Source organism: Hemiscyllium ocellatum, chromosome 8 (genome assembly GCF_020745735.1).
Source record: "Hemiscyllium ocellatum isolate sHemOce1 chromosome 8, sHemOce1.pat.X.cur, whole genome shotgun sequence".
Classification (NCBI taxonomy): Eukaryota; Metazoa; Chordata; class Chondrichthyes; order Orectolobiformes; family Hemiscylliidae; genus Hemiscyllium; species Hemiscyllium ocellatum.
The window spans coordinates 10,501,614-10,573,702 of NC_083408.1; positions in this window are offsets into that span (position 1 = coordinate 10,501,614).

A 72,089-nucleotide genomic window follows, 5' to 3' on the forward strand; every position below is an offset into this window, starting at 1 on the left:
CGACTGAGACAAGGTGGGGGGAGGGGAAATGAGGAAGCTGGAGAAATCTGAATTCATACCTTGTGGTTGGAGGGTTCCCAGGCGGAAGATGAGGCGCTCCTCCTCCAGCCGTCGTGTAGTTGTGTTCTGCCGGTGGAGGAGTCCAAGGACCTGCATGTCCTCGGTGGAGTGGGAGGGGGAGTTAAAGTGTTGAGCCACGGGGTGATTGGGTTGGTTGGTTCGGGCGGCCCAGAGGTGTTCTCTGAAGCGTTCCGCAAGTAAGCGGCCTGTCTCACCAATATAGAGGAGTGCGGCCACCGCCTCAAGGACTGCTGGATCACCGATAGCACGCCCTATCCGCAACAGACTGAAGCAAGAAGGCCAAAAGAAGGACGACCACTCCAAGATGGAAAGGCATCCAAGACCTGTACGTGATCACACTCCGACGGATGATGAGTGACACGGTGAGGGTACTGGCTTACGATTATCTAACCAAGTTGTTCTGCAAGCCCCAGTGGTTGAAGTTGTAGGTCTAGAAAGATGCCCAGTGTTGGCCCACCAGCCATGGACCATGACGGATCTGGAAAATGCCTCTGGGCAGTTGCCTGACCCACGCGAGGTTGGAGCTAATACGAAGTGACAAAGTCCTGCACTCAGTTCCTTCTCGTGTCACATGAGATGAGAGTCTCCTGGGATGAAAACTAGGTGCCAATGACACCAAAATCAAGTATGCCTGGTGAGCTGCAAACGTCTATGCCAGAGCAGCCAACCCGCAAGTGGAAGAGAAGGGAAACTTTAATGCTTTTGTTGCAGCGCTGGGAACCGCCTGTAGGGAGATATTCCCAGTTCGAAAGGACATGACCAAAACAGCAACGTGAAAACAACGGGAAGCTGAGACAGTGCCCCAGTACCTTATGTGACTCACTGAAGTCCATAACACCCATAGTGCACTGAGACCACCCGACGACATAACGGCAGCAGAAATCACACCGTATGAGGCACACCTGAGGAACAGCAGCATCAATGGAATGAAGGACGAAATAGCGAAAAAAGTAAAATACACATGTATTCGCTGGGACACAGGAAAGCTGAATTTGATAGAACAACATGTGATACATGCTGAAAGGTTGCTCACCCAAGAGAAGGATAAACGGAAACTAAAGTTGGAATAGCAAGCACATAAAGGTCAACTTACTATGATGCAAATCATCACCCAGCCGTTGGAGGGAGGTGTTGCAGGAAGAGAGAAAGAGACAGAGGGGGAGGTCGCAGAAGTGGAAGAGGTCGCGAAAGAGGCGCTGGTAGAAGTAGATCTGGCGGGTGCTTTGTTTGTGGAGCAATGGATCACTGGGTGAGGCATTGCACGCACAGAAAGCCTCAATCGACCCTGGAGGGTGAGTGACAGGGGGACTGGCAGGGAAAGGCTGAGGTGGAGGTGGGTGGTCCACACAAGGTACAGATAAGCCTCTTTCGTTTATGCTTGGCAACAAAGACTCACTGATGTTAATCTCTTCCACAAACCTGTCGTGCACTGAGCCGTGTCACACCTCAATGTTAAACACTGAGTTTTCGAAGCGTGGATAGTATGTCCAATATCACAATGATGCATATAAGTCGATGCCCTCTTCTATGTTATATGTGGAAGGTACATATTTTTAGTAGATACAGGGGCAACATACTCAGTCCTTAAATTAAGTCAGTTTAGACATCGACACAAATAAAGATGAGTGGAAGGTTCCGGAGCACAATGGGTGCATCAGGAGTCATGTCGCAGGAGAGATTTTCTGCACCTCTACTATGCAAAACTAGTAACAGGGAAACATTCCAATTCTTGTTATCGGAATTTTGTCCTTGAAATGCGATGGGTCGGGATCTCATAGAAAGGCTGGGGTTGGATTTGGTCAGTACTCCGACGGGCTTGCAGGAATTCAAAGCAAGACTGCAGACTGTAAAATATGACCCACGACCGCTGATGTTGTCTATCAGTGGCGATTAATCCAGAGAGCCAATAAGTTCAGTGAGCGATTCACTCGCCCTGGAAGCAAGCAGCCATGTTAATTCTAATAACACCGATTTTCTTGCTGGAGACATGCTGCACTGCACAGCACACATACACCGTGATGGCAGTGACGAACCATGTGAGAAGGCTTGGTTTAGGAGATTGGTTAAACCAGATCAGTTGTTTTATTGTGTGAATTTTATTGGAGTGATCACAGATGTGTAATCAGAGTGAACTTACCTGAAGTATCTGTGACGGCAAATAGACCCTATCTTTTTGGTGTGGAAGGCTCTGCTCTCACGTGTCACTGGCGAAGGTCTCCAGTAACAGGTGGCAGGATTTGGGACCATGGGTGCTTAAGGCACAAAGAAGGAAAGGTTGGGTCTCCAGGGACGATGTGGGTATCTGGTTCAATGCAGATACGTGGACATACGAGAAGGAACTGAATTTACTAACTCAGGCAGATATGACAGTCCAGAAAACCCCCGCTAGCCCAGAAAATCCTCGGAGGATAGCCTAGCCTTTCCCTAAGATAGAAGTCTCGGACCAAAATTAGAAATGGTCCCTACTGAGTTGTGGATAAAGGGCAAACATGATGTGGGGCTCATACGGGGCTGTGAGCCCATAAAGATAAACCTGAAGTTTGAGTATCGTCCTTGCAGACCTCAATAACCGTTAAAATCTGAAACTATAAGAGGAATTACTGCAGTCTTTGAATCCCTCCTAAAGGCTAGAGTGATAATCCCCTGTGAAAACTCACCGGTGAAAACCCCCATTTTCCAGTCAAAAAGGCAAACATTCCCGGTGAACCGGAGGAATGGAGATTTGTTCAAGACCTGCCGGCGGAAATAACGCTGTTGTTCCACGTGCCCCGAATGTTCCCAACCCCTATACTATATTGGCTCAAATTCCACCGGACAGGAAATTGTTCTCTGTTGTAGACTGAGCAAATGCCTTCTTTACTATACCGGTGCACACAGAGAGTCAATTCTGTTTGTTTTTTTTCATTCAAAGGGAAATCATATACCTTCACGCGAGATTACTGTGAGTCCCCCACCATATATAATGGGGCTCTGTGCAGGATCGGGAGTCTCTTGTACAACCCAGGGGTCAGTTCTTTTGCAGTATGCAGATCATTAATTCACTGTGGCACCAACAAATGAACAATGTGAGAAGGAGACCCTTGCGTTGCTCTGCCATCTAGTGCGGGAAGGGCACAAAGCCAGTCTCGCAAAGCTACAATTTGTGCAACAACAGGTGAGGTTCTTAGGTAACCTAATATCTGAATAAGGGAAGACCATTTGTCAAGACAGAGTTCAAGCACTCTTGCAAATTCCAAAGCCTCACACGAAGAGATAATTGCTATCGTTTTTGGGCATGTGCTCCTACTGAAGAATGTTTAACGCACATTACGCAACCTTTCAGGCTCCCCTAAGTGACGTAGCCCATGGCAAAGGGTTGCAGAACCAGAGTCGATTACAGTGGATCCAGAGGCCGAGAGTGCCTTTGTTGAATTAATAAGGGCGCTGGAAACTACACCTACGGAGGGGATTCCGAACCCAAACAAGTCTTTTGTACAATGGGTAGATGTGAAACGTGGCTGCATGACATCTGCCCTGTAGCAGGATCATGGGGGAAGATTGAAGCTGGCAGTATATTTTTCAGCTAAACTAGACACTGTAGCAGCAGGATTGCCTAAATAACAATGAGCTGTGGCTACAGCTGAAAAGGCTGTTGTGGCATCCAGGGATATAGTCGGCATTACTGCTTTCCAAGCAAAGGACCACACACAAGTCAGCAGTACATTGGCTCCGATACAATACTGTGCTATTGGAGATGCCTAACATTACAATAAAGCGACGTAACGTCCTTAACCCTGCTAGAGTTCTCCCCATAGAAGGCGATGGAGACCCACACGACTGTGTTGCTGTAACTAATGAAATTTGCAGCCGTCGACCAGATTTGCAGGATTCACCATTTCAGAATCCAGATATGGAATTTTCTGTGGATGGGTCAGAATTCACGAGCAAGGAGACAGGCGAGAATTGTGTTGGGTATGCTGCAGTGACTACCTAAGAGGTAGTCAAAGTGAGATCACTCCCTTCTCATCTGTCAGCGCCAGCAGCGGAGCTGATTGCCTTGACTGAGGCCTATAAATTGGCTGAGGGAAGGACAGTGAATATTTACACCGATAGCAGATATGCCTTTGGGGTTGTACATGATTTTGGAACCTTGTGGAAACACAGGGGCTTCTTGACCTCCACCGGAAAGGCCATCACACAACGTGACCTGATTTCTGACTTCCTGAAAGCGGTCCTATTACCTAAATCAATTGTTGCATGTATGTGTGAAGCCCACACAAAAAAAATTAATGGTCTTATTTTCAAGGCAATGCAAGGGCAGACTCAGCAGCAAAAACAACAGCTCAGCAGCCGCCATGTGAGCAGATTGACATGTGTATGATACAAATTTGTACCCCAACAGCAGATGTACGGGATTTACAGTCACAGGCCACACCAGAAGAAAAGCGTGAGTGGACGAAAGCAGGATGCAGTGTGAGGGAAGGAGCATGGTGTGGTCGCACTGGTAAACCCTGTCTACCACCATCATTATTTCAATTCTATGCCAAACCGACACACGGTAAAGACCACTTGTCAAACGGGTGGACGGACGACAGTAGTTTGGCACACTGATACACGAAGGCATTTACTCATTAATCCCAGAAACGTTGCGAGCGTTGTGTTATCTGTGCCACTAATAATGTGGGGAGGGAAATACAGATGAGTCAGGTAGCACACCCCCAACCCCAAAATCATTTTGAATATTTACAGATGGATTTTATTGAACTAACGCCCATCGAAGGGAAAAGGTACTGTCTGTTAATAGTTGATATGTTTTCCAAATGGATGGAAGCGTTTCCCACGACTCAACAGGATGCCAGTGCAGTAGCCAAGGCTCTGCTAACTGAGATAATTCCGAGACGGGGCATCCCTGAAAGGATCAGTAGCCACAATGGGACACCATTTGTCAATAATGCCTTACAGCAGATCTGTGATTAGTTAGGAATAAACATGGGACAACAGTGTGCCGACCACTCCGTGAGCAGTGGGGCAGTGGAAAGAGAAAATGCTACCCTAAAAAATTAATTGACACAATGTTGTAAAGAACTAGGGGTGACATGGATAAAGGCACTCCCGATTGTGCTAATGTATATGAGATCGAGGAGGAGAGGAAGAGCTAATCTTAGACCATTTGAGATTTTGTTTGAGAGGCCGCCCAATACAGGAATTGCCCCAAGACCGAAGGGAAGACAGATAACAGGCCACTATGAGGATCTGATGTTCTGTTACTGTATAAAACTCGCTCTACTTTTGTCTCAAACATAGAATCAAGTGAAAGCAGCAGTACCCCAACTAGCAGAAGGGAAGCTGCATGATCTAGAATCTGGAGACTGGATCGTGCAGAAATAATTCAGAAGGAAAAACTGGGAGGCGAAGAGGTGGCTGGGACTGTTTCAAATGCTCCTCACAACACAAACAACAGTTAAGATCGCCGATGTATAGCTATCTCACTCTGTTTTTTTTTAAAATCGGGCTCTTTTTTTTGTCCTTGTCGTCATAAAATGACAAAAAGGGGATGTACTGGAAAATTAACAAAATTAACATTTACTGTGAAATCTGAAAGATTTGGTAAATCTAACTCTGCTAAAACTAACAATTTGCTAACATTTGAAGTAGAGAATCTGACTTTGCTGGATTCTGCAAGCATTCCTGATGAAGGGCTCTGGCCCGAAACGTCGAATTTCCTGTTCCTTGGATGCTGCCTGACCTGCTGTGCTTTAACCAGCAACACATTTTCAGCTGGATTATGCAAGCAGACAACTTGGCCTTGCAGGGTTTGCAAAACTGTCAAATTCAGCAAGAGTCAGTGAAAACATAAACTTCGTGTCAACAGCCGAATGCTCCCAGTTCTTGTCCTTGAACATTTGATAAGGATAAGTGAAATGTATAAAAGAAATATGTGGAAGTTATTCATCCCCTTCCATGCAGCATTTTGCCTAGTGTATTCACTCCTGTAGAGGTTATAATAAAGCTTTTTCTTTGCTATTGCTACGATTTGAGACGAGTCAATTTAATTTCCACAGCAGTAAGTATTCCACATTATTGCACCAATATAAACATTAGGAATAAGTCGCAGATACCACGGCCATTTGACATCATGCTGCTGCAACAAATTATCCTGACACAGCACTATGCCTGGAATAATTGATCTCACCAACAATACTACAATCTCTCAGTGCCACAGGATCGCAGTGGCTTTAGGCAGCAAGATACAACCCAACAATCTTATGATAGCAAATTAAACATTGTTGATAATCAGACTTGGGCGGAACTGTCAGGTTTCAAATGTTAAACAAGTAGATTTTGTGGACCATATTAAAGAGGATATGCAGCTGGGAAAGTGGAGATGTTTAGTGAATGAGGCAATAATTTTAACTGAGCTCAAGAGAAAGCATGTTTTTCTTTAAATCTGATACCATGTGGAATTATCTTTGTCAGCCATTGTTGTGGGATATTTACACTCCTCTTCTTCTAACTCAACTTTCTGAAATTGTCTCTTAAATGACCCTTGATTGTAATTGAGTTGAGAAAATCTATAGCACCATCTTCATTGACCTGCTCTGATAATAGCTTAATAAACTGAACTTTCTTGTCCATACATGTTTTCCACTTACATCTCTATTCTAGTTGCTTCTTGTGAATCCAGTGTTTCTGAGGAACAAATTATTCTCCCCAAATGGGGGACTCTGGAAGTATCCTCCATATTTTAATTATATTATATTGGCTGTTCTTTATTACAGGGTTTATCTCTTTTTTTTATGTCGTGACATGGTAATTGATAGCTCTACAGTCCTGTGACCACACTTTCATATCTATGGAGCATTAAATAGTTACGAATAGTCACTTTGGTATTTTGTCCATTCCTCAGAAGAACTCAGACATCCCATCCAGACTGAGCATATGTATTAATTTACCACTGTATAAAACAAATTGGTTTGAATGACGTTAAGTGAACCTGCTCGTTCAGTGATTGTAGTTAATGCCAGTCTCCATGCCTCAAATTAATTCACTAACAGGTTTACTTCCTATTAATAAGGGACTATTACAATGTTATCACACAGTATCAGTAGGAACTTCACCTTCAGCACTAACCAGGATCAACAGTTCAAGAGTGAGGGAGTGAAGAGATCAGAGTCTGAGAACAATGCACTGGAGTGTTCCGACAATGACCCAGAATATGAGAACAATAGACTGGTACGTTACAATACTGACCAGGGGTTTATATTTGGGTCTTTACAATCTTCCTCAAGATTGGGTGGATCTTAATTGTGCTTTGCTGATTCAAACTGGTTTCTATCCTATCCTCACTCTTATTCCTGGTAAGTCGTTCTATCTGACTATGAATTCAATAAACCTCGTTGAACTAACTTACTGTCCTCACAATTTAAATACTGAAAAAAGGAAACTATTGCCATGACTTCTATCCACAAACTCCATTCCTTACCAAACAATTTTAGTGGCAATATGTGAAGTGGAATCAAACTGCTTATAACTCCAACAAGCACTTTTGCTCTAAGCTGATATCTATTTCCATATTCTCTACAGCACCAATCCTGTTCACTAGCAACTCCGCAATATCTCAAGTCTTCCCTTTTGTCTCTATCTAGCTGCTGAATAAACCATCATCTGCACCCTCGGTACATCCAGATTCAACTCTTCCTATTCTCTTCCAGCCACAAATAATTTGACCAGAAATGTTAAGTGTTCTCCCTGAAAGGTGCTGACTTCAGGAGAGTCAGTGGTATTTTGATAATATCGGTACACTTGCAATTAGAGCCCCAGGCTATTACTGTGTATTCAAATACCCCCACTTCACCACCACTTCCTCCACCCCCCCCCCCCGCCTCCCCGAACAGCTGGAGGTTTTTGTATTCAATTACAGTCAGTAATGGCAACAGCCCATTGTTGTAGAAATTCTGGTTCATTCATGCCCTTTTAGGGAAGGACAGCTACCATCCTTTCCAAATCTCACATCATGATTCTAGATTCGGACAAATGTCTCTGCCTCTTTGTTGTCCACTAGAATCACCAAACAAACCATCCAATTCAGGGCTGAGAATTATGGAATCAACGATACGAAGAGGCCTGTCGAGTCTTGTATATTTTTTGTGAATGTTGTGTGTATTTCTGATCACCATACTACCAGAAAGATGTGGAGACTTTGGTTTCCTGGATGTTGGCTGGTTTGGAACGTATTGGCAATGAGGAGAGATTGGACAAACTTGTGTTTTCACTTTAACATTGATGAATGAGGGAGTGACTTGAAAGAAGTTGAAAAAATTCTGAGAGGCATGGACAGAATGGATAGTCAGAGCTTTTTCCAAGGATGCTAAACTCAACTAAAAGGGGACATAGTTTTAAGGTAAGAAGGAAACGTTTAACGGAGATGTGAGACAGCTTTTGCACGCAGATGTTGAGAAGTGCCTGAAATGTGCTTCCTAAGGTAATTGTGGAGGTGGATGCAATAGCAATTTCTTAAAAGTAGGGAATCAAGTGATATGGACTATGAAAAGATAGGAAGGTTTTTCATTTGGAAATGCATCAAGTGTCAGTGCAGTATTAGTGGGCTGAAGGGCCTGTACCTGTGCTGTGCTGTTCTTTATTCTTTCTTCTGTCTTTCCTCTATATCTGTTTAAAAGTGTTGCGTCACCTCCTTGGGACACTGTGCAGTAAGCTGTAAGTGCTGAATGCAAGTTCCTATGCAACTCTTTGGAGCGGCTGAATGGTGTATTCCTGTGCCTCAGTAACAGCCTTGAGGAATTCAGTCAGAGACGTGTTGTGTGGCATTAACAGGAGGTAGGAGCACCAGTTGGCAATTTGATCCCTGCTCCACCATTCAGAAAGATCAAAGCTGATCTGACTGTGGCTGAACTCCCTGTCCATTTCTGAACCCAATAAACATGGGCTTCCTTGACCATCAAGGAGCTACTGAGGTGAGCCTTGAATATCCTCACTGCTCCCTGCAGATGAGAATGCCACAGATAGAATACCCCTCAGGACAAAGGAACATCCTCATCTCAATCTAAAATTGGAGGACACTTACATTTAAAGTGATTGTCCTTGCACGATATCACCTTATATTTGTGACATGATGCACAACAAATAAGAACAGATGTAGACCATTCAACTCCCTCAAACCTGACCCACATAAGCACTGGCTCTCTAGTTGATCAAATATCTATCAAATTCAGCCGTCACTGCTCTTTGGGCAACACATTATCAGATACATCCTTATCTCAGTCTGAAATGCAAGAGGCCACATTTTCTAACATTCTCCAGTTCCCCTCGTTCTTCACACTCGCACGTGGGGAGCCATGGTCTTAGCATCCACCCTGTCAAGTCCTCTCAGAGTCAGATATGTCTCAATATGATCATGTCTGTTTCTGGTGAACTTCAAAGGTTATACATTCAAACTGCACAACATTCCCACATAGGATGAACTCGTCATCCCAAGAATCAGCTGAGTGAAATGTGTCCATACACCGTCTCATGTAATTAAATTCTTTCTGAGGTAAGGAGATTTAAAAAGCCTCATACAGTCCTCCAGCTGTGATCTCAGTAAAACTGGGAACAGCTGCAGCAACGCTTCCTTCATGGGTGACTCCTTGCAAGAAACACTAGATTTGTGACAAGAGCCAGAGGGCACTTGTTTTCTTTTATCTGAAATAAGGCAACTTTGATTGGTTACAGAGATAAAGAGATTTTTCTCCTTTTCTCAGAGCGCTGTGAGACATAGAATTACTAAATAGAATCCTTCCAGTACAGAAGATGCCATGTTGCTCCTCAATTCTGTACTGACCCAAGGCCCAATATCGCCACCCTATCCCTGCATTTCACAGATCTAATCCAAATAACCTGCACAATCCTGGCCACTCTGAGGCAAATGTACCATGGCCAATCATCTAACCTGCACATTTTTGGACTGGGCTACAGAGCGGAAACCCATTCAGACACAGGAAAATGTGCAAACTCCACACAGACTGGTGACCCAGACTGGAATCAAGACCATGTCCCTGGCACCGTGAGGCAGCAGTACTAACTATTAAAGTACTGTAACCTTACCTCCAAATTAATGTATAATTTGCTTGCTTGCCTTCTTCACAGTTAATGTAGTAATGATCATCATGCTGCTTGATAAAGATTGTGGATTGTCTCCATGTGATATCCGTAACCTGGTGGCCATGGTAGTGGCAGGTCGACTGGTCATTCTCCTCAACCTGATATTGAAACGAATTTTGGTTGTTTATTGAGAATACGACAGTTTCCTGTGGGGCATCCCCATGTATAATATTTATGCTGTACTGCTTTATATCGGTCAGATGATCTGTCTGGTTTGCCATCACTTTCACTTTCGATTGATTTGTGGCCATTTGTTGCCAGAAGCAGAAAATTAAATATTGCATTTAGAAGACTGTTCTGGGAACAGCGGCTGTGCTGAGCTGTTTAAAGAACATCTTCTGGTATTTTATGTTCCCAGCTCGGTATTGGCTGGATAATGCCTCCCTGACTGATCCCTATCCAACACTGAAATCTCCCCCTCCCTGACGGATCCCTACCTAACACTGCACACATCACCTCCTTGACTGATCCCTACCCAACACTGCAATCATTCCCTCCTTGACTGATCCGTACTCAACACTGCAATATCCCCTCCCTAACTGACCCCTAAACAGCACTGCAATCTCCCACTCCCTGACTGATCCCTATCCAACACTGCAATCACCCCCTCCCTGACTGATACCTACACAACACTGCACTCACTCCTTCCATGACTCATCCCTAACAAACATTGCAATCATCCCCTCCCTGACTGATCCCTAGCCAACACTGCAGTCACCCCGCTCCCTGATTGATCCCTACACAACACTGCACTCACCCCCTCCATCACTGATCCCTATCCAACACTGCACTTACCCCCTCCAAGACTGATCCTTACCCAACACTGCAATCAACCCTCCCTGACTGATCCCTACCCAACACTACAACCCACCATCCCTGACTGATCCCAACCCAATACTGCAATCACCCCCTCTCTGACTGATCCGTATCCAATACTGCAATCTCTCCCTCCCTGACTGAAAAAAAAGTGTCGTTGCCATGAATTCTGTCCACAAACACAGTTCCTTACCAAACAATTTTAATGCCAATATCTGAAGTGGAATCAAACTGCTTATAATTCCCACAAACACTTTTGCTAGAAGCTGATATCTATTTCCATTTTCTTTCCAGCATCAATCCTGTTCACTACCAACTCCACAATATCTCAAGTCTCCCTTTTTGTCTTAGTCTAGCTGCTGAATAAACCATCATCTGCACCTTCGGTACATTCCGATTCAACTGTTCCCATTCTCTTCCAGCCACAAATAATTTGACCAGAATGTTTAGTATGATCTCTGAAATATGTTGACTTCAGGAGAGTCGGTGGGATTGTGATAATATCACTACACATGCAATCAGAGCCCCAGCCTATTACTGTGGGTTCAAGTACACCCGCTTCACCACCACCTCCCATCCACCTCCCACCACCGCCCCCCCCCCCCCGCCCCCAAGAACAGCTGGTGGGTTTTGAATTCAATTAAAGTCAGGAATAGCAACAACCCATTGTTGTAGAAATTCTGATTCAATCATGCCCTGTTAGGGAAGGATATCTGCCATCCTTTCCAAATGTGACATCATGATTCCGGACACTGACAAATGTCTCTGCATCTTAATTGTCCGCCAGAATCACCAAACATACCATTCAGTTCAGGGCTGAGAATCATGGAAGCAATAGGAAGAGGCCTGTTGAGTCTTGTGAACTTTGTGTGAATTTTGTGCATATTTCTGATCACCACACGACCAGAAAGGTGTGGAAGATTTGGTTTACCAGGATGCTGGCAGGTTTGGAAGTTATTGGCAATGGGGAGAGACTGGACAAACTTTTGTTTTCACTTGAACACTGATGAATGAGGAGGTGATTTGAAAGAAGTTGAAAAAATGTTGAGAGGCATGGGCAGAATGGATAGTCAGAGCCTTTTTCCCAGGATAAAAATCTCAAATACAAGGGGACATAGTTTTAAGATAAGATGGGAAAGTTTAATACAGACGTGAGACAGCTTTTTTTGCACAGATGGTGAGAACTGTCTGGAATGTGCTTCCTAATTTAATGGTGGAGGTGGATACAATAGCAACTTCTGGAATAAGTAGGGAATCCAGGGATGTAGACCACGAAAAGATAAAAGGCTTTACATTTGGAAAGGCATCAAGTGCCAGCACAGTCTTGGTGGGCCGAAGTGCCTCTTTCTGTGCTATGTTGTTCTTTATTCTTTCTTCTCTCTTTCCTCTGTATCTGTTTAAAAGAGTTGCATCACCTCATTGGTACACTGTGCAGTAAGCTCTTAGCGCTGAATGCAAGCTCCTATGCAACTCTTTGGAGCGGCTGAATGGTGTATTCCTGTGCGTCAGTAAGAGCCTTGAGGAATTCAGTCAGAGACGTGTTGTGTGACATTAACAGGAGATAGGAGCACCAGTTGGCCATTCGGTCCCTGCTAACCATTTAGACAGCTCAGAGCTGATGTGACTGTGGCTGAACTCTCTGACCATCTCTGTTCCCAATGAACACGAGCTTCCTTGACCATCAAGGAGCTACTGAGCTCAACCTTGAATATCTTCACTGCTCCCTGCAGCTGAGAATGCCACAGTTAGCATACCCCTCAGGACAAAGGAGCATCCTAATCTCAATCTAAAATGGGAGCACCCTTACATTTAAAGTGATTCTCCTTGCACCAAATCACATCCTATTTGTGGCATGATGCACAACAAATAAGAACAGACGTAGACCATTCAACCCCTCAAACATGACCCACATAGCACTTGCCCTTTAGTTGATCAAATATCTATCAAATTCAGCCTTCACTGCTCTCTGGGCAACACATTTTCAGATACATCCTTATCTCAGTCTGAAATAGAACAGGCCACATTTTCAAACATTCTACACTTCCCCTAGTTCCACACTCCCGAACGTGGGGAACCATCCTCTCAGCATCCAGCCTGTCAAGTCATCTCAGGGTCAGTTATGTCTCAATATGTCCATGTCTATTTCTGCAGAACTTCAAATGTTATACATTCAAACTGCGCAACATTACCACATAGGATGAACTCGTCATCCCAGGAATCAACTGAGTGAACCATGTCTATACACCTTCTCATGTAATTAAATTCTTTCAGAGGTAAGGAGACTTAAAAAAGCCTCATACAGTCCTCCAGCTATGATCTCAGTAAAACTGGGAACAGCTGCAGCAACGATCCCTTCATGGGTGACTCCTTGCAAGAAACACTAAAATTGAGACAAGAGCTAGAGGACACTTGATTTTTTAAATCTCAAATAAGGCAACTTTGATTGGTTACAGAGATGAAGAGATTTTACTCCTTTTCTCAGAGTGCTGTGAGACATAGAATTACAGATTAGAATTCTTACAGTGCTCAAGGTGCCACGTTTCCCCTCAAGTCTGCACAGACGTCAGACCCAGCACCCCCACAATATCCCTGCATTTCCCAGAGCTAACCCAAATAACTTGCACAATCCTTGTCACTCTGGGGCAAATGCACAATGGCCAATCATCTAACCTGCACATTTTCGGACTGGAGTACTGAGTAGAAACCCATGCAGACAAAGGGAGAAGGTGCAAACTCCACATAGACTGTTGACTCAGACTGGAATCAAACCCATGTCCCTGCCGCTGTGAGGCAGCAGTACTAATCACTAAGCACTGTAAACTTACCACCAAATTAATGTATAATTTGTTTGCTTGCCTTCCTCACAGTTAATACAGTGATGATCTTCATGCTGCTTGATAAAGATTGTGGATTGCCTCCATGTGATACCTGTTACCTGGTGACCATGGTAGTGGAAGGTCGACTGGTCGTTATCCTCAAACTGATATTGAGACAGATTCGGATTGTTTATTGAGAACACGACAGTCTCCTGTGAAGCATCCCTATGTGTAATATCTATGCCTTACTGATTTATATTGGTCGGACGGTCTTGTCTGGTTTGCCATCACTTTCACTTTCGATTGGTTTGTGGCCATTTGTTGCCAGAAGCTGAATTTAAATATTGCAGTTAGAAAACTGTTCTAGGAATAGCGAATGTGCTGAGCTGCTTAAAGAACATCTTCTGGTATTTTATGCACCCAGCCCCCTGGCTTTGTGATGTAATAATCGGTGTTTATTTCTCTTGAGTCTGGATCATAATTGAGTTCTTCCAACATATTCTAACCCCGACTTTCCAATTTCCTCTGATTCTGCTGCTCAATGTTTTCATCATCAGACACATTTTGCTGACCAGCAGAGCCCACAGGAGACGAGTGGAGAGTCTCACAGGGCTACCGAGTTGCAAAGGCTAAAGTAAATCCATCTTGCAACTGTCAGTAATAACAATGTATTCGATATGGAACCAAATGTTTGTGAGAGGCTATTGGTCTACGTATCTACATGAGTCGCGTTGGAATTTGGATTCATGCTGCACTTTCTCAATTGCTGCACAGCATTTATGCCTTTACCCTGACAAAGTTCAGGCAGCAACTGAAGAAGGTGCTGAAATATCCCTTCACTCAAATGAATCAATCAATCAATCAGATTCACTTAGACTTAGTGTGTGCTTATTGGGCCGAACAGCCTGTTTCCACAGTGTAGGGATTCTATGAGGACATAGATGTGTCAGTGTTGGACTGGGGTGGCCAAAGTTAAAAATCACACAACCCCTGGTTATCGTCCAACGAGTTTAATTGGAAGTGCTAGCTTTTGGGAGCTTCATCGGGTAGCTAGTGGGGCAAGATCATGGAACACAGAATTTACTATAAGTTCGGTTTCCTGTGATCCTGCCCCTCTAGCTACCTGTTGGAGGACCAGCGTCCAGTCAGTCCTGGTTTTTTTCATTTTAATTCAAATTCACATCAATGAAGCAGCCGATCACAATGGTAACAGGCTGAGGACAGGTGACTGAGGTGTCAGTGGGGGAGCACTTTGGGCCAGTGACCAAAGTTCGATTAATTTTAACGGAGCAATGGTTTTGTGTCTGAGAAGTCATGTCACACGAACTTGACTGATTCTTTTTTGAAAAAGTAACAACGAGGATTGATGAGGGCAGAGCGGTGAACGGGACCTGTGTGGACTTCAGGAATGTGTTTGACAAGGTTCCCCATAGGATACTGTTTAGTAAGGTTAAATCATATGAAATACGGGGAGAATTAGACATTTTAATTGGCTCGAAGGCAAGAGGTGGTGGTGTAAGGTAGCTTTCCAGACTGGAGGCCTATGACCAGTGGTGTGCTACAAGGATCAGTGTTGAGTCGATTGCTTTTCATCATTTATATAAATTATTTGGATGCAATCATAGAGGTATAGCTAGTACGTTTGCAGGTGGCAACTAAATTGGAGGCGCAGTGTTCCGTGAAGAAGGTTACCTCAGATTACAATGGGATCTTGATCAGATGGGCCAATGGGCTGAGGACTGGCAGTTGGTGTTTAGTTTAGATATATACGAGGTGCTGCATGCTGGAAAAGCAAATCAGAGGAGGACATGTGCACTTAATGGTAGAGGTGCGTTGCTGAACAAAGAGACATTGGAGTTCAGGTTCATAGTTCTTTGAAAGTAGAGTTGCAGGCAGATAGGATAGTGAAGAAGCCATTTGGTATGCTTTCCTTTATTGGTCAGAGTATTGAATATAGGAATTGGGACGTCATGTTGCGGCTGGACAGGACATTGGTTAGGCCATGTTTGGAATATTGCGTGCAATTCCTGTCTCCTTCTGATTGGAAGAATGTTGTGAATCTTGAAAGGGTTCAGAAAAGATTTACAAGGATGTCGCCAAGGTGGAGGATTTGAGCTACAGGGAGAGTCTGAAATAGGCTGGGGTTGTTTTCCCTGGAGCGTCGGAGGCTGAAGGGTAATCTTCTCAAGTTTCATAAAATCACGAGGGACATGGATCGGGACAAAGACTTTCCCCTGGGTTTGGGAGTCCCGAATTGGAGGGCATACGCTTAGTGTGAGAGGGGAAAGATATAAAATGGACCTAAGGAGACAACCTTTTCACACAGAGGGTGGTGCATGTATGGAATGAGCTGCCAGAGGAAGTGGTGGAGGCTGGTACAATTACAGCATTTAAAAGACATCTGAATAGTCAGGTTTAGAGGGTTATGGGCCAAGTGCTGGCAAATGGGACTAGATTAGGTTAGGATATCTGGTTGACATGACTGAGTTGAACTGAAGGGTTTGATTCCATGCTGTACATCTCTATTACTAAGTGCAGTATTACAGAGCATGCAGGACTCCCTTAGTGACAACAGGTAATTGTTTGCACTGTGGTGATATTCGGACTGTAAATCTACACATGTGTACCTGATAAACACCTCAACGTACAGAGACCAGGAGGGCAATCTCTCAAAACTTGAATTCTCTAACCAGAGACTGTGAGAACGAGAACATTTCTGGGAGGCATGGAAGATGAATGTAGCTTTACAAAACAAAACACGTGTATCCTTCAGTTGTTTGTGTAAATAAAAACTTTCTCATTTAAACTGACTAACAGTTCCAGTATCCACTGCCATTTGTGGAATACAGTTCCAAACCTTTCCCATCCTTTGTTTGTAGAAGTGTTTCCTAACATTCCTCCTGAACGCTCTGACTCTCATTCTCAGACTGTGTCCCCTCGTAAGGGAATTGCCAGCCAATGGAAATCATTTATCTTTTTCTGTTAACGTCTTGGAGGACTTCACTCTGATTATTCCTTAACCTTCAAGATTCTTATATAAATAAATTGTTCAGTAGGTCTGACAAGCATCTGTGTGAGAGAAAATAGAGTTAATGTTTCAAGTCCGGAAACCCTTCTTCAGAACTAAGTTGCATGATCTCTCCTCATACCCTCAGACCATACGAAACCAGAACAGATGACACAATACTAAAGTCAGGACATTCTGCAGCAGCAGTGACTTTGGGAGTCTCTGTCAATGGAAAATTGTACCAAGAATGCTGCTCAGTGGATTGTTATCAATGTTCTGGGGTTTGGGTCTGGCTGACCAGTCAATGAGATGGCGATGTTGTTGTTCAAAAGGTAAAACCAGAGAGCAGATCAGCAGCAGAATAAACCAAGTCCAAATGTCTTTATGCCACACCAGGGACGCCAATAAAATCAAGGATAGTTTAGAACACCTTCTCACCTGCTGAGTTAGTTGATGAATTTTTCCATGTGAGGTGATCTGTCCCTTCAGGCAGCTGACAAACTCCTTGTTTGGAACTCTGGGTTGATGCATTCCCAGAGATGCTGCCTTATACGGTCTGAAAACTCATTTGGGAGATTGACACGACAGCATTGCTCAGCTTTGTGTCAAAACTCTGACAATGAACAAACTAATTACAATAACAAGTTTAATCCTAATTATGAAGGAGCGTTGCTGTTCAGTACATCATAAAATAATAACATAAAACAGAATCTGGAATCTATCAGCAATAATGCTGCCCGCTCAAATACCGTGAGCCCCATCACAAGATCACAAATTATTTCAACCAATGCTGCATCGAGCCAATTTATTCCTTGTGTGAAAATATATCTCAGAGCTGTTCTTCTGTTCTCTAGAGTAGATGCGGCCCTCTTTAAACAATAGCATTTCACTCAGTGATGGAAATGTGATTCTTCTTACGCACTAAATGTGTGTATTACTGCCGTGGTCAGCATTTATTTCTCATCCCTAATTGCCCACGTTCCGCAGGCACATGAAGGGCTTTCCTGGAGGAAGGGAAATGAATGAACAAGATGGGCTTCCAACAATGGAGGTATCACTGATGTCACTCTTATTGTCATTCTCCATCATTCCCAAAGGGCAACTAGGGACGAGTAATAAACGCTGGCCCAGCTAGTGATGCCCACATCCCATCAATGGTTAAGAATAAAGTGATAACATTGGGAGATCCATCTACCTTTTACTCCTTGTCTGTATTCTTCAGGATCATACCCATGTGTTGGGATATGTGCCTTTTCCGAACTAAAATCAAAACCACCAGGATCCCGAGATATATCATGGTGAGTGCAGTTAGGACCACAGCTTAATGTGAGAAGAGCCAAATGCATGGATGACAGGCTGTGGGCATATGATGTCATGGCCTGTTCCTTCACATTTACTTAAATGTCCCCTCTATTTCCACAGTATGTGGGAGGAAGATATAATAAGCCGTCTAAATACATTTTTTAAAACTATTATTCCGTTAATTTGGACGTCATCCAACTTTGTCACTTGGGATATTGGAATCCCGAGCACTGAGAGTGTCCTTGCAGTTGCCATTAAACCAGAACTTGGTGAGCTGCTGTATTTGGGGTGGATGGTGGCTCAGTGGTCACATTGCTGACTCACAGCACCAGGGACACGGGTTCATTTCCAGCCTTGGGTGACTGTCTGTGTGGAGTTTGCACATTCTCCCTGTGTCTGCACACAGGCCAAAGATGTGGAGGTTAGGTGAATCAGGATTCTAAATTGTCCATAGTGTCAGGTGCATTGTCAGGGGTAAATATAGTGTAGGGGAATGAGTCTGAGTCGATTACCCTTCGGAAAGTCGGTGTGGACTTGTTGGATGAAGAGCCTGTTCCCATACTGCAAGGAATGTAATTCAAACTGACAGTGAGAGATATTGGTGTGCGTCTTCTCCTGGAACAAATGTTTACACTGTTTGTCACAAATTTGCTATGGAGCTTTCCCTTGGCTGGCCTGTCTGAACTCCTCCCTCATCCTGCTCCTGCAGATACTGCACAGAGTGTCCCAGCAATAATGATGGTGAGCAACAAAACGACATTCTGTGCTGTATCTAAAGCACAGAGACCCAGAGATGGAGAGCAGAAGGAAGCCTGTGATTTTGCTCTTCACCATCTCTGGTACCTTCATCTTCCTGTTGTTCATCTATATTTTAAGTTTCTTACATTATATTATTTAAGGAGTCCAACCTGAAGATTATTCACCTTTCCTGCATAACTTCACAAAACTTTGTTATATGTGCTGCAGACCTTAAGTTGGTGCACAAACAAATTTATTTATGTAGCAACATTATCTCGGTTCAGAGTGAAGATCAGTAGAGTCACAGAGATGTACAGCATGGAAAAAGACCCTTACGTCCAACCCGTCCATGCTGGCCAGATATCCCAAATCAATCTAGTCCCAACCGCCAGCACCCGGTCCATATCACTCCAAACCCTTCCTATTCATATCCCCATCCAAATGCCTCTTAAATGTTGCAATTGTACCAGCCTCCACCACTTCCTCTGGCAGTTCATTCTATACACGTACCACACTCGGCGTGAAAATGTTACCCTTTGGGGTATCTTTTATATCTTTCGCCTCTCAACCGAAAACTATGCCCTCTAGTTCTGGACTCCACGACCTCAGGGAAAAGACTTTGCCTATTTACACTATCCATGCCCCTCATAATTTTGTAAACCTATATAAAGTCACCCCTCAGCCTCTGACACTCCAGGGAAAATAACCCCAGTCTGTTCAGCCTCTCTCTATAGCTCAAATCCTCCAACCCTGGCAACATCCTTGTAAATCTTTTCTGAACCCTTTCAGGTTTCACAACATTTTTCCGATAGGAAGGAGACCGGAGGTGCACGCAATATTCCAACAGTGACCTAACCGATGTCCTGTAAAGCCGCTGTTTTGAAGTGCAAAATTGTGGCAGGTGATTACATGATATTATGAGAACCCATTCACCAAACAAATGGCTGGCCTGTATTTTTCAGCATCAAGATTCCAGTTTCTTTGTGTTGCTTATCCATTGCAGTCTCATCAGAAATTCCCTTCCATTAGTTACGACGCAGAGGTCGAAACTCTTTGGTAATTAAACCAAACAACAAGATAGTCTTGGTTCACCTTGCAATCTGTTAAAAGATGAGGCACAGAGAACTCCAAAATAACATTATTTAAGGAAAATAACAATTATTTTCTTCACTCTAATAGTGAACACTAAACAACACCTGTTCACAAATCCAAATCCCCTTCTTTTACCTACTTAGTATCTGACTCCAACTGCACAAAAATACACTGTTCCAATTATTAAATTGGATATTTATCAAGCATTTCATTAACTAAATCTCAAGACCCAACAGGTTCCTTTGTTTTCAATCCACTGGCTGCGAATCTTGCTGGGTCGTTTTTTTTTTCTTTTTTTTCACTGTGAGCAAGTTTCACTTGAAAAAGTACCTTTGGTAGAAATTGATTTCTAATTTCTTGGAGAGGAAGATGCGTGATGGGTATTTAGCTCTCGGGCTCGACAGCAGTTGCTTGCTATTCAATAGCAGTTGCTCTCCCTCATACTTTCAAAATATCGGGTTTGAATAACACACATGACTCATTAAATTCTTATAATCAGTTTCAAGGTGTTAAATAATCAAACAAAATGGTTTCTGATATCCTGGGCATAATTTAAACTAATTGGGTAAATTGAAATTGTGGTCAAAACAGCAGCCAAACCTCAGGTAATTTGGAACATGTGTCTATTTTGGAACAGCTTTTCTCTCAGCTGTCAGCAGTTACTGTCCTGGAAATTCAAAAACCACTTTCTATCTTGCAGTGCACAAAAACTCTGTTGACTTTGGAACAATATAGATTCGTTGGTTACAGATCCAGATAGAGACTGTACATTCATCTGTACTGTCACCAAAACAAAACAGATGCACCAGCACTTCAACAACAGGCTCGTGACTTTTCCCGACTCAACACTGCAATCACCCCTTCCCTGACTGACCCCTACCCAACACTGTAATCACCCCTTCCCTGACTGATACCTAGCCAACACTGTAATCACCCCCCTCCCTGACTAATCCCGACCCAACACTGCAACCACCATTTCGCTGGGTAATCCCTACCCAACACTGCAGTCTCCTCCTCCCTGACTTATCCCCAGGAAACACTGCAGTTTCCACTTCCCTGAGTAATGCCGAACAACACTGCAATCTCCCCCTCCCCGACTGATCACTAGAAAACAGTGTAATCACCCCTTTCCTGAATAATCGCGACCCAAACCTGCAATCTCCCCCTCCCCGACTGATCCCTAGAAAACATTGTAATCACCTCTTCCCTGACTAATTCCCTACCCATCACGGCAATCAACCCTTCCTTGACTGATCCCCACTCAACATTGTCATCACTCTCTCCCTGACTAATCCCTACCCAAAACTGAAATCACCCCCTCCTTGACTGATCCATGCCCAACACTGTAAACACCCCCTCCCTGCCTGATCCCTCCCAAACACTGCAATCACCCACTCCCTGAATAATCCCTACCCAACAATGCAATCACTCCCTCCGTGGCTGATCACTGCCCAACACTGCAAACACCCCATCCCTGACTAATACCCAGGCAACAATGCAATCTCCCCCTCCATGACTAATCCCGACTCAACACTGTAATCACCCTTTCCCTGACAGTTCCTTACCCAACACTGTAATCTCCCCCTCCCTGATTGATCCCTACCCAACCATGCAGTCTCCCCCTCCCTGACTAATCCCGACCTAAAACTGCAATCTCCCCGTTCCTCACTGATCACTAATCAACACTGGAGTCACCCACTCCTGAATAATTCCGAACCAACACTGCAATCTCCCCTTCCCTGATTGATCCCTAACCAACACTTTAATCACCTCTTCCCTGGGTAATCCCGACCCAACACCGAAGTCTCCCTCTTCCTGACTTATCCCCAGGAAACACTGCAGTCACCCCCTCCCTGACTAAACCCTACCCAACACTGCAATCACCCCTTCCTTGTCTAATCCCGACCCAAAAGTGCAATCTCCCCCTCCCCGACTGATCCCTAGAAAACATTGTAATCACCTCTTCTCTGACTAATCCCTACCCACCACGGCAATCACCCCTTCCCTGGCTGAACCCTACCCAAAAGTGCAATCTCCCCCTCCCTGACTGATCCCTCCCTACCCAACACTGCAATCACTCCCTCCCTGGATGATTCCTGCCCAATACTGCAATTTACCCTCCCTGACTAATCCCCAGGCAACACTGCAATCTCCCCCTCCATGACTAATCACGACCCAACACTGTAATCACCCTTTCCCTGACAGTTCATTACCCAACACTGCAATCTCCCACTCCCCGATTGATCCCTACCCAACCATGCAGTCAGCCCTCCCTGACTAATCCCCAGGAAACACTGGAGTCTCCCCCTCCCTGACTAATCCCCAGGCAACACTGCAGTCACCCCCTCCTGACTAATCCCGACCCAACACTGCAATCTCCCCTTCTCTGACTGATACCTAACCAAAACTGTAATCATTATCTCCCTGACTAATCCCTACCCATCACTGCAATCACCCCTTCCCTGGGTAATCCCTAACCGACACTGCAGTCTCCCCCTCCCTGGCTTATACCCAGGAAACACTGAATTCACCACCTCTCTGACTAATCCCTAAACAACACTGCAATCACCCTTCCATGACTAATCTCGACCCAACACTGCCATCTCCCCCTGCCCGACTGATCCCTACAAAACATTGTAATCACCACTTCTCTGACTAATCCCTACACAACACTGCAAGCACCCCTCCCCTGACTGATCCACACCCAACACTGCAATCACCCCCACATTGACTGATCCCTACCCAACACTGTAATCACGAACTCCCTGACTCATCCCTACCCAAAAGTGCAATCACCCCCTCCCTGACTGATCCCTACCAAACACTGCAGTCACCCCTTCCCTGACTGACCCCTATACAACACTGCAATCACTCCATCACTGACTGTTCCCTCCCCGACACTGCAATCTCCCCCTCCATGGCTAATCCCGACCCAACACTGTAATCACCCTTTCCCTGACAATTCGTTACCCAACACTGTAATCTCCCCCTCCCTGATTGATTCCTACCCAACCGTGCCTTCTCCCCTCCCTGACTAATCCCCAGGAAACACTGCAGTCTCCCCCTCCCTGACTAATCCCGACATAAACTGCAATCCCCCCGTTCCTCACTGATCACTAATCAACACTGGAGTCTCCCCCTCCCTGACCGATTCCCAGGCAACACTGCAGTCACCCCTTCCTGAATAATCCCGAACCAACACTGCAATCTCCCCTTCCCTGACTGGTCCCTAACCAAAACTGTAATCACCCCTTCCCTGGGTAATCCTGACACAACACCGAAGTCTCCCTCTTCCTGACTTATCCCCAGGAAACACTGCAGTCACCCCCTCCCTGACTAATCCCTTTCCCAACACTGCAATCACCCCTTCCCTGACTAATCCCGACCCAAAACTGCAATCTACCCCTCCCCGACTGATCCCTAGAAAACATTGTAATCACCTCTTCCCTGACTAATCCCTACCCATCACTGCAATCACCCCGTCCCTGACTGATCCCTATACAACACTGCAATCACCCCCTCCCTGACTGATCCCTATACAACACTGCACTCACTCCCTCCCTGGCTGATCCCTCCCCAACACTGCAATGTATCCTCCCTGACTAATCCCCAGGCAACACTGCAATCTCCCCCTCCATGACTAATCCCGAACCAACACTGTAATCAACCTGTCCCTGAAAGTTCCTTACCCATCACTGCAATCTCCCACTCCCTGATTGATCCCTACCCAACCATCCAGTCTCCCTTCCCTGATTAATACCCAGGAAACACTGGAGTCTCCCCCTCCCTGACCAATCCCCAGGCAACACTGCAGTCACCCCCTCCTGACTAATCCCGACCCAACACTGCAATCTCCTCTTCTCTGACTGATCCCTAACCAACACTGGAATCACCATCTCCCTGACTAATCCCTACCCAAGACTGCAATCACCCCTTCCATGACGAATCTCGACCCAACACTGCAATCTCCCCCTCTCCGACTGATCCCTACAAAACATTGTAATCACCACTTCCCTGAATAATCCCTACACAACACTGCAATCACCTCTTTCCTGACTGATCCCCACCCAACACTGAAATCACCCCCTCACTGACTGATCCCTACCCAACACTGTAATCACGCCCTCCCTGACTAATCCCTACGCAAAACTGCAATCACCCCTCCCTGACTGATCACTACCTAACACTGCAATCACCCCCACCCTGACTGATCCCTACCCAACACTGCAATCACCCCCTCCCTGACTGATCCCTACCTAACACTGCAATCACCCCCTCCCAGACTGACCCCTATACAACACTGCAATCACTCCATCCCTGACTGTTTCCTACCCAACACTGCAATCACTCCCTCTCTGGCTGATCCCTGCCAACACTGCAATCACCCCGTCCCTGACTAATCCCCAGACAGTACTGCAATCTCCCCCTCCATGACTAATCCCGATCCAACACTTTAATCACCCTTTCCCTGACAGTTCCTTACCCAACACTGCAATCTCACCCTCCCTGACTGATCCCTACCCAACCATGCAGTCTCCCCTCCCTCACTAATCCACAGAAAATACTGCAGTCATTCCCTCCTGACTAATCCCGACCCAACACTGCAACACCCCCTCCCTGACTGATCTCTACGCAACACTGTAATCACCCCTTCCCTTACGGATCCCTATCCAACACTGTAATCAGCCCCTCCCTGACTGATCCATATCCCACACTGTAATCACCCCCTCCCTGACTGATCCCTACCCAATACTGGGATAAAAACAATGACTGCAGATGCTGGAAACCAGATTCTTGATAAGTGATGCTGGAAGAGCACAGCAGTTCAGGCAACATCCATGGAGCAGCGAAATCGACGTTTCGGGCAAAAGCCCTCCCCACCCAACACTGCAGTCTCTCCATCCCTGACTGATCCTTACCCAACACCGTAATAACCCCCTTCCGGACTGATCCCGCCCTAACACAACAATTATGCCCTTTCTGATTAATCCAGTCCTAACACAGTAATCTGCTCCTCCCTGACTGATCTCTATCCACTGTGTCCTCTCTCTCTCCATGACTGATCCCACGTATGTAATCTGCACGTTCCTGACAGATCTCTGCACAACTCTGCAATCAACCACTCCCTCACAGATCACTACCAACACTGTAATCACCCAGTCCCTTGCTGGTACCGACACAAAACTGCAATCACCCCCTCACTGACTGATCCCTTCCCAATACTGCAATTACCCCCTCACTGACTGATCCCTTCCCAACACTGCAATCACCCCCTCACCTCACATAGTGATCCAGACCCATCACTACAATAAATCCCTCCCTGACTGATGCCTCCACAATAAAATAATCTCTCCCTACGACTGATCACGACCCACTCTCCAATCACGCTATCCCTGACTGATTCCTATCCAACACAGTAATCTCCCTTTCCCTTATCAACACTTCAATCTGACCCTCTCCAACTGATCCCTACCTAACACCGCACTCACACCCTTCCTGACTGATCCCAACCCATCACTATAATCGCCCCTTCCCTGACTGATCCCTCCCCAACATTGCAATCTCAGCCTCCTTGACTGATCTCTACCACACTCCACATTCACCCCCTCACTGACTGATCCCGACACATCACTGAATCAACCACTCCGAGACTGATCTGGACATAACAAAGTAATCACCGCCTTCCAAACTGATCCCGAACCAGCACCCCTCCTTAGTGATACCTACACAACACTGCACTCACCCGCCCCCCCCCCGGAAAATTAGATCGCAAGGAATCCAGGAGGCATTGGCAAACTGAGTGCGCAATTGGCTTGATGGTAGGAAGCAGAGGGTAACAGTCAGGCAGACGGCTTGTGACTAGTGGTGTGCCTCAGCGGTCATAGATTCCCTATTCTGTAGAAACAGGCCCTTCAGCCCAACAAGTCCACTAGCCCTCTGAAGATTATTCCACCCAAACGCAATCCCCTACTTTATTACTCTACATTTACCCCTGACTAATGCAACTTACTTACACATCAATGAAAACTATAGGCATTTGAGCATGGCCAATTTACCTGACCTGCACATATTTGGGTTGTGGGAGGAAACAGTAGGACCCAGAGGAAACCCACGCAGACATGGGGAGAACGTGCAACATCAGTTTGTGTGGCATGGTGGCTCAGTTTTTGGCACTGCTGCTTCACAGCGCCAGCGACCCGGGTTCGAAACACAGCGTCAGGTGACTGTCTGTGCGGAGTGTGCACATTCTTCCTGTGTCTGCGTGGATTTCCTCTGGATGCTCGGGTTTTGTAGCACAATCCAAAAATGTGCAGGTCAGATGAATTGGCCATGCTAAATTTTCCATAGGCTAGGTACATTCGTCAAGGGTAAATATTGGGTAGGGAGAATGGCTCTGTGTGGGTTTCTCTTCGGCAGGTCGGTGTGGACTTGTTGGAGCAAATGGCCTGTTTCCTTACTGTAGGAAATCTAACACACACAGACCATCCTGTGAGATTGGAATTGAATCCAGATCCACGGTGCTGTGAGGCAGCAGTCCGAACCACTGAACCATTGCTGTTTGTTACCTATATCAATGACTTGGACGATAATGTTTAAGGCATGATTAGAAAGTTTTCCGATTACACTAAAATAAGTGAGGTAGGTTAATCAGCAATTGCAACAGGGCCTTGAGCAGCTGGGGACTTGGGCGGAGAAATGGCAAATGGAGTTTAATAAAGGCAAGTGCGAGATCTTCCATTTTGGAAAGTCAAATCAAGACAGAGGTTTCGTGGTGAATGGTAGGGCCTGAAGGAGTGTAGTAGAACAGAGATTGCACCGTTCTCTGAACAAATGGAAACAGGGCTGTGAAGAAGGCTTTTGGCACACTGGGCCCTTCATCAGTCAGGGCATGGAATATGGAAGTTGGGAAGTTCTGTTGTAGTTGTGCAGGATGTTGGTGAGGCCGCACTTGGAATATTGTGTCATTTTTGCCCACCGTTCTATCCGAAGGATGTTATTAAACAAGAAAGAGTACAGAAGAGATTTGCAAGGATGTTGCCAGAACTCAACTATACAGATATACAGAGAGAGAAGTTGGACAAGCTAGGACATTTTCTTTAGTGTGCAGGAGACTGAGGGGTGTCCTTGTAGAAGTGTATAAGATCATGGGAGACATGGATAGGATGAATGCACTCAGTCTTTATCCCAGGCTTGGGGAATCGAGGACGAAAAGGCATTGATTTAAGGTGAAAGGGGAAGATTAAAAGAGAACCTGTAGGACAATGCTTTTAACCAGAGAGTAGTGCACTTACGGAATGAAACACTAGTGGAAGTGGTCGAGGACGATATATTTAAGATCATTTAAAAGGTACTTTGACAAATACATGGAAATGAACGTTTGGAAGCATATGCGCCAAGTGCACGGAAACGGGGTTAGTGTGGATGGACACGTTTGAGCCAAAGAGCCTGTGTCCATGCTGTAGAACTCTATGACTCTATGGGTATACCCAGCTGTCCCATAATACAGAAGCGGCCAAAGCAATAGGTACACGAACCTGTACAAATGTGAAACAGTCCTGCAGAATTTGGCAGGAAGTCAGCCTGGACTTGCAGTGAAGGTATCCTGGCATAGGAGCTGTGTTGAGATACCCAGAGAAAACTGGGGAAGGAAGCTGGATATCTCACTCCACTGCTGTTATCCTGACGGACCCCCGGCTGGAATGACGCAGCTGGGATCCGGTCAACCCACGGAAAACCTACAGGCTGCGACCGAGCTAGGTCTTTACACAATGAACAGGACAGAACGTTGCTGGAAAATCTCACGAAAATGGGACTAGTCCAGTTACAATTGGGAAGAGCCCAATCCAGCGAAAGCATGGCCTCTGGGGATGGGGAGGCTGCCACAGGTTATATGGACAATCTGGAAAGACAGTGCAGGGAGCTCCAAGCATCTGCATGGGCCCTGTACACCTGCAACACTGAGCAACACACATCAGGCCCTTGTAAGAGGTGCCAGGAGCAAATACATTCCCTAGGGAACCAGGGCTCCTCCCAGAAAGGGATAATATGTGCCTTTGGCGTTCTACCTCCCCAGGGAGATAATGACTGGTCCCACACTGAACATCCACACCCGCCCACAGATGGGTACTCCCACTGCCTTTCTCCCAGCGTTGAACCACAGCCGAACTCAGAGTCCATGAACCCTGTGGTTATCCATTGTCAAACAGCTGATGGTGTCACTCCATACCCAATAGCCATTCCAGGCACCCAGCTGGTGGGCATCACCAAAAAAAAGCCCGCCTCTGGCCCAGAAACATGTTTGAATGAGATTGACTGGCAGTCTGTCATACATAGAGTGGACGCTGTGTAGCAAACCTAAATTCATCGCCATGTGCCTTCGTCCAGCAGGGCATTCAGCCCTTCTTGAGGGCCAACAGCTAATGAGCGGCATCCATGATGTGATGAAGTCAGCAGTCCTCACTGCTCGACGGCAGGATAAGGCAGACCCTGCAGAGGCGCAACATAACTGCAGAACAACAACTGGGGGAATGCCCTTCCCCTGCTGCCGTCAGTTTCACCTGGAGACCCTGGGTCCAATTTGTCTGGGTTTTCAGGGATACAACCTGCATCGCTCTCAGCGATGAAAAACTGGCCCTGACACTTTGTCTTCCATGTTTCAGAAAGTAGGAGGGACGCCTGGGATTCGACCCCTCAGACACCACCTGTCATGAGGGTGGGCCCTCTGCAAATTAATCGCTGAATAGGAAATGGACTTAAGGGATTTCCACATTACAGAAGCTCAGGGATCACAGGCGAATGGTCGGGTTTCCCCGAGAACGGGTGCTAGTTAGTAGGATACCAAGCACAAAGCCTGGACAAGGGACCAGTGTTCAGACAGTGATATCCCAGGAAGCCCAAAAGGGAGAATTCCTCGGAAACAAAATTAAAAACGGGCTGAGACCAGGAGTGAAGGCTCCTCCCCCATCTTGTCTCACACACACGAGACTCTCGCAATGGACTCATCATTAAACTCACAGGGAATACCTTGTTCAATAACATTAACCATAAACTGATGCCAATCATAATGAATGCATCAGGAATACAGTAACCAGAGTGATGTCCTTCACCTTTATAATGATTATGTTCCCACCTGATCCACAGGATAAGGGGTGAGGGACAGACAAATATGAGGGAAAACCCAGAACAGCAATTAGCAGATGAAAAAGAGAACTCCTTTGATAGAATTCTCAGGGAATTCTCTTCAGGAGGCAATTCCAGGATTTTGAGCTATCAGGTCTCATTCACTTGTATTTATTCTGTTCACTGTCTATGCATTACAATTCTGTACGTATTATTGGAATGTTTTGTGGAAGCAGTTAGGAGAGTCAGAGTCGTGCAGTGTTTAGCACTGTTGACTCACAGAGCCAGAGAGCTGGGTTCGATTCCACCCTCGAGCGACTGTCTGTTGGAGTTTGCACGTCCTCGCCACATCTGCATGTGTTTCCACCCACAGTCCAAAGCTGCACGTGTTAGACAAATTGGCCATGTTAACTTGCCCATAGTTTCCAGGGACATTCAGGTAAGCTGGAATAGATATGGGAAATGCAGGGTTTCAGGCATATCATTGTTGGAGGAGGCGAGGCGGGTAGGATCTGATTTTGATTCTCTTCAGAGGGTCATTGTGGACTTGATGGGCCGAAGGGCTTGTTTCTGATGTGTAGGGATTGTATGATTCATTTCTTTGATATCACGTATGAGCCATATGATGATAGGTTTGACCAATGCACCTAATGGTTTTCGCTCAGACAGCTGGCTACTCTGACAACAAGCATAACCAGCTTTTAAACATTAAGTTTGCAATTCATTGTATAAGCTTCTTTCCATTTAGCTGGATGGGTTGAGGGAAATATCACAACCTCCTGGTTAAAATACTGATAGACAGCCAAGGTATATTGGCCAAGTACATCTCCCAAATCACAAAACCCACACAGCAGGGACAGTACAAACACAGCGACCAAGTGGTCAGTCATCAGTATACTGTAAAAGGCAACAGTTCTCCAGGACAGACATATCCATAACAACGTCTCCCCCAAACAAAGGAGGGCCCAGACAGGAAGGTATCGGGACCTGCTGCACAAAGAAACTAACAGAAACAAGTCATCCAACTGATTGGAAATGCTGAAAGCTATTAACCAGTTCTCCTAATTGGGCAGAACTACAGGACGTTCTGGAAAACCAACCCGAAATGAACAAAAACAGTGTTCACGTGCAGACACCCACTCTCTCAAACACACAAACACACTTTCACTCCATCAAACACACTGTCTCTCTCCCTCACTCACACACACGCATTCCTTTCTCTCTCACACACACACTCAGACAGACACATACACAAACACATAATCCCTCTCCCACACACGCAGAAACAGAGAGATACACACACATGCACTCTCTGTCTCAAACACACGGACACACACTCGCTCTCTGTCGCTCTCTCTCTCATACACAGAGAGATGCACACACACACACAACCACAATTACTGTACAAAAGTGGAGGAAGGTTCGATGGAAAGATTACTTCTCCTAGGACTGAACCCTGATCTCGCATGATGACTGTTCTAGGGAGACAGACAGCAACTGCAAATGATTGGTAGATCTTCCTGTGCACCACTTCTTGCATCGACAGCGTTGTTCTGTTTGGGTGCCTCCTTTTCTGAAGCGTCTCCAAGCAGCAAAAGACCATAGATTGACAACAGTTTCCCTCCAATCCATATTTAAGAGACATGATGATGTTATTTTTCACCGATTGTTAAAAAGATCTGAATCTTCTAAAATGGAAGTGGCCTCCGTCCCAAATTACGACACCAGCGTGCCTTGCAGACCCTGAGGGAATAATCAGGGAAGTGCATCTGTACCTTCCAAGATTCTGCATCTTGTACCGCCAGATAGTGAACCCTCACACTTCAGAAAGCACCACTCTATTGTGTTTACCCCCAGCGTCCCTCAGACAGTACCTCCACAAAACATTCACACCCTCAACACCTCAGAACACAGCCCAGCCCAACCCTCAGACTGCGTTCATCCACAAACCCCTTCAGACTGTGAGGATCCACATCCACCACAGTCCAAGATTGGAGCCCTGGTCCTCAGAACATTATTGGGTCTTTGGATTAATCGCAGAATTCCTACAGTGAAAAATCAAGCCATTCATCCCATCAGGTCCTCACCGACCATCTGAAAAGCATCACACCTGCATTCACACTAAATATTCTATCCCTGTAATTCTGCATTTCCCATGTACACCCCACCTAACCTGCACATCTTTGGATTGTGGGTAGAAACCGGAGCACCCAGAGGAAACCCACAGATACAGGGAGAATGTGTAAACTCCACACAGGCAGTCGCCGGGAGCTAGAATCAAAGTTGTGTCCTTGGCCTGTGAGGAAGCAGTGCTAACCACTGAGGCACTGTGCTGACCTCTCTCCCTGGATGTCATATCATCGAACCTTTTACTAAGCAATCTCCCATGTGAAACCTTCTCATCTGTCTTCTGGGTCAACCCGTCAAACACTCTATCAAGTTGGACAAACCATTTCCACAAAGCCATGCTGACCATGTCTAATCAATTCTTGCTTTTCTAAATGCATATAAATTGTCTCTCTGACTTCCCTCCAACAGCTTACCCACCACTGACCTTAGGCTCACAACTCCATAGTTCTATGGCTGTTCCTTGAAGCCTTACTTCAATAATGGCACATCATTAATCACGCTCCAGTCTTCAGGCACCTCATCCGTTGCCACTGATCGGTTCATCTGACAAGGTAATCTCCATCCTTCTGTAACCTAAGGCTACCCTCCTCAGTATTTATCACCCTCCAATCTTCATCGCATTCAAGAACCCACTGATCAACCATCCACCATTCAAATCTAAATCTTTTCTATCAGACACACCAGCAAGAACCCAACAGTAACTTCTGTGAGACAGGAATGGACATAGATTTATAATTGGGCCATCACTGTCTGTTTCATGCCACTCCACATTCTGCACCAAATTCCTTGGATTCTTGAGTTTTTATGTTCACTATCAGTTTCTAGTATGGGCCCTGATAAAAGCCTTACTGACCTCCAAGCAGACGACAGGAAAGCATTGCCCTTATTTACACACCTGGTCACCTCATTAAAAAATGCAATCCCATTGGTCCAAACTGACCTCCCCTTTACAGAACCATTCTGACTGTGCTTCACGAACTCCAGTCTCTTTAAATGCTGATTAATTCTATCTCCCAAAATTGCTTCCAACCGACGCCCACCCACAATATTAGCATGACTGGCTTGTAGCTGCCTGGTATATCCCATGCTCCTTCTTGAATAACAGTACCACATGGTCAGTCCGACGACACCTCTCCTGTGGCCAGAGAGGATTTGAAAATGTTTGCAAGCGTACCTGCTACTTCCTCCATTACCTCATTCGGTAAACTGAGATACATTTCCACCGTCTTTGGCGATTTATCGGGTTTTATGAAGGCCAGACCACTCAGAAACATCTCTCTCTATATATGCAAATTCATTTAATTGTATCACAGAACATCTCCACGATTTCATATCAACCCTGCCCCAATGAGCACTGACATAATGCACCCATTCACTATAGCCTCTAGGTCCATGCACAAATTCTCACTGTGTTCCACAACCTACTCTTTCTCTCATTATCAATTCACCTTTAATGTCACTGTAAAGTACTTTCAGATTTCTATTTCCCCTCTTAGCACTCCTCTCTCCCAGGCAATTAGCCTGCAATGCGATTTGGAGGAGTGTGGGATGTCATTCTGAATGTGGATTAACATTGGGAAGCTCAGAAATAAGGAACACATGACTCTGCTGAGTGCGGGGCAATGGGATTCATTTGGCATAAGCACACGGAAGCTGAGGAATAAATCTCAGCCTTGCAGCATGAAAATATCCCTTTGAGCTGACAGGTCAGTCACGCGAAACAAAAACTGCATCCCTGGGAAAAGAGAGTGAAACTTCTTCAGGTTCAATAACCAAATGAAGGCGGTCTGCTTGAACAAAGTCTCTGGAATCTGGACTTGGGAATCATTGCTGAGAAGGGTCTGTAGGAAGCAGAGGCTGAAGTGTACTGAACAATTTCAGATATTCCTCTTAGACCACAAAACATAGAAACAGAAATTAGGCCATTCAGCCCATTTGATAGTATGACACTCACTCAGTACTGAATCTCTTACAATGCAGGTGTCCCTCAGACTGATGCGCTGAGAGTGCAGCGCACCCTCAGTAATGACCCTCTGACATTGTGGCACTCCATCAGTACTGACCTTCTGACAGTGCAACGCTCCCTCAGTACTGACCTTCTGATAGTGCAGCACTGCCCCCATATTGACCCTGGCATTGCTGCAATCCCACATTTCTGACCCCCTGACAGCTCAGCACTCCCTCAGTAGTAACCCTCTGTCAGTGCAGCATTCCCACATCACTGATCCACCAACAGTGCGGCACTCCCGCAGTGCTGACTCTCTGACAGTGCAGCCCTCCCTCAAACTGACCCTCTGACAGTGCAGCACTCCCTCAGAACTGACCCTCTGACAGTGCAGTGCTTCCTTCGTCCTGACCCTCTGGCAGTGCATCCCTCCCTCAAACTTACCATCTGACAGTGCAACACTTCCTCTGTCGTGAACCTCTGACAGTGCGGCACTCCCTCATTCTTGACCCTCTGACAATGCAACACTTCCTCAGTACTGAGACTCAGACAGTGAAGCACTCCCTCCATACTAATCCACTGACAGTGCTGTAACCCCTCAGTTTTGACACTCTGACAGCGCAGCACTCCCTCAGTCCTGACCATCTGACAGTGCGGTGATCCCTCAGTACAGAACCTCTGACAGTGCGGTGATCCCTCAATAATGACCCTCCGAAACTGCGGTGATCCTTCAGTACTGTTTCTTTGACAATGCCGCACACCTTCAGAACTGACCCTATGACAGTGCAGCATACCATCAGTACTAAACATTTGACAGCGTAGCGCTCATCAGTACAGATAGTCTGGCAATGCAGCAGGTCCTCAATACTGACTGAGCAACAATGCAACACTTCCTCAGTTCTGACTTTCTGACCGCATGACGATCCCTCAGTACTGACCTTCCGAGAATGAGCATTTCCTCAGTACTGACCCTCTGACATTGCAGCAGTCCCTCAGTACTGACCCTCTGACAGTGCAGCACTCCCTCAGAACTGACCCTCTGACATTGCAGTGCTTCCTTTGTCCTGACCCTCTGACAGTGCATCCCTCCGTCAAACTCACTCTCTGACAGTGCGACACTTCCTCTGTCGTGACCCTCTGACAATACAGCACTCCCTCAGTACTGAGACTCAGACAGTGAAGCACTCCCTCCATACTAATCCACTGACAGTACTGTAACCCCTCAGTTCTGACACTCTGACAGTGCAGCACTCCCTCAGAGCTAACCCTCAGACAGTGCAGCACTCCCTCAGTACTGACCATCTGACAGTGTGGTGATCAATCAGTACTGACCCTCCGAAACTGCGGTGATCCTTCAGTACTGCTCCTCTGACAGTGCCGCACACCCTCAAAACTGACCCTATGACAAGTGCAGCACACCGTCAGGACTAAACCTTTGGCAGCGGAGCGCTCCTCAGTACAGATAGTCTGGCAATGCAACAGGTCCTCAATACTGACTGAGCAACAATGCAACACTTCCTCAGTACTGACCTTCTGACAGCATGGCGATCCCTCAGTACTGAATCTCTGAGAATGAGCATTTCCTCAGTACTGACCCTTTACAGTGCAGCAGTCTCTCAGTACTCACCCTCTGGCAGTATAGCACTCCTTCATTACTGACCCTATGAGGGCATGGCAATCCCTCAGTATTGACCCTCTGACAGTACATCACTCCCTTAGTACTGACCCTCTGACCGCACGGCAATCCCTCAGTCCTGACCCTCTGACAGTGCAGCACTCCCTCTGTACTGACCCTCTGACAGTGCAGCACTCTTTCAGTCCTGACCCTCTGACAGCGCAGCACTCCATCACTCGTGACCCTCTGACCGTGCTGCGCTCCCTCAGTACTGACCCTCTGATAGCATGGCCATCCCTCAGTACTGACCCTCTCAGTGCAGCACTCCCTCAGTACTTAACCTTAGATAGTGCAGCGCTCCTCAGTACAGATATTCTGGCAATGCAGCAGGCCATCAATACTGAATGATCAAAATTGCGTGATCTCTTAGTACTGACCCTCCGAGAATGTGCATTTCCTCAGTACTGCCCCTCTGACAGTGCAGCAATCCCTCAGTCCTGACTCTCGGTCAGCATGGCGATACCTTAGTACTGACCATTTGACAATGATTATTTCCTCAGTACTGACCCTCTGATAGTGCAGCACTCCATCAGTACTGACCCTCTGAGACTGCAGCACTCCCTCCGTCCCAACTCTCTGACAATGCTGCACTCCCTCAGCACTGACTCTCTGGCAATGCAGCACGCCTTCAGTACTGACTGTCCGACCGTGCGGTGTTCCCTCAGTATTGACCCTCTGACAATGTGAACCTGACTCAGGACTAAACCTTTTACAGTGCAGCACTCCCTCCGAACTGACTCTCTGACAGTGCAGCAGTCCCTCAGTACTGACACTCTGACAGTGCAGCACTCCCTCGATCCAGCATTCCTGATATTGCGTCACTCACTCAGTACTGACCCTTTGGTAGTGAAGAGCTCTCTCAGTACTGAACCTCTGAGAGTTCAGTGTTCCCTCAGTACTGACCCCTAACAGCACAGCCCTCCCTCAATAATGATCCTTTGATACGGTATAACTCCCTCAGTACTGATTCTCTGACAGTGCAGGACGCCCTCCATGCTGGCACTGTGGCAGTGCATCACTCCCTTGGTCCTGCGCTCCTGACAGTGCAGCGATCACTCTGTACTGACCCTCCGACAGTGATGCACCCCCTCAGCAATGATCCTTTCGCACTGCAGCACTCCCTCAGAAGTGAGCCTCTAACGCCACAGTATTCCCTCAGTACTGACCCTCTGACTCTGCAGCACTCTCTCTATACTTACATTTCTACAGTGCCGCATTCCCTCAATACTGAAACTCTGACAGTGCAGCGTTCCCTCAGCACTGATCCTTTGACAGTCCAGCAATCCCTCGGAGGTGAGCTTCTGACGTCACAGCATTCCCTCAGAACTGACCCTCTGACTCTGCAGCACACTCTTTGTATTGATGTTTCTACAGTGCAGCGCTCCCTCAGTACTGACCTTCTGATAGTGCAGCAGTCCCTCAGTACTAACCCTCTGACAATGCAACATTCCCTCAGTACTGACCCTCTGACAGTGCGGCACTCGCTCAGTACTGACTCTCACATAGTGCGGTACTCCCTCAGTACTGACCCTGTGACAGTGCAGCACTGCCCCCATACCGACCGTGTTGCAGTGTGGAGAAAATATGCAGTAACCCTTACTTGAAAATAAATCAAAATGCGTTCAATGCTTCATTCCCTGCTCAGGAATGACCTGTTCGCCTTGGACATTGTATGGCATCGATTTTTATCTGATACTGAGCTCCTTAAGTTCATTTATGGGATCAGACCACAGACCAAGTGGGTATCACATTTGATGAACTGGGATAAACGTGATCTCACTGAGCTTCTTTAAGATGCTCTCTGTAATTAGTATATGAGGCAGGAGAATAAATTCAGGCAAGAATGTTACAATTGGGGCTAATGAACGTGGAACTCGAGACAGCCTGGTTTGGGTTGGCGATGTTTACACAGTGCGCAGTGGATATCTATAAAATTAGTGTACATTTCCATCGCGTTTGTAGATTAATTTAATACATTTTTGTTTGTTTTTATTTTCCCCTGCTCTATGAAGAATTTTTTTAAAATGCAGCTTGGTAAATAAAGTGAAAGTACAGACCAGTCATGAACTAACTGAATGGAGGGAAAGACTTAAGGAGATGGGTGTCCTTCTCGATATCCAATGCTGTACTCAATATCTTGTTTTCGATTTACTCCAAACACAGCCCCGAGAAACAATAACATAAATTAGGGAATGACATCACACCAGTAACGCAAAGTATTTTTGATCGCTTTAAATATAATGAATAGAATTTCCATTGCTGTTCACCGCTCCTGTAACACTTTAGAACTCTGCAAACAGAATGACTATTATTTATCATAATTTGTCCAAAATTTGGGACCTGATGTGGCAGACAGGGTGACCAGCAGCACTTGCACCTAAGAGTTATGAACATGAAAATGAACTCATTATATTCAGATTATTCTTGTCACAAGTATCAATAGATGGTCTTAAGTGAGAGACAAACTCTTAAAGAAAGGTAATTCCGTGGGTTACATGGTGGTATCATCGATGATTTTAGTTTTTTGCGCAGGTATCAATTGTTACAAAGCCAGTGTTCTTTAGTAATAATTACATAGGATATGTTACAGGTAATCACAAATGCTTTCACAAATCAAAATACATCAACAATAATAAGCATTGTTTCAGCAATGGTTGGAGTTGTCATTTTGAAGGTGGTGTCTTCACCCTGTGAAGAAGTAATCTGAAGATTGGGTGTTTGTGTCATAAAGGGGCATTGTTCATTGACTTTGATTCTTGTTTCATAGAAGATACCGAGTGCCACCCTAACATCGTTAAAATCCTCCCACCGCCAGTAGAACAAGTCTTACTGGAGGCGACGGTGACGTTAACCTGCGTTGTGTCCAATCTTCCTTCTGGTGTCAACGTGACCTGGAAACAAGAAAAGAAGCCTCTGAAATCAGAGATCGCTTTTCAGCCTGGACAGAATCCCGACACCGTGATCAGCAAATCCGACATTTCTACTGAAGCCTGGCTGAGTGGCGTTACTTTTGAATGTGTGGTGTACCATCAGAATCTACCGACTCGCTGAGGGACTCAATCCACAAGGAGAAAGGTGAGCGTGGAGATGAAAACACAAAGGATCCCATGTGTAATTTAGATACAGTTACATCAATGGCAGGTTTTGATTGGTAATGAACAAACACCGTTGGGGCCATTAATGATGTATTTGAAGGTAGGATAGCTCAGTAGCTGATTAAGAAAAAGATGGACCAAAGGATATTGTATTCTGATTAAGTCAGATAAGGTGGGAAGAAGCCTGGGTTGTGATGTCACCGTCAGCAATGACAAATGGACAGAATGCCCTTGTTGTGGGCTGGAAACATGGAGGCAACCTTCACATTAAACTTTACATTTTTTTTAATGAACAGAATGTGTACCATTTTGCTCTTTAGAAAACGGAAGTGAATACATCCCAAATTCAAAATGACGTATTTCGATATTTAGTGAAATTGTGATATTGGTTCAGGATTTTTTGGTTGATTTATATTTGTCTCAAATATTCTGCAGTGATTAATCCGCTGGAGCCATCAGTGTCGGTCCTCCTGCCACCAACAGAAGAAATCTCCGCTCAGAGGTTTCTCTCCCTCACTTGTTTAGTGCGAGGTTTCTCCCCCCGAGAGATCTTCGTCAAGTGGACAAACAATGACAAGCCGGTGAATCCTAGTAACTACAAGAACACCGAGGTGATGGCGGAGAGTGACAACACCTCCTTCTTTATCTACAGCCTGTTATCCATTACAGCGGAGGAGTGGGCCAGCGGTGCTTCTTACTCTTGTGTGGTGGGACATGAAGCGATTCCATTGAAGATCAGCAACAGAACAGTTGATAAATCCAGCGGTAAACCGAGTTTCGTAAACATTTCACTTGCACTGATGGACACTGTTAATTCATGTCAATAAAAATCTCAAAGTTGCATTTAATAATTCAACAGAAGTAATAAAGTTTTTTTTTCCTCCAGTTGTGAGTTAAATACTGAATTAGTTGTTTCTCACTCTGACTTACACTGCATCTGTGTATTTAAAGTGGATTATTAACAGGTCTAGGCCGAGTGTCTTGTGCAGTTAATGTTCTCTGCTCAGATACACACTGGGTCAGAGACAGAGTAAAGCTCACTCATTGCAGGATTCTGCCAAGCACCTTATCCATCCTAAATCACTTTGTGAGAAAATCTGACAATGTCCATTTTATGTCAAGGGTAGAGCACGAGTTTTGAACTTGATGTTCTTGATTCCTCCGATTGGACATTCTTACAAAATTCTTGTCAGTTTTAAACTGCCACACTGCACCAATTGGAAACGTAAATTTAAGACACTTTAAAATTAAATTTGAATGGAACGTACCAATCGTAAAGAGTGCAGAGTAGTTTGAATGTAACCTTTGTTTCTGGGGAATTTGGCAGGGATCTTGCACCAGTGCATGAGTTGACAGAATGTATTTTCACTTTCACACCAAAAAGAATCGACAGATAAGTTGTCGTGGAGGAGAGGGGAAGGAACGATAAATGGTCTGTCCTCTTGCTACCTGTGCAGAGTTTTCATGGTAGATGTCCTCTGTAATGTAACCTAGTTACTAACAGCTTCTTGCTTACTGTCCAAAGTTTTAACATTTCCATTCAGAATAATACCTTTGAAACATGTTGGACACGCTTGGCTCTGTTAACAAATGATGAACATTGATTACCATAATCCAAAACTGGTGTTTGCACCGTCCCGGTATGAATTCCATAGTTTTGTCTCAGTTTTCTGGAGCACATGGGATCAATTCTGGTATTCGAATACCTGATGTCAGTTTGTTTCACATACAGAACATAAGTAGACATTTTCTAATAAAACTATTCAGAAACGTTATCTCTGGGGCAGTGGGGATTTGAACTCAGGCCTTTTCTCTCAGAGACAGAAATTCTATCACTGCAACAGAAGAGTTGCTCATAAAATGCTTATCTCTCCAATCGATGGGAAATGTTTCCTACAACACCAAGGTCATAACTAATTATGGGCAATCCAATAAATTTAGAACAGTAAATTAGAATAATAAAAATTGCAGTCTGGTAGAAGAACAAACGCAGAGAGATGATCGCAAATACGCACATAATGTCACATATGCGGGCTGTCACCTAAAGACACATATTTATGTGCACACTCAAATATGCATATAGATAATACATCACACACGCATACTTGCACAGAGCCACACATGCAAGTGGCAAATGAACACTCACCAAAGCTCATGCAAACACTGACATACACCGAAAGAAAATTATTTGCACAAATGAACATGAGAAACATAGACACACAGTAACACCCAGATGGACATGATTATACACATTCATAGAGCACAATGTGTACAGGCATACACGCATGAACACACAGATACAAATTCCGAAAATTGTCCTCCCACATGTCAACTCACACAGGCAAGTAAGTGCACAGAGATAAATATTAATATCATTATTTTCCCATTTTCAGAATCACAAACATACGATGACAGAGGCAGCTGAATTAGTTATTTTTAAGCCACATTGATCAGCATATATACAATGTCACACGTACAAAGAAATTCAGAGTCTCACATGCAGACACACAAGTGCATAGATCAACAAATAGAGGGGCGTTTATTAAATAAAGATAATGGGCACAAGCATCAGCAAGCATTCACAAACAATAACACCAACAAGTTTCTCAGGAGGTGGTTTGAGAAAGATTGTCAAAAAAGCAGGCATTATCATATAAATGTAAACCCATCAAAACATAACATTGCATGCTATATTTATTAAGCATAAACATAAAAATAACCTCGTGTAGGTAGGTTCTGAAACAGACACATAAGCACACATTTTAGATAGCACTAATGAAAAGTGAACACTCACAATGACATTACAAGATAAGCATAGGCAGCAACGAAGTGACATGTTAGCATGATGATGCTTTCACAATGTGAAAAGACCAAAATTTAGGTGCACAAACACATGAGCACACCAGCAGTAAAGGAACAGGAATATGTTTATTCATGCAAAGACTCCAACATTCGCAAGAGTAAAGTAAGAGATTCTCATATCCACACACACAAACATTAAAGGAAAAACACACACAACAAGCAGTAGATCAAATAAATTAAGGGACACGGGCAAATACTTATTCCTAAATATACAGATCCTACAAACAAAAATATGAAAAAAAAACCTGACTGTGATGTCACTTATATCCACGCTTTGCCAAGCAATTGGTCACCAATACATAAAGATGAAAATCACATTTGAACTTTTATTCAGTGGTGGCAACAATTTTCAACTAAAGTGCTGCCACAGCCTATATTTAAAATATAATGATATAATTAAAATAATCATTCGTAATAAAATTTCCTCAAATAATAATATTCTTAAATCATAGATTAAAAGAAAAATAATTTAAAATGTTCTGACATGGACAATGAAGAAAAAAACGTGCAGGTAGTATTTGTAATTACTTGCTGAGAATCAATAATGCACTAAAAGATACAGATAAGAGTCATACAGATTGAGAAATACCTGAAGAATATGAAGATGTAATGGTCTCTAATTACATGACTTGGATGCAGATAGATTGATCTGGATCAATGAACAATCTAAGCGCGTTTTCTCGGCTTTATGTTCATAGATTCAATAGATCGCACTTGGATTGAAGACTATGAGGATGATAACAGCAACATCTGGACAACTGCTTCCACGTTCATCACCATGTTCTTCCTGAGTATTTTCTACAGCGCTGCCGTCACTCTGGTGAAGGTGAGAATGATGAAATCTTTCACATGCCAAACAGCCCAATATGTTTTGTGAAATCTCTAAGTGTGCCATTGAATAAACATTAAATCTGAAAGTCCCTGATCATAGATATCTGCGTCATTGCTTTATCTCTCTTTTCCAGGTTAAATGAATGAGTTGTGGACTCCTTTGATTTTCCTGATCTGCTTATCAAGGTCTCTGAATTCCCAATCTACAATATGTCCTGTTGCTTACTCTAACAGAGAGATTACTTCAGTTTTTCAGCGTGTAACTGAGACAATTATTGATGATTTTCGTTTTTACTTTGATATCTTTGAGGTGGATGTGGTTGGAAGAATTTGTAGCTTCCCAGTTGTTTGAAGCCCATTTGGTTTGTTTTTATTTGTTCCTTGTATGTACAGAAAATTCCCAGCTCACAGCGCGTTTGTTCTCGTCTCAATGTGTCATCCAGCCATTATATTCACTTCTGTTAGCTTTTACATCAACTTTTCGGATAAAAATGCTTTCTGAAATGGTTAATAAATCTCGAATGAATATGCACTAACCTTCAGTTTGCTTAGTTCTTTCTTCAAGGCCAGTCAATAAGAATACATTTTCCCACATCCTACGCCTTTCCCAGCCAAATACTTTCACTTGTTCTGTTTGTTTGTGTTTCATCCTGTCATTTAGTTTCATGCTGTGCTACATGCCGCCCACTAATGTAAATGCATCTTTCACACGATATGCCTGATGGAACACTCCAGAGGCAGAATGATTCGAGAACATTTCCTCTTATGCACCAAGGGTCACGGCCTTGGGTCACGTAATGATACAAATTAGGAACTTTGCTCCACCAGAAGCCTATAAAAGGCAGGCAAAGGAGTTTGAACGTTTACTCTACACCGTCTGAACTAAAAGTATTCCCAATGTCGGGACAGCCGGGATCAGTAATGCAGAAATCGACACATAAAGCGCCCAACGAAACATTCACCAGCAAAAATGGCAACGTTCAGTCAGGTAGTCAGACACAACACGTGCACAATCCAAGGGCCGATTCTCAGAGCTGGAGTTTTTCTCACACATAAATCTCATGTAGCACAATTCGTGGGATCTCTTTGACACATCATAACTGTCAAATTCCAGGGAATCAGACTGTGATCTATCAGATACAGGGATATTACTGAGCAGCAACCATCAAAGACAATAAATCAGAGATCGATGTTGACCAGACAAGTCAGAGCTCATGAGTACGTGAAATATTCAGCCATTGGGATCTATATGATGCAAGACGGAATTGAGAACCAATCATAGCAACTGTTAACACAGTCTGGGAACTATCAGCAGAGGAGAACATTCTCAATTTCTCACAGTTGGTTGAGGTGTATCATCCCGGGAATGGTATTGTGAATCAATCACACATCTAATCTCATAACCTTGCATTTTTTTCAAAAACGTGGCACCACAAACTAGATGCAATATTCCAGGTGAGACAATAAACTGTTTTATTTCAGTTTAACTTAATTGTTTTGTGTTTGTTCTCTACAGCGTTATTGATGAAGTAGGGTTTATTTGCTCTTCTGTCCACGTGTCATGGTACATTCCCTCCGCTTCTGTGCCCCTTTGGGTTTACACCCTGACATTTTATGTTCCCCTGAGTTAATCACAAAACAAAGAAGCACGTTACACCTCCCTGAGATTGTGATCTGTCTGACACACCGATATTAATGAATAACAATCCTCAAAAATGATAATTCACAGGTTGATTTCGATCAGAGAAGGCAGAGATCAGAAGTTCTGGAAACCCTGCTGCTTCCCATGTCCTTTCCCGCAACCCCTCTGTCAAACTTGATACTCTTAGCTGTTCTTCCACTATCCTAACATTTTACCTTAAATTGCTATTAATATTTTTCTGTAATTTTGCATGATAGACCAAAGCACAGGTTGAAACAACAAGGACTCCAAACACTGAACTCTGAGATCGTACACAATAAGGCAACCTACATTCTGAAATGGCAAACACCCGTTAACAAATGTTTGACAAGTACAAAACAGCGGGTGAGATTAACTTGAACTCAACAAAATAAAAGGAAAGTACTCTGGAGGTACAGCGGTGTCAGCAAGACCTGGGCAGACAGAGTGGAGTTTCTTTTTCAAAAGTCTTGTTTATATCCAGAAGTTTCCTACCACAAAATGTAACTTTTTTTTATTTCCCATCACCAAGTCCCCCATAGTATCTTTATTTTCAGCTACTAATCATCACCAGTAAATTAAATAATTTATGTTCAAAGCTCCTCCCACCATCAAAGGTACGGCAGAAGTAGGAAGAACTAGAAGAAGATTGGAGTCATTTTTTCTAGTGGGGAAACATTACTGCTGTTCTGACACAAGGTATTTCTGAGGGACGGTCTAGTGGAGCTACGTGGATGGAACTCAGAAATAAGAAGAGCATGATTACTTTGATGCGATTGTAATAGTCCTCCACCCCCACCCCACACACCCCCCCGACACAGTAGTCAGAATTAAACTGAGTAACAAATATGTCGAGAGATCTTATTTCTACGTAAGAATAATAGGATTGTAATTATAGCAAATTTTAACCTTTCAAACATCAAATGGGACAGCCATGGTCTTAAGAGCTTGGATGGTGAGGAATGTGGTAACTGCTAAAGTAAATTTTCTTCATTAATATGCAGATGGAACTACCACAGAAGGAGAAAACCTGACCTACTCTTTTTGATATAAGGCAGGGGAAGTGACTGAATGGTTAGTAGAGGAGCTTTTTGGGGCCGGGGTCATAATTCAATTAGTTATAAAATATCTATGGAAAGAATTCTCATTACTTGTAAGTTAACGTTCTTAATTGGACTAGGGCAATTTTTTATAGAATGAGAAAAAACTTTCAAGGGTTAGAGGAGACTGTTTGCAGCTAAAGAGAAGGCCCTCAAGAGCGAGGCTTTCAGTAGTGAGATAATGAGAGTTCAGAGGCGTGATGTTCCTGTTCGTGTGAATACTCACGAGTATAGGTTTAGATGAGACTCCATCCGCCCCAGGGAAAAGACCTTGTCTATTCACATTATCTATGCCTCTGATGATTTTAGAAACCTTTATAAAGTCACCCCTCAGCCTCCAATGCTCCAAAGAAATCACTCCAAGCCTATTCAGCCTCTCCCTATATTACTCTACATGGGTGTGAATATGTATAAGCCGAGAGGGATGGCTTCATAAATCATGTTGCATTTTAAATAAATGCTGTTTTTTTTATTATCATTTAGTTTAAAATGGAAGATAAGTACATTTTCAATTTCATATCAGTAGCACAGAAAGACCTGGGGAAATAAACTGCAACAAAAAAAAATGGACAACAAGTTATTGCATTACGGATAATCTCACCATTTCATTCGTGTAAAAAATAATTCCCTGTTTTGACCGTGAAGTTAATAGGGTCTATTAATTAGTCCTGTGTTTGTAATAATTTTCATCTATCTGTCATTCTACATTCAGTTGTTATAGTTAACGTGTGGAATGCTGCACCTCTCTAAAACTTCAAAACAAAATACAGTAAAACTGCAAATTAAATATTGTATCTAATTACGACAAAACAAATAGGTTTTCAATGACACCAAATTGGAAAGGACTCTTGAAATTGAGTCAATTCTGAGAACTACAAGAAGTTGCAAACATCATTAATTAATTTACGGTATGTTCAAATAATTAGCAAATGAAGATCGACACAGATAAACGTAAGGTGTTACATCTTGGTAGGAATAATGTGCAGGTCACTTATTCATAGAAGCCCGTCTAAGTGAGGGAGACAAACAAAGGGATTTCAAACAATTACATCAATCACTAACAATTTCACTACAGGTTCCAAAGGCCATAAACATGCAAACAAAGCTCTGAGTTTTATCTCTAAAGGGATAGATTTGAAAGTAGGGTCACTATAAAAAATTAGTTGATTATAATTAAACGTATTGCCTGCAGTTCGAGTTGACATATTATAGAATGTATGAGAGAGAGTGAAGAGAAGATTTATAAGAATGCTACGCAATTTTCTGGCTGTGCATATCAAGGAAGAATTGTTGTGATCTTCACTTCTCTCTTGAAAAGACGGCTGACAGTTCGAAAATTATGAAAGGCTTTGAAAAGAGAAGGTACAGAGAATTCATTTCACTGTGGGGTAGAACATAACTAGAGGCTGTCAATATAAGACGTTAACTCAAGAAATCCAAAACGGAATTCAGAAGAAACCTCTTCACGGAAAGAATGATGAGAACGGGGGTTGGGGGTGGGTGGTTGGGGAGAATATGTGACCAGACGGAATAGTTGAAATCAATTCTTTAGATGTAGTTCAAGGAAACTAGGCGAAGACTTGTAAGGGATGGGAATAGAGATTTACAATGGGCGATTTAGATTAGGATAGATGTGAAACACCTTGAGTGGAACATAAGCACTGGAATGAACTGATTGTGGCAAATGATCTGTTTTTACTCTGTAAGCAAATGTAGAAAATCACCATTGTATGAAACAAAAAGTGTATTCAGTACATCGAGAAGAATTATAAAGTTTCTCACAAAAAAAGTCTCAACTATTCAGCACTGAATGTGAATGATTTTATCACATGCCCACCTTTCACTATTTGCTTGATAGCTCTGAAACAGCAGTAATCACAATACTCTTACTAAGAGTAGGAGAAATCCATTGTCCATGCACCAATTGGGGGATCTTAATGACTTATTAATGGTCTCAGTAGGACCTGCCAACCTGGTCCTGGGAATGTTGTGAACACTCTAGCCCTCACGGCTTCTGTAACTCACTTACACTGACTTACAGTTCCCGTAATGATCGCCACCATGGACAGGAGACTGTTCCAGTGTGCAGATGGGATACTCTGTTGTGAGCCATAAGTTACTTCTTTAGGAGGGACATCCTCCAGGTGTGTCTCCATGGTGCAGGAGGAGGTCTCCTACACAATGGAGGATCCACCTACTGCTAATAAACCGCCAGCACTGGCGGGAACTGACTCTACATTGACCACCTGAGTGGCCATCCTTTCCCTAATTTGGGATCAATGAAATACTACGGAGGTGGAAATATGAGAGGCACTGAAATTCCTTCCTTCCCTTATCATCTTCCTCCCTATTATCCACCTAATGACCTTGCTCCCTGTTCCAAGAGGGCTGATAGATCCCAGTCCCATTCCAATATTCAAGAACATGAAAAGCTGGCAAACTGGTCAAAATTGATAAAGCTTAACACAAACTGTCTTGACCTGACTGTCAAATTCCAAAGTGTAACTTGAGATGAGTTCAATAAAAGTGGCACAAGTACAGAAAAAAACACTTCCATCCATCAGAAACAAATTTATATGAATGGGAACGGATGGTCCGCTATTTGGAACGGAGTAGTGCATTTGAAAAGTTAATGAGGAGCAGCAATGTTATGTGATAGACGTGTGCACAGTTTGAAGTTGTTTGCTGATACAGTTTTGCTAAAGGTTTCGCAGATACATTCCAATTAGAATCAATTAAATCTGTCAAAGTGGACGTTAAATACTCACATTTATGAGATGCTTTAACATGGAACATAGAAAAGCACAGCACAGAACAGGCCCTTTGGCCTGTGACAGTGTGCCGAGAGTTAATCCTAATGTAAAATATAATAACAGCCGACGTACACCTCAACTCTGCTTTCCATGTGCATGTCCAGCAGTCGATTAAATGTCCCTAATGACTCTGCTTCTACCACCCTCTCTGGCAATGCATTCCATGCATTCACAACTGTCTGTATTACGAACCTATCTCTAACGTTTCCTCTCTACCTTTCTCCTAATATCGTAAAACTATGACCCCCTCGTTCCAGTCAATCCTGTCCTGGGCAAAATTCTCTAGCTATTGACTTTATCTATTTGACTCATTATTTTGTTCAGTCTGTCATGTCTTCTCTCTTCCTCATTCTCTACAGAGAGAAAAGTCTCAACTAATTCAAACTCTCTTCATAAGACACGCCCGCCAGTCCAGACAGCATGCTGGTAAACCTTCTTTTCACCCTCTCCAAAGCCTATCTATCCTTCTTAAAGCAGGGCGACCAGATCTGGACACAATATTCCAGGTGTGATCTCACCAGGGACTTGTAGAGCTGTAGCAAAACCTAGCTGCTCTCAAACTCGATTCCCCTGTAAATGAAAGCCTAAACACCATATGCTTTCTTAACAACACTATCCATTTGGGTGGCAACTTTGAGGGATCTATTTACTTGCACACCCAGATCCCTCTATTCCTCCACACTGCCAAGAATCCTGTCTTTAACCCTATATTCAATATTCGAGGTTCGACCTTCCAAACTGGAAAAGGATGCACCGAATGCCAAAAGGAGAAGGTTGTTGGCATATATCAGAGTTAGGGCCAGTGACTAGAAACCTGAAACCGGCTTTTAAGCAAGCTTTCAAAGAGAGAATGAGTATCAGAGGGCATCTAAGGAAGTTTATCAGTAAAGTACAGCTAATTAAGGGGACTTGACCATACTCATGGACAAAAAGATATAAAGCAATCAGAGAACCAAAGAACAGAGTGTGTATATAAAAGGTACAAGAGACAGCGTGGATCAAGGTCTTGAAGAATTTACAGACATACATAAGTTTCAACTCAATACATTAGATGATAGTGAGCCAGTTAAGATCTCAGTCCTTTCTGTTTCAGCACAATTTAAGTTTACCAGTCTTGCCCAGGCCAGCATTAAATGGGATTTTTATTTGCATTGTGCACATCTCCTGATTTCACAAGCTATCTTAGTTTGGTAAATGCAATAGATGGCATTTTCAACCGTTTCAGCAATTCATTAAATAGAAGTTGACAGAAATAAACAACTTTCCAAAGCTGCCATTCAACAGCCAGACTGATACAATATTCAAAGAGGATCTGCATGAACAAAGTGGACTCATCAGGGGGTTAAATATTTTCACATTCGAAAACTAGCTTCCATTTTAATCAGTTCAGCTGGATGTTGGATACTCCATGAAGAAACGTTTCCCAGATTCAAACAGTTGTTTGCAAATACAGAAATTGGGTATTGCTGTAAAATAGGACATGTTCTTTTTTCTATTTTTTGTCTTGCATTCATCAGGATAGCTGCAAGAATTTTGGCATAAAGTGAAACAACATTTCATCCTGAACAAGAAAAGAGTTCTGATGCTTTGGAAAGTGCATAATGATTTATCGAGATGTCCCCAATGGAAATGGACTGGTCAGATGGTGACGGACAGTTAACAGCTAAACTTTGTTAAGTCTTCAATTGGTAGGTTGCCTGAGTGATCACGGTATTGTCCTGCCAAATAAATCAGAGAATGGCCAACACCAATTTTGTCGAAACACAACAAGCATTGGCAGTTAACTACCAATGATCACCTGGTCCATTCTCCATGCCTTTACCAATCAGCACTCATTACCCAGACAGATTAAATGCTTTATCCCTTTCCATTGGTATTCTTGAGATTGTCCTGATAAGTACAATGCTAAAGACTTAAATTAAAAATCTTTACTTTCATCAACACTCAAATTTCCATGTTGTACCAGCTGGCACAGGTGAAACTTACGATAATGTATCAGGCCTCCAATGAACTGTTAAAGTTCTGCACTGGTCTCAGAGGAAAACCAGCAACAATGCCCTTGTGGAGACATTACATTGCCTTTGATCATATACAGCAACATTGTCAAAGCCATTGAGGAACAGAAATAAATAGGAACAAACCACATACACATGCACACAGCACACTATTATATAAAGTAATAGAGAGAAATTCTGCACGAGCAGAAAAACTAATGTGGCACCAAAAGCACCTTTGTGATAATGGCAGTTTGAAAATCTAGCCCACATTGGTTGCAGCAGTTGAATAATTAGTAATTATATGATGAGCCGCGGTCAGTTCTGACATCAGTATGTGACCATAGATTCCGATTGTTTTTAAAGGCAGATATCAATATGAAAGTGCACAGTGGCAGGAGCACGGCTATCCTATGGACAGCATTAAAGAGATCTCACACACATTGGCCCTTTAATAAAGAAATGGGGCAAACCTCAGAGATATAGAAATGTAAGTAAAGGAACCACAATCAGGATTTCATCCAATTAGATAGTAACTGGTACCTGATCACCAAGTTCAGCTGCCACTTGAAAGGATGCAAAAAGCCCCATAAGGAGATACTCCAAATTTCAATTGATTTCTGTGTCACATTATCACAAGAGAGCTTTGCAGTTGCCTCCTAGCAGACATTATTTGTTTCCACAAACCACATAGGTTTAACAGAGAAGCATTGGTTCTGATCACAGATCAGAACCGAATAGTGCAGAATCACATCATAATTCATCTCGAGAAGCTGTGTCAATGGGTATTTGAGTTTGCAGTGCCTCTATGTTCTGAGCTTCGGCCCCAGTCTCTCGCTGTTCTCTCTTTTTCAGATAAGTTGCAGTTCCAGTCAGTTTGTAATTCATCATTGTCCAAGATTATAGAGGTTTCAGTATCAGTGAGTTCATTAGTATAGTACGTTAGGTAAATCAGCAGTGGTTCCACTGAAATGGCTTTTAAATCCTGGGGTTCATAGAACAGCACATAGTTCTCCCTATTAAAAGATGTAATTACAATTAACAACATTATATTTGATCTGCTAGATTTTCCATTACTGACTGCAATGAAGTTACCTCATGGGATATAGAAACTCGCCAATGTCAGTATAAACCTCTTAAACTTTGGGCAAAGCCCAGGCTATTGACTTAAGAGAATAAACTCCATACAATAATGCAAAGCAGATTGATGTCAACTGATGCACAGGTTTGATGAAGAGCAAAACCCCCTCTACCCAGCAGGAAGGCAAGTAGAAAAGTTATGCATTTATATTACATCGTAATGCAATCTCAGAGTATCCTCAACATCTATTTCCAGATCTCTGAAGTAAGTGCAGAACCCCTTGGGCCCACTGTCAACTACATGCTATCAAACCCGAGGAATCACAGATGGAAATATCAGCATGTGTCCATGTAACAGTTTAAAATGTGTGTTTAATAACTCCGCTTGAATAACTAACAAAATTGTTTCGAGGTATGAACAATGATGGAGACCAGGTCACTTGACCCTTCGAACCTGCTCCACCATTCAATAAGATCCTGACTGACCCGATTTTAACAAGCTGATAAAAAAATCAGCTGACAATATCCCACTTTAGCTTCTCTGATTCTATCATTTTAGTCTATTCCACTACACATCTATTCTAATCTGAAAAATAATTTTCCTGCTGTTAATCACTGTTCCACACTGTTCTCCTTTCCTTATTTTCGAATTTAAAGAGTCTGCAATACATTGCTCTTTTCCTCAGCCTATTTTTTAGACAAGATGAAATAGATTGGAACAGACCCCACTGTTGCTTGTACTTGACACAATGAGAACGATTGAAATATTTCAATACACTCCTTTGGTGAAAAATATAATTTGTTTTAATCCTTTAAAACTGGTTCAGTTCGTTTTATATTTGCATTGAATGGTATTTCAGTTTGATCCAGATGTTAGTATAAAGTGAAATATTACAGCACTGAGCTTTGTCTCATTCTCCTTTGGTGGAAGTTGGAAAGGAGTGCTTTCTTCCTACAGAGTGAAAAATGAACAGCAAAGTTGAGTAACAATACATGCACGTTCTGACAAAGCGAATTTTCAATCAGAGATGTTCTATACACCAACCGAAGTACGTTTGATCATGTACTCACGTGTCATAAATGTGATATCTAATTTGTGTACCATGAAAAAAGCAGGGAGTAGATGATGACCAGATCATCTGCTCATCGGGATTAGGCAATAAATGTTGGCCGGGACACCAGATATAATCTCACTTTAATTCAAAATAGTAAGGGTCCCCATAGAGGGCAGAGTGGCTTTCGTTTAATGCCTCATACTTGTCTGATGTGCAGGATTATCTCAGGATAGCATTTCCGTGGCAGTATCAATTAGTGTATTCTAACCCCGAAGGTACATCTTGAACCCTCAACCTTCCGACTCAAAGATCAGCATTATACTTCATTACATCTGAGCAGCAGACCAATACTCTGACAAGTGGCTTATTTTTCACATCCCCAGGGATTAATGAAGCAATTAAGGGCAATTGCATGAATTCTGTATGAGATGCAAAACAGACCTCTTATGATAGAATGATAGTTTTCCTACCCTCAGTCAGACGGCTTAAGTTCTTAGATTAGACTTAGTAGGCTTGTATTCCTGTCCCACCTACTGAAGAGGTGTGTCATACATCGCAGAACATTTTTATTTAAAAACAGGAAAACTTCTTCAACCAATGGGCTGTTGTCAGTTGGAAAGTGCAACATGTGTAATTAGGAATCAGCACTTTGAGTCATCTTTGCTGATTCCCTGTGTGTTATACGGGAGTCAGTAATTTCTATAAGTGTCCACCGTTACAGCTACAAAAAGTCCTTTAATATCTCTCCTCAATAGGTCATTCTTCCCTTTTGAATATGGGCAGTGAGCACTCAATCCTATCTATTCCGTAGCAACAAATGGCTACCTTGCTTCCAGCTAGTTATCACCAATAGGTTAATTTGCTTTGTCAAAGTGTGGGAATACTGAGAGCAACCCTCCCCATACACGACCCAGGCTAAGATCACAAGATGCAGCTCAACTCAGTGTTTATGTACAGAATTAGGTAACCAGGAAGGATGTTCTCCATGGCTGGGGAGTCGAGAACCAGGGCTCATGGTCTAAGGATACTGGATTGGGCATTTTGGACTGAGATGAGGAAACATTTCTTCACCCTGACAGTGCAGACTCTTTGGAATTCACTGTCATAGAAATTGATTGAGTCCAATGCATAATAGTTTTTTTTTCGGGCTGAAGGGATCAAATCTTACAGAAAGAATGATGGAACAGCGTACTGAGTTGGATAATTAGCCATCTTCATTTTGAACCGCACCGCATGCTTAAGGGGCTGAATGGCTTACTGCTCCACCTATTTTTGTGACCATTCTGTGGCTTGAAAAGATGTGTTTTGTTCAAAAGCTAATCAAGGAAATTGTGAATTAGACAGTCGTCAAATTAAATTGAACAATGAAGAAGTTCTGGAAAACTGTGATAAACTGCTGAGTTACCTTCCAGATGATAATCCAAATGACCTGAAAGAGTTAGTATAATCACATGGGAAGAAATGTGCGAATCTCCTGGGAATTACTAATCTCACTACACATAATATTGACTGAGGAAATGCTGTTCCAATCAAGCAACATCCTATAGACTTAACCTTTGATGGATGGCACAGGTTCAGAAAGAGACTGAACACATGCTGAAGCATAACATTGGATCAAACTTACTTTTCGACTGTCACTTTCTTTTCTCGTGAACTTAAATTATCAACTTCCACAGAATTTGGACAGTGTTTAGACTCCATGTTTGTTTCACAGCTTCAGTTGAATGCAAGTATAAATTAAGACACTTCACGCAAACACTTGCAATTACAATTAAAGTTGCAGCTTGATATAGCACTTCGGGAAAAGAGGATCGAATGTTATGGGGAGAAAGCATGATTAGGCTATGGATTTGGGCAATTAGCCATGATCGTGATGAATGGCAGAGCAGGCTCCAAGGATTGCATGGCCTCCTCCTGCTCCTATTTTCTATATTTCTAAACCGGCATAAATACACAAGAAAACTGAAGATTCAGAATTATAAGCCTTCATCACATGATTTAGGTAAACAGGTTACACATTGGTTTTTTTTTAGCCAGCATATAAATTTAGTCGATATGATCTCCCAGTATTGTTGCTTGAGGCTGAGATTGCAGTTCATTAGAAGCTTTCCCACCACGAAGATGAATCTGTTTGCTGGATTTATCCAGATAATTTTGAAAAAAATATTTTATCTGTTGTAATTCTCCTGTCTCTGGTTCCATGCCTGTATTTGAACAGGATGAGGTTGTTGTGGATATTACCACTGCAACTTCAATGTTACTTTTCTTTGTATCCTCAGGTGTCTCCAATTCAGTTGTTATTAGTTACCAACACTCAATGACAATTATACTTTCTAATTGAAGCAGAAATTTCACGAGAAGCTCAATAGGTCACAGGAATCAAAATCATCAACTCTGCTTTCCTCCCACAGATGCTGCCAGACCTGCTGAGATTTTCCAGCAGTTTCATTTTTGTTTCAGATTTCCAGCATCTGCAATTTTGTTTTATTTTAGCCTTTCTAAAATTCTGTCAAACGTCATCTCATTCACGTCTCAACGACATTTTTTTCACCACGAACTTAACATCAACTTCCTCTACATAATACCTCAGCCAGGCCCCTGCCCCTATGAAGTTTAAAGGGGATTCATAATCATTGGCCCCACTCAGTCTTTTGATACCCTTTCACTGTTTGTGATTAATGATGACATTTGCATTCCCTTTTCAAGTTAGCTGCCAGTCTCCCTGACTCTTTATTTCCCCTCTGAACTGTCTATATTTAGCATGGTTCTCACTGGGGTTAACAATAATCCACATCATTTGCAACATCACGCAGGGGATTAGAGCATTGTTTTTGCCACAATTTCCTGCTTGTGGAAATGTTACGCTGTACTGTACATCTGAAGCTGAACATTGCCCAGATTTGTGTTCAAATTATCCTTGCTCAAATGCCCTCTTGCCCCATTGAACTCAGCCCTCCTCCAACTCAGAATTATTCTGGATTGGTCCTTGTTCATTTTATACACCAGCTAAAATCTTTCGATACAATTATCAATGCGTCCTTAAATGTTCGCAGTCTAATATTTAATGCATTTTATACATATTGTGTGTGTATACATATTTCATACTTACAAATTATGAAGTTGGCGGTACAGATTGAAGATATCATTCGGATTCTGAACATTATAAATAGGACCGTGGCATGCAAATTAAGGAAATTATGACAAATAGTTATAAACAGTCCTGCTTTTCCCTCATGTTTAGTATTTATGCAGCATGCTTCAGGAAGGGATTTGAGAAGGTGCACAAAAGGCACACAAAAATGGTACCAGAGATGAGCAACTTGGCAACTATGTGGATAGTTTGAAGAAGATCGGGCTGCTCATCATGGAGGACAGAAGATGAAGAACACATTTTACAAGTGTTCAAAATCATGAGGGACTTGGATAGAGCAGAGTAAAAGGGTAGGAATATGCATTTGAATTGGTTACTCTTTCGTGGGTTGGTGTGGACTTGTTGGGCCAAGTGGCCTGTTTCCATATTGTATGCATTCTATTTTAAAAAGTCTTGAGAAGGAAAGGACACCGATTTAAGATGATCAGCAAAATAAAACAACGGTACAAGAAATATTTTTTAAAAAACAGCATAGTTCGGAAACTGGAAAGTTCTGCCTAATAGTGGAGTGGTGGAGGCAGCTTGAACTGAGGTCTCCAAAAGGAATCGACAATTTTCATAAGGAGAGGTTTCGCAGTATCACATAATAAAAGGATTTGGGAGTGAACATAGGTAAGTTCGTCTTTGAGAGCTGATGAAATCATTGCCTCCGAGCTGTTACCATTGATCATTGAATAACATTGCACAAACTACAAGCTCACCAGTTGTTTCCTAATGGTTGTCATATTCTGATATAATAACTAACTTAGTCATGCATGCAACTAAACTTACTTTGCAATTACTTCACTTGATCTAAGAGAACTTGCATTCCCATTTTCCTCACTGTTTGCACTGACAATGTTTCCAGAACTGCAATTCATCAAAGAGTACAAAGAAAGTCATTTAACATCAGTAAACCTATTCAAAATTAAGTAAAAAGCAATTTAACAAGAATATTGCAGACCTGAGATTCCATATTCCAAGCCTGGTCGACAGGTTTTCTTAAGTTAGTCAATGACTTCAATTTTAATAAATCGCATTATTTTGCCATAGTGATAATAAAACAAGAGAGATATCCATGCAAACTCAGGATCAGGTGTAACAGATCTTTAGCTGATCGTTGTTCTGTTCAGAAATAGTGATTATAGGCAGGAAAGGTCTTTTCAGTGCAAGTCTAATCAGTTGCTGCAGATCATTCCGTACAGTGTCAGTGCTAGGTAGCCCAATATTGTAGCTCAGTGATGGTGAAGGGAGTGGAAATTAGGTACGTTAGTTCTTCTGCTAGTCAATCAAACTGCTTTCTCTTTGATCACATTGAGCTACTTGACTATTGTTGCAATTAAACCAATCATCAGGTGAGCAGTGAAGATTCCAATGCTCCTGATGTTAGCCTTGTAAGGATGAAGTTAATGAGGGGGTAATAACAAAGCAGTATTCCTTGTATCCCAGTCTTGTCATCTTGCTAATGTAACTATTTATTGCTGCATTCACCACCCATCCCCCCTGGAGTGTATTGACAATACTGTCCGATGATCTAAAAAATATTGCTGGGACTTTATTTGTTTTCAAGATGCATCATGAACCATCTTGGTCGTGTTGGTATCGGGTTCTTTAGACTTCCACAGGATGTCTACAGTACACCCCACTGAGGGAATGCTGGGGTTGGGGTATGGAAGAGACAGTACAGAGTGAAAAAAAGAGAAAACCATTTCTTTAGTATGTCACCATTTTTTCTCGCCATGTCTGGGATATGCAAGAACTTCATACTGAAAGACAAGCAAAATTCAACCCACCACTGAAAAACGTTGCATGTTTTATGCTGATTCATGATTGGTCTCTCAAAATACGCCACACGTTTCTTAACCAGTAAAACAGTTGCTTTGTGTGATTGTCCTCATCTGTGTTAGTGTTCACCACACTGCCATGGCATGCCTTCGTGAGGCAATCCTGACATAATCTTACAACAACTGCCAGCACTTCCCTTTCACATTATTGGATAACTAACATAGAAGACTTGAATCTGACATTAGACCAAACTTACTTGCCAATTTGTTCCCTTAAGTTTCTGACAAAATTAGGTTTCCACCTAATTCACAGTGTGAGGTGTCAACATTTTCACAGCTGCAGCTGGTCATAAAGTACCGGTTAAATCATTTTAAATATGTGCATGATCACAAAATTAATATTTGGCACTTCTTATCAACATCAGGAGTTTTGGCTATAAGGGCAGAAGCTGGTGGATGGTGAATAAATAGGTCAAATAAAGACTTGTGTGCACTGGGACAGAGGGAAAACATCCCAAATGCAAGAATTCAAGTTTAACTTCCTTATCTCTGAAAAAGAAACTCAAGGTCTTTACACACTATTGCTAATTTGACCCTTACACGCACAATTTGTAACTCAATGCTTGATTCAGAATCCGAATATAGTAATTTCTCATTATTCAATTTTACTGAAGGTTCATGTCATATTAGTCAGTGTTGGCTGTTTTTTTGAAAATAAGCATTTTATTCCTTTTCCTTTCCTGCTCCTTCATCCGTCGGAGTTCACTGAAAGATCTGATCATAATAAACACTGGAATAATTACAGGTCTCTGACCCAGAACAGTGTAATGACCTCAGTGTGTAGGCTTCTATTTATTGATGACATCAGTGAAACGGTGTGGATGTGATGCTGCCTGTACTGAATTCACCATGAAAGCACTTTCTTAGCTTGATTCAAACAAATAACTATTACGAGGAAAAATGCCTGACTCTGTCGATACACATGGCCTCTGGCCAACTTAAATTATAAAAAATGCAAAGCGTTCAACAGCCACATTGTATAGGAGATAGACCAAGGCGAGGAGACCAGGAACCGATCTCAATCCATAGCCGCATTTCTTCAAATATGTAGCCATATTTCATCATATGTCACCAAACTTTGGAGACAATGGCGATGGTTTTGGAGGTACTGTGGAATGGGGGTGGGGGTGGGGGGTGGGGAGTGAGGATGAGCAGGAAAGAGAAACAAAGAGAAGCGATGAGGTGGGCTGAAGGAGAGGAACACAATTCTTCAGTATTTTCATTATGGCTCCAATGTCCTGAAACAGAACCTCAATATAGATCAAAAAAATATTCCCGTCTCAGCAATTAGGATGGTGATACTAGTGTTTAAGACAACTCGGTCTCAAATAATAAATCCTCGGGAGACAGTCTAGTAGCCTCTTTAATATTGCTGCTGTTCTCTGAACTGGCATTCGTCGCATTGCACAAAACATTTTGAAGGAATCAACGGTTCTCCAACATTCCCTTTTCACATTGTTGTATTCCAAATGCAGCATAATTAAACTACATCAAAATCAGATCAAATCAAACTTGACTCCACATGTCTGGCAAACTTTGATTCCCATCCTCCTGTCAATCTGGTCAGTCAAAATGTCCCCAGCCACAAGTCATCATGAAGCACAAATTAAACAAAGGGCTTACACCTATAAGTGACTTGAAAACATTTGAAATAAACCCTGAAGATCGAAAGGCTCTATTGTGCTGATGCAGCATTTTATTACAAACGAGGAGTCACTCTAATCACCAGGAGTAATGCAAATATTGGGAGTGGCTGTGGTCTGGAATGGTGGTGATTGCTATAGAAGATGTTATCAAGAGGAAGTTCCTGCAGAAATCTTACAGAAATTCCTGTTCTCCAGAAATCCCTGTTCACATTACATTCTGTTAAAAAAGACCACTTTCAAAAGCTGTGACTGCAATATATGTTGGCTTTATATCAACTTTCACAGAGGTTTGCAGGACGCCATGGTCTGTTCTTTTTGAAGAGATGGGGTGAGGGGAGGTGGCCGATGTAATAGTATTGGGAAGCAGAGAGTCAGATAGTCAATGTGTTTTCAATATGTTTAGCCTCATTGCACAGTCCAGCGCTTGGAAGTGAACAACTGAAGGCCTGAACATTGAACGGCTGGAAATGATGGTTGAAAAACTTTGTGTTAATGCATGCTCAATTATTCACTGGCTTTGAACTGGGAGGTGGTAGGATTTGGAATATAGCAGGTAGGGAGTCTGGCACCTTCTCATTGCTAAGCCATACTGACATAGACCAGTTCTCTTTAACATCTTAACTCTCCATGATCTCTCAGGCCTGCCTCCCTCATTTCCCTGATTGTGCCCACCTTTGCAGCCTCAGCAATGATCAGTACGAATAGTAGGGCTCAGAAATGTGTTGATCTGTCCTCCCTCTTAGTGGAGTAGCAACTCTTGAAACTAAGCTGCACCGTCAACTGATGAGTAACCCTGGCAAGAATCTCTTCGTTTTAGATGAGAATGGAGCTGGAAAATTGCAGCAGGTCAGGCAGCATCTGAGGAGCATGATTTGATGCTCTGAGTTGATGTTTTCAGAGTTGCAAATGGTCATCAAGTGCTATTAAGTCAATTTAAGCAAACGTTTCCGTTTAGAATAAAAACATTTTTAGAAACTTGAATAGATGTGTCAGGATTTCAAGCCTCTGACAGGCAGGCTGGAACATGGAAATGAAGGATGTCACAAACCTATTTCTTCAATGCTTTACACGTGTTGCACAGTCTAGAAAAGTCTCAAATAAAGTGCTTAGGGCAATTAGAGAAGGGCAATGAACCGTCCAATTTCTCCAGTGAAGACCTTTGGGTACTGGTTCTAATACAAGATTGCCTTTTCCTCATCAATGGGTATTGGCTCAGTAATTGCAAACATTAATGGTGGCACAGAAAGGTTTGTCACTCTGCTATTGTTCCAAATAAGCCATCAGCTCTTTAGATTGGGCCATTTCATTCTTGGAATAGTGACCCAGCCACAGCTTCTTGATCAGGCCACATCAGCAGCATGCCAACATTAGTGGTGCCATCATTCACAGCAGCGCTGGCTCCAGCTCTCAGTCTAAGCAGCAGGGCTCCACCACAATTCACAACATTATTACTGAAAATGTCTTGTTAAAAAAAAACACCACAATCTAGGTTCTAGGAAAAATACATACACTTGGGAGGCAGAGCCCAGCAGTTCCCGTCATGTATTAACTATGGCTTGGAATAGGGTATTTGACATTGTTCTCGCATGTATGCAGAAGGAAATACCTACATGACTTCACAGGAATTGCTGATTGTCCAGTAATAACCTTTATTCCAAATACAGTTTGAATCAGGAATTAAATTGCACTTTGGATCAAACTGATACTTTAATTTCCTCAGTTGTTCCTGACGGATTATAGGTTTCATTTCCGTCGCAGTTTGGATTGTCACACTTACTATGCCTGTAATTGGTCATAAAAGATAAATGAAGTTATTTAAATGAGCATTTGCCTCCCTCCCACAATTGTGTGCTAGCTGTTTGAAAGACTGAAGATTCTGGATTCAGGACTGCAGCCTGCATTCAGCCGTTTGAGTGAAACAGGTCACATTTCAGATGAGTGACTGCAATAGATAGTGAATTTGTTCTTCAAAACCTTTGTTGCTGGTGATAACGATTAGAGACAGAAATGCGATATTAAGTTCTTGAATGTATTCATATTCAGAGTTTAGAAACTCCAATAACAAAATGCAAGCAAGCTTCCAATGAAGTATCTTTGATGTCCTCTCCTAATACAATATTTTTGAAACAAATTTCAGAAGCCCTAATTCTAATGCAGATAACAGAGAGACAGTAGTGCAAATGCTCTTGCCTGGAGCGGTGTTCTCTGCGCTGCTGTATGATGTTTCCTGAAAGTCCCTAGAAAGTAATTTCAATCCTATTTTGTGTACTCCGAATGACGCAAAGCATTAATCACATATTGTTTTCAAACTTACTTTTTTCATGATAGATTTTGGAGTGTACAGGTTTTCATATACCTTGTACTTTGGACTGTCAGGTGATCTGCTAATATTCAGAAAAGTGCTATTCAGTCATTTTAAGCGTACATCTACTTCCACAATAAAATCATCATTATAAACCTCAAAGATTGAGTAAGTATCTCAAGCCATGGGCAGCTAGTTTTGTAAAACTAGTTCAAGGCACAATTACAGTAGATGGTGATTTATTACCCCAAAACCCACATTGGCTGTTTGCAAGACAAAATAATGAGGCTGGAGTGTGGTAGCAAAGAAAGGGAGACACGATGCAACCAATTCATTTCTTCAATACTTTATACTTGTTGCATCGTCTCAAAATATCTCAACTAAACAGCTCCAGGCCCAAATGGAGACGAGGCAACAAGTTTTCCAATGTCTCTAATGAGGACCTTGGGTACTGACTAGACATTCAGGGCTGAATTTTCCATGTCAACTGGCTCCTGTCAAGATTCTCATTATCAGGCCAAGTGGAGGAGAGTTCAGGAGCAAAGCCCAACTCCCTTCTGCACCATTATAATATCTTGTCAGTGGTGGACAAATGAAGTCACCAATTGAGAGCCATTTATGTCTGTCTGCGTTGTGAACTATAGAGCTCCTCAACTCCCATAGTGAGCTTTGGCCTGCAAAACTGTTTAGTCCAGGTTCAGCAATGCCCACCACTAATGGCAGCAAAGGAAAGGTCGCTGCCCTGCATTCACTCTGTTATTGCTGTTAGCTCCTGGCATCATGCCATTTCAATAATGGTTTGTGACCAGGCAGCAACTTCTATATTATCCACCCTTGGCACTGCCAACCATCGCGTTATAATCCAGCTCTCAGTTCAACCAGCAGGGCTTCAACAGAATTCATAAAATTATGACTGCAAAAGTCTTGTGTAAGAAACAATACCATCTTTCAACTTCTGGCTGTAATACATATTTTGTGGTTTAAGCTTACAAGGGCCTGCTACATGGTTCCTGGACGCAAGAGGAAATATCTACATTACTTCACAGGAATTGCTTGTTCTCCAGTAAATGTCTTGGAGAATATCATATCAAATAAAGTACGAATTACACAAAAGATCAAACATGTTTTTCTCGTTGTTGCAAACAATCCAGAGAACTATATTTTCCATATCCCATGCAGTTTGTATTGTCAACCTTGCCGTGCCTGTAACTGGTCAGGCAAGATAAATTGAGTCCTTACGTTAGCATTTGCCTCCAGCTACGATTGAGTGCCAGCTGCCTGATTGGCTGAAGACTCTGGATACAGTCGTGCAGCTTGTGTTCAGCCGCTTTTGTTAAACTTCTTACAATCCAGACGGATATTGCAATCAATACTGATTTTATTCTTCAACCCCTTTCATAGGTTTGATGGACACTATAGCTGGTGATAAGGGTGACAGTGTGATGGGATACATATTTCTTGAATATATTCATTTTAAAGGACCACAATGATCAGGGATAAGTAATCCAAATTTGCAAGCAATTTTGAATTCAAGCTTCCTTGATGTCCTTTCCTAAAACGGTTTTGAAAAAAAAACTCTCCGACCAGAAGAATAATGCAGATATTGGAGACGCAGTATGTGATTGCTATGGTCGAGAATGGTAATCTCTGCACTGCTGTGTGGTGTTTTCATGAGGCGTCTGTACGTTACCCTACTGCCTGCCCACCAGCAACTTACTTTCACTTCCTTGTACTCTGATTGAAGCAAAATCATGGTCGCATATCACATCAAACATATTTTTTCGAGACCGCCTTAGACTTGGAAGGCACGGTTTTCCATCTCCATCGCCATTTAGGCTGTCAGGTTTATCAGGCTTGCAATTGAACAGGTATGTTTAGTCACTGAAATCAGCATTCGCCTGCGTATACAATTGTGTGCCCACTGCTGGAATGGCTGAAAAGTCTGGATTCAGTATTGCAGCGCTTATTCGGTTGCTTTTTTTAAAACAAACTGCTCACACTGCATAAGGATGACTGCATGAGTTGGTGAGTTTTTTTTGTTCGAACTTACATAACTGGTTTGCAAGGAATGTCGGGGAGATGGATTTATTCCTTGCAGGATACACCAGAGAGGTCAATGGGAGGTAAAACGTTCAGGACCGGGCTGATGAAGGGGGAAACATTTCTCTGAAGAGATTTGGATGTTTTAAAGCAATGGCTTTTCCAGCAACTCTGCTTTTCTTTCTGATTTACAGCATTTACAGTTCTTTCCGTTTTATTTGGATGCTTTCTGTTTTTCTAGTTAAATAAGAGCTTCAATCTGTAGGAACAAAGCAAGCATTAGAGATGCAAATTTAGTTCGATTGCTGTGGTCTGGTCTGCAAAGGTGTTTGTTGCACTGCTGTCACATGCTTTCAAGAGGCAGCCCCTGAGCAATCTAAACAACAGCTCTCCAGCAATTTCCTTTCACATCTTTGAATTCTGAATCAAGGATAATTTATGCACAAACTGGAGAAAGCTTATTTTCTGCAACTGTCCCTGGAGACATTAGATTTCCCGGTTCTTCACAGTATACGCAGCTGAAATTAGTCATGAAAGACATTTTAAGCTAAGTCTTGTATGCACAATTGGATGATGGCTGGTATAAAATTGTTCGATGCTCAGGGATTCAGTATTATATACTTTGATCAACTGTATTTGTTAGGTGGATCAACTTCCAGAGGTAGTGGGACAATGGAAAGCAGTAGGTTTTTTCTTTAAAACTTTGATTGGGGATTTGAAAGACACTACAGGGAGAATGAGGGCAGCAGAGAAGATATGAACCCTAATCGTTCAATATATTTATCCTTTCTTCAGAGTTCAGTTATCTAAATGTTCGACTACACATTGAGATCTGAATATTGAATGGGCAAGCAATTTTCCACTGACCACTTTGGAAGGTTTTGTATCGATGCAACTATTTTTTAAGCAAACAAAATCTACAGTCTCTCAGAAAAATGCAAAAAATTATAGACATATTAAAGCTACTTTGTTAATGTGACTGCCATAGGCTGGTGTTTGTTGCATTGTTGTGGCATGTACTCAGACAGAAGCCCCTCCATAGAACTTACGGGAAGTGAAACTAATTTTCTTTCACATTGTTGTGTTTTAGATGAATCTTAATTAAGGCACACATTGGACTTAAACTTTCTTTGTGATCACTGTATTCATTACTGGAATCTATTCTGCCTTGGACGTGTCACAGTTTCCACATCCGCAATTGGTGTTACAGCACAAATTAAGTGATTTTAAACATACACATGAAAAATTCAACCATTGAAAAAGCTCTGAGGATGGAGGATTTCAGCATTATAATTTAGTTTATTGAATCTTTACATTGAAACTCCAATTTGTCAGTTTAATCAACCTGCCACACCCCATACAAACAGGGATAAGTTAGATATTGAGCATGAGTATGTCTCATTAATTGTAACTTTAAATCCACATTCCTGCCTCCCCTGAAAACCTTTCACCATCCCTCTCTCAACAATAAACTATTCATCTTTGCCTTTAAAATATTCCATAGTTCTGCTTTAATAACGTGCCAGAGTTTCCACATTTTGAGATAAAACAAATCATCTCGATGTGTTTTAAATGGGCAACCGCTGACATTTAGACAGTAATCCTTCATTGTCGTCTCTTCTGTAAGAGGAAACATCTTGTTTCAAGTAATTTGCCTCTTCCTCTCCTAACCACAAACTGACAAAAGCCGAGACTATCCGATTTCGCTTTGTATGACAAGTCATTCTGTAAGTATTATTCCAGTAAACATTCTCCAAACTGCCTCCAATATATTTACTTCCTGCCATAAACAGGATGACCAATAAGAATTAGAGCATTCAAGATACAAGCTCAACAGTGCTCTCTACTTTTGTGCTTAAATTCCCCCATGATAAAAGGAAAACATTTATTAGATTCCTAATTACGTACTGCTAGCACTTTGTGATTCAGGTAATGTTACACTCTGATCCCACTGCATCTCAGGGCAATGGAATCTCCCTCTATTAAAGCAAAATGCTTTTCTTCCAGTCAAAATGGACAACTTCACTTTTATCCAAGTAAAGCTCTATTTGTCAGGCCTTTGACTAGTCACTTAACTTATATTTCTCTATCGCACCCCAATGTCCTCTGAAGTCATTTTATAATCTTTCTTTGTCATGTCAGCTTTACATTAATTTCTTCGTAAGTCATGGACTGTGAGTCAATACTTGGAAAATTTGAGCAGATACAGATTTGTTTTAAATAGCTGCTCAAGGTATATGATCCTAACCGTTCTGAACTCCAGTTAATTCTCAGTTCTAAACAAACACCGAAGTAAAGGCGAACATTCATGTAAAAAAGGCTGAACCCCTGAATGTAATTAGAGTGTACCAAAATAATAATAGGATTCTTGTCAGCCCCCCTCTCTCTGTGTCACTCTCTCTCTTTGTCTCTCTCTCTCTCTCTCACACACACACACACACACACACACACACACACACACACACACACACACACACACACACACACACACACACACACACACAGAACATGGATAAGTGAAAATCATGAAACGTAAGATATCTGTAAGGCAAATGGATACTATAAACTTCCACTGTACTATGTCAACCTTTTAGTAAAACTACAATGGTTGACTCAGACCCGTGACCTGTGCCTCTTGCTTGATGTGGGAGCTTAGGAACCTGGCTGACTTTGCTGACTCTTAAACTTGCAAGAAGTGTGTCTAGCTGCAGCTCTTGTTTGACCGCATGACGACTCTGGAGCTGTGGATGGATGCACTGTGGAGCATCCGTAATGCTGAGGATGCCGTGGATTGTACGTTTAGTGAGCTGGTCACAACACAGTTTAGAATTGCTGAGGGAGACAGTGAATGGATGAATAGAAGACAGAAAAAGAGTAGGAAGGCGTGCAGGTGTCCCCTGTGGTCATCTCCCTCCAAAACAGGTGTATCATTTTGCATACTGTTGGGGGAGATTACTTACCAGGGAGGGCAGCAGTTGCATGGTTCATGGCATCGCGGCAGGCACTGCTGTTCAGAAGGGCAGTAAAACGACTCATAGCGCCATTATCAGAGGGAATTATTTTGTGAAGGGAGTAGATAGGCGGTTCTGTGGCCGTAATGGGACTTCTGGATGGTATGTTGCTTCATAGGTGCTCAGGTCAGTTATGCCACTGATCAGCTGCAGAGCACTCTAAAAGGGGAGTGTGAACAACCAGTTGTCTTGGTGCTTATGGACACCAAGGATATAAGTAGAAAATGAGATGAGGTCCACAAAGAAGATTTCAGGGAGCGAGGAGGGAAGTAAAAGAGCAGAACCTCAAAGTTTGTGATCTCGGGATTACTACCAGTGCCACGTGCTAGCCAGCGTAGAAATAAAAAAAAAGACAGGTTGAACACATGGCTTGAGAGATAGTGCAGAAGACTGGGGTTCAATTTGTTGGACATTGGGACCGGTTCCGGGGCAGGTGGGACTATTACAAAATGGACGGTCTACATCTGAACCAGACTGGTACCAAAGTCATTAGTGGGTTTTTTGCTACTGCATTTGGGAATATTTAAGATAATGTGGCAGGAGACTGGCAATCAGAAGAGAAAACAAGTCGGCAGTGATGTGGAGACTGGAGACTGCAAGAATTATGAAGATAGCATTCATAAAGGGAAGAGTAGGCAGAGAGTAGATGAGAACAAAAAACTGGCAACCTAAAATGCACCTACTTTAATGCAAGGAGTATAGTGTGAAAGGCAGATGAACTCAGGGCTTGGATTGGTGCCTGGGAGTATCATGTCATTGCAATCACAGAGGCTTGTTTGAAGGAAGGGCATGAAGATTGGCAATGAAACACCTTTGGATATAGACTCTTCAGACAGGACAGGGAGGGAAGTAAAAGGGAGGGGTGGAGTTGCATTGCTGGTCAAGGACGATATCACGGCTGTGCTAAAGGAGCACATTTGGGTAGTGAGGCATTATGGTTGGAGCTGAGAAATTAGAAAGGTTCAGTTACACTGTTGGGGCTGTATTACAGGTCTCCCCACACTGAGCATGTGGTAGAAGAATAAATAGGTAAACAGATTATGGAAATATGTAGAGGCAATAGGGTAGTGGTGATGGGAGATTTTAATTTTCCCAACATTGGCTGGGATATACTTAGCGTCAGAGGTCTGGATGGGGCAGAATTTGTAAGAAATGTCCACCAGAGAGTTCTACTGCAGTATGTCAATAGTCCCACGAGGGAAGAGACCATATTGTGCCTGGTACTGTGAAGCAAGCCAGGATAGTTGGTATAAGTTGCGGTGGAGGATTTCTTTGGGAACAGTGACCACAATTCTGTAAGTTTTAGAATACTCATGGATAAAGATTAGATTAGATTAGATTACTTACAGTGTGGAAACAGGCCCTTCGGCCCAACAAGTCCACACCGACCTGCCGAAGCGCAACCCACCCATACATTTCACCCCTTACCTAACACTATGTTCAATTTAGAATGGCCAATTCACCTGACCCGCACATCTTTGGACTGTGGGAGGAAACCGGAGCACCCGGGGGAAACCCACGCAGACACAGGGAGAACGTGCAAACTCCACACAGTCAGTCGCCTGATTCGGCAATTGAACCCGGGTCTCCAGCGCTGTGCCACCGTGCCGCCCACTAGAAATGGCAGTGGTGGGATTCGAACCAACGCCCCTGTCGAGACTGGAGCCTTAATCTAGCGCCTTAGACCGCTCGGCCATACTACCAGCTGAAGAAAGAGGTCCTAATGGAACAGTACTAAACTGAACCAAGGCCAATTATATTAAAATTCGGCAGGAGCTCGGAAATGTGGAATGGACAGAGCTATTTGGAGGGAAGTCCACATTTGAGATGTGTGAGGCTTTGAAAGGTAGGTTAAAGATAGTGCAGGATTGGCATGTCCCGTTGAAGGCAAAGGATAGGAAGGGCAACATTCATGAACCGTGGATAACAGGAGAAATTCTACGACTAGCCAGAAGGAAAAGGGAAACATATGTAAGGTCTAGGCAGCTAAGAACAGAATATCGGAAAGGTAAGACAAGTCTTAAACGAGAAATCAAGTGGGCTTAAACGGGTTATGAAATATCTTTAGCGAGCAGAATTATGGAAAATCACTAAGCATTTTATTCAGTTAAAAGAAGCAAGAGACCAACCAGAGAAAGGATTGGTCCTTTCCTGAAGAAGGGCTCATGCCCGAAACGTCGACTCTCCTGCTTCTTGGATGCTGCATGACCTGCTGCGCTTTTCCAGCAACACATTTTCAGCTCTGATCTCCAGCATCTGCAGTCCTCACTTTCTCCTAAAGGATTGATCCACTAAAAGATAACGAAGGAATGCTGTGTGTCGACCCTGAGAGAATAGGAGAGATTCTGAATAATTATTTTGCATCAGTGCTCACTGAGGAGAGGAACATGATGAATGTTGAGATTAGCGATACAAGTTTAATTAGTCGTCATCATGCTGACATAAGTAGCGAAGATATGTTGGGTAGGCTACAGGTTATTAAGGTGGACAAATCCCCAGGACCGGATGGGACGTATCCCCAGTTGCTGAGGGAGGCGAGAGGGGAAATAGCTGGGGCCCTGACAGATATCTTTATGGAATCCTTAAATACAGGTGAGGAGCCGGAGGATTGGAGGGTAGCTTATGTTGTTCCCCTGTACAAGAAGGGTAGTCGAAATATTTTGGGTAACCAAACACCAGTGAGCCTGACGTCAGTGGTGGAAAAGTTGCTGGAGAAGGTACTGAGGGATAGGATTTACTTACATTTAGAAAAGAATAGGTTTACAGTGAAAGGCAAAATGGCTTTGTGCGGGAGAGATAGTGCCTTAGGGAATATCGGTCTTTCTTCTCGGAGATGTCCTCCATCCTCACCGTCAACAAACCATATTAATGTATGCATTGTGTCCCATTAGCAATGGAGCCAGGAGGAACGGCATGGAGCAGTCTATCCATGCAGTCTCTGTTTCATTGGTTTGTCATGTTTGGTCATAGATTTCATTCTCCTATTTCTGTACAAGGGGCTTGCGTGGTTGAATGGATACCTCCTTATGCCATGGGAGACGCTCAAGAACCTGACTGGGCAACCAATCATGGTTCCTGTTTGTATCTCAATATGTTTGACTGGGCTCCTTATCTTCCTGTGTAATATGCAGGAGAGAATGAATGGGCTATCCTTATTCTTATCCAATAGCATTGATGGGCGGAATGACCTCCTCATATTCCTGTGAAGTGAGCTTGAGGTGCTGAATGAGCACCTCTCTTTACTCTGGTAACGCACAGTGTCCAGCAGGACTGTTACATGAATGTTACCGACAATTCAACAGCACAAGCCTGAATGCTGTCCGGGTCTTCCTGCACATGGACACAGGGTGCCTCAGGAACTATGGGGGGCACATTGTTCTGAACATTTCATGATTTTCAGTCACCATCTCCATTACTGATATTCTGATGGGGGAAAAGTCAACGAGGCGCAAATGAGAATGCTGTTGCTGTGGATCTCCCACAGAGATGTCCCCAGACTGATTTGGTACATATCGAAGAACCACAAACATCTTCTTTGTGCTGAATCACTCCAACCGGTGGGGAGGTTACCCTTGATTTCCATTAAGTTCCATTTTCCTCAGGTTCCTTGATACCCCCATCCTCAGTTAAACACTGCCTTGTTGTCAGGGCCAATCAGTATTAGCTGGTTTTTATATATTTTGTTCATGTCAGTAGGTCACGGTGTATGTGTGCGGCGTGTTTCCTTCTCACAGAGGGGTGTGACCATCGGGACTTGCCTAACCCAGAGAGGTTGGGAAGATAGTTCATTGAGGTAGTGGGAAGGCAGGGATGGATGGATGTTTGACACGGCAGGCACTCCAGGAGTTGGGACATGGAGCAGATCAGCCATGATCTTGTTGAAGGGAAAAACAGGCAATAAGGCCTGAATGACGTTTCCTGCTTCTCATGTTCTTGAATTCGCTTATTGAAAGGTTCATCGTTGTTACTTTCCTGGCTACCCTATGAAGGAACGTTGTAGTCAAAGAGGTCAGAGGATTTTGTGAGCAATATCTGGGTACAGAATAGGGTAATTATTCACTGTGAATCTGGGTCAACAGCATGACAAATAAATGGAGACAGGGGAAGTTCTGTGAAGAGACAGGAGGAAACTGTTTCACAGTAACAACAACTTCTTTTTTACCAAGAACGTTTTGCAATCCACACCAAATCATATTTGACTGCAGTCAGGGGCTGAATGGTCACCTTGGTTTCTGTGCACCAGGCAGTAGGAGCAAGTGCTCTCCAACTGCTTCTGAGTAGCAGATTGAGGGGCTGAATGGAATGGGGTGAAGTAGGACTGAGGAACAGGAGTGGACCCCTGCACTACCAGGCATTAAGGATGTGGCTGATCAGATAGTGGTCTCAGCCCCACGTTCCTATCTGCAGTTCATTATCCTTGAGTCACTTTCCCGTTAAATATTTAACTAACCCACATTTCAATAAATGCAAACACACAGGTACCACAACCAATGGGGCAGAGAATTGACACTCAAATGATCTTTTAAGAATTTATCCTTAATCTCTGTTCCTACTGAGGTTAGATAGTCATTGCTTCTTTTTCCATTCCAACTACTCCAGACGTGACGACAAATTATCAGTGTAACTAAGTGTGTGATACGGGAAATGATGCTGGTTCCTTAAATTTGTAAAAATAACTAATCTAAAACTAAAGCAACATTACTCGAAATACGATGGGTACATAAATGATAAAGAGTTTGAACATTGACAATATGTACATCAACATTTATTTTTCTATAAATCTGAGACACAGAAGCATGCACACAAAGACACACACACACACACAGACACACACACCCACACAGACACACACACACACACACACACGTCTGAAGGCAAACAGAAAAAAATGAAACGCTGCGGAATATTAATTCTAAAGAGCTTTGTCCAAATAACAGTTATTTTCATGACAAGCAAAATTGAGAGTTCCATTTGTTACTATGCCTCTGAAGTTATTCTTCCTCACAGAAGCTGCTAGCACTGGGGTTTCGTCCCGGAACAGTTGGATTTGGCTGAATTCCCTTTGCTGCAGGCAGTGGAGATATTCCAATGAATCCTCAGCAGGAACCCTCAAAGAGTGCCAAAGATGGCTGATTAGTTTTCAGCTCTTATTTGTGCTGTAGAGAAATGCAAGTAGAGACGGAGAAATGGCCATTGTTTCTACGACAGGTTGTATTTGCTCCCTCTCTGATCTGAAACATGGAATAATGTGACCCAAACACCACCTGGACTAGGTAAGGTCTGGTTGAACATTCGCCTGATTGAATTACTCCTTCCCTGTTACTTGCTCCATTTAGGAATGATTTGTAATTTATAATTTGAAGGTACATTTATATGTGTCTGCTTAAATTTTGTGCAATAAATTCATGTCTTCATAATACCTGTGTTAAAATGTGTATGTTGTTTTAGAAAATTAAATCCTTAATTTTATTCTCTCATCCCTCAGCTACACTCTAATACACTCTCCTCATGGTCTTATATGGATCAATATGATCAGCTCTCATTCTCAGGTCTGAAGTACTCGGACCTTGTACAGGCCATGAGGGGCATGGGGGCGGGATCAGCTAAGGTTATTTTCCAAGGCTGGAGGAGTCCAAACCAGAGGGTGCAGATTTAAAGTGAGAGGGGAAAATTAAAAAGGTACCTGAGTGGTGCGTGTATGGAGCGAGCTGGCAGCGAAAGTGGTGGAGGCTGGTACAATTACAACATTTAAGAGGCAATGGATGGGTATCTGAATAAGAAGGGTTTAGAGAGTTATGGGTTAATGTTGTCAAAAGGGTTTAGATCAGATTGGAATATCTGGTCGGTGCAAATGAGATGTACTGGAGGGTCTGTTTCGTGCTGTATGATGCTATGATTCTATCAGGCCTTCATCCTAGCAAGGAATAAAGTGAAGCATCTGTGAAAAGCTTCTAAAACAATTGCATAGCTTTTCTTTCAATTTCAGGGTTCATTACTACATACAATACATTCGATGTAGTGTCAGCATTGCCATGTACAGATACAGCAAAACATCCCGATGATTATACCCAATAGCCTTTGCGTGAAACAGCATCATTCAATCCACTTCCCTAATCACTTGCGTAATCTGCTGACGAGGTTTATATGGCTCATGTACCGAGACACACACATCCCTCCGTACCAATGCGTTCTGCGATGTTCTCTCCATTTAAGTAGGTTTCTATTGTTTTTTCTGTTCAACAGAGCACTGACTTCTCTTAGCCCTTGTTATACAGTTTTCTGCCAAATTTGCTCACTAACTTCCCCTGTCGGTATCCCATTGCAAAGTCTCCAATGAGTGTCTTGGTAAACGAACTAATTGAGTTCCAATCCAATCAGTCACCTCATCCAAGTCATTGGTATAGATTGCAAATTGTTGATAATGTCACACTGATCTCTGAGACATTCCACCAAGTTACAACTTTACAACCTGAATACAAACATTTATCCTGAATGTTTATTCCCTGATAGTTTACCAGGTTTCCTCTGTTGCTTGGCAACAAGCTAGAAAGGTAGGATGGCATCATCCTACACTGTGTAATGTACTTAGCGGCTAAATGACTTCAATCTATTCCTGTGTAAATCCTTAGAGGGCAGAATGGTCTCTGCCTCTCTCATTTTAACGATGTTGACTGGCTGAATGGGATCTTTCTTTACCTCTGTAACATTATTGAGTTGTTGAGATAACAACAGAAAGGTTAGGGGCAGCAGTTGGCCATTCAGCCCCA